The 72,089-nt window shown below is 35.9% G+C and overlaps 1 protein-coding gene across 2 annotated transcripts; it reads right to left on the bottom strand.

Moving 5' to 3' along the window:
• Positions 1-14,745: 14,745 nt before the first annotated feature.
• TNFSF13B (TNF superfamily member 13b) lies at positions 14,746-55,859 on the bottom strand. 2 transcript variants are annotated; one of them, XM_003832080.6, is made up of 6 exons: positions 53,960-55,859; positions 53,770-53,854; positions 36,304-36,360; positions 19,729-19,841; positions 19,490-19,640; positions 14,746-16,384 (listed from the first exon to the last, which is right to left on the bottom strand). In XM_003832080.6, exons 1-6 carry the CDS (start codon positions 54,296-54,298, stop codon positions 16,272-16,274), a joined length of 858 nt encoding a protein of 285 aa, XP_003832128.1. In that variant the 5' UTR covers positions 54,299-55,859; the 3' UTR covers positions 14,746-16,271. The 2 variants fall into 2 exon arrangements, with proteins under 2 accessions (XP_003832128.1, XP_003832129.1); XM_003832081.7 differs by lacking the exon at positions 36,304-36,360 and having other exon boundaries at positions 53,960-54,565.
• Between the last annotated feature and the right edge of the window lie 16,230 nt (positions 55,860-72,089).

Here is a 72,089-nt window from a genome sequence, read left to right as displayed (position 1 = left end):
AAAACACTTCTCTTCACCTGTTAGACTGTCTTAAATCTGAAACAACAATATTAAAGGCCGGTGAACACGTGGAGCAATGGAAACTCTCATTCTTGCTTGTGGGAATGCAAAATGATAACAGCTACTTTGGAAGGCAAGTTGGCAGTTTCTTGCAAAGCTAACTGTAGTCTGGCCATCTGATCCAGCAGTCGTGCTACACAGCATGAGGTTATTTGTCCAAATAAGTCAAAAACTTACATCCACACAAAATCCTACTTTTACAGCAGCTTTATTCATAATTGCTGAAAATTAGAAGCAACCAAGATGTCCTTCAATAGGTGAATGGATAAACAAATTGTGGATTATCCACACAATGGAATACTACTTGGCAATAAAAAGAAATGAGATATCGAACCGTGAAAAGACATGGAGGAACATTAAGTGAAGATTGCTAAGCGAAAGAAGACAATCCGAAAAGGCTACATACGATTATTGCGACTGTATGACATCCTGAAAAAAGCAAAATGATGGAGGTGGTAACATATCAACGATTGCCATGGGTTTGAATGCGAGGAGAGAGGATGATGAGGTGGAGCTCAGGGGCTATCTAGGGCAGCGATAATATTCTGTATTACTGTAATGGTGGATGCAGAACTTTATGCACTTGTCAAATCTCATAGAACTGTACAACACAAAGTGATTCTTAATGCAAACTATGGACTTGAGTTAACAAATCAACGTTTTTCAATAAACATAAAAATGTTCATTAATTGTAGCAGATGTATCAAACTAATGCAAGATTTCATCAATAGGGGAAACGGTGGGGTTAGGAAACAGGGAGTATGTGGAAACCCTGTGCTTTCTGCTCAATTTTTCTATAAATCACAAACTTCTCTAAAAAACTAAAGTTGACTAGTTTTAAGAAATTAATTTTTAAAAATTAAATTAGATAATAGATGAAATTGCGTTAGAGCAGTGACTGACACATAAATAGCCTAAAAACATTAACAGAAGGAGACAAGTATGTGCTATGTGTAGGTGTCAGGATACATCAATAAAAACAATAGTCAAAGGGCAGGTGTATCTCATTGTACATCAGTCAAGGATGTGCATATTTTGAGCTGAAGATAAAAAAGTGTTCATAATCTAGAAAAGGATTAGGAAGTCAAGACATTGAAGAACCAGAAAAAATTATGTCAGACCGAGGAAAAATCCCAGTAACCGTTTCCTGGGAAATCCAGGCTAATTTGAGGAGGAGCTGTTTAAAGTCAAAAATGGAAAGAAATTCTTAGAAAGACTGAACCAATTTAGGGTAGACCTTGTCCTCTAACCTCCCTCTCTACAGCCGCTATCTGCCATCATCCCTTCTCTTTGCCCCCAAGGTCTGGAGATTGTAAGCGTGTCAAAGTCCTCAGGTACACAACTGATTTGGAACTGAACTGGAACCATGGGTTCCAACAAATAGGAAAAAGTAGAAGCTGCCATGTCGTAAACTTTCATTAGGCACGGCATATGGTTTGAAGAAACACTTAAAGTATCTGTTTGGTCTCTTAATATTCTTTCAGTTCATGGTTTTATAAATTTTGGTGTTTGTCTATCATCAATTTAATTGCGTTTAAGAATAACCCAGACTGTACACTTTAGTTGTTCAAGTGCTTCCCTCTAGTGGTGATACGCATGTACATCACTGTAAAGGAAGGAATAGGCTACATTGTCTAACCTGAATATTTTGTGGGTTTGTTTCCAAATTAATGTGGCATGTACAGTTAAATAGTTTCATGACTAAAAAAAAAAAAAATCTGAATTTCAAAGTAATCTCTTGGGAATTTGGCAAATACTATCTGGCCAGGTGATCATGTACCCTGACTTGATGAAATATGTAAGATATTATTTTCCAAAAGACATATAACCGCCTTCTAACCATAAGAAAAATATCAGATAAACCCAAACTGAGAGTCATTCTATAAAACACCCAATACTCCTTAAGGCTGTCAAGGTATGAAAAACAAGGAAAGACTAGAAACTGTCAGAGACCAGGGGATGTTAAGGAGACATGTCTGTTAATGCAATGAGGTACAGGTGACTAGACTCAGGACCAGAAAAAGAACATAAGTGGAAAGACTATTAAAATCCAAATAGAGTATGGCATTTAGTTAATAACAATGTATCATTGTTTCTTAGCTGTGACAAATATTTTGTGAGTAATGTATTAAAAATAGGAGAAACTGGGTGAGGAATTATAGGTACTATCAGTAAAATTTTGTAACTTTTTGTAAATCTAAATACATTCTAAGATTGAAAAGATATTAAAATTGACATGTTCTCTCAAAGAGCACATCAAAACTTTTCTCAACCTACTTTTCTTTTCTTTTCTTTTCTTTCTCCCTCTCTCCCTCTCTCCCTCTCTCCCTCTCTCTTTCTCTCTTTCTCTCTTCCTTTCTTTCTTTTGCATATTCCTTTAAGTCCTCTCTTCCCAGGATTCTAATATCAAGTTCGTAATATTTTTAACTAAATTCTGTAACTTCTTGCACAACTTTGTAAATATATTAAAATCATTTAATTTTACATTTAAAATAGGAAAATTTTACAGTGTGTGTATTGTATCTCAAGAAAGTCTTAAAATCGGTACATTCTATCAATTGATTCTAATTTCATCTTCTCATGTTACTGCTCTTTAAATATTGAAACTATTCCCTTCCTTCTTTTTTCTCTTTGAGAGGGGGATGTCCTTCCTTTTGTAGAGAAATTTTTAAGTCTTTACATTTCATTATTTGAACAGTTTCTGTATTTTTCACTGTCAGGTCATTATCTCATAGACACGTCCCAGAGTCTGAAAACACTTCCACATTTGTGACCCATTCTGAATGCAATATATCAATTGATTCTAAAGTGAAAGTCTTATTATCAGTTTCAAATGTTATTTCTAACATAAGAGAACAACATTTTCCCTTCTTAATAATACAGTGCTAGAAATTGAAGGAGAAACATAATACAGTAGGTTGAGCATAACCTTTAGGCTCAAAGTCAAAACATTTACTTGCTATATTATTTCAGAAAAAGTAAGAGTCTTGATATGGTTTGGATCTGTGTCCTCACCAAATCTTGTGTCAAATTTGAACCTCTAATATTGGAAGTGGGGCATGGTAGGAGGTGACTGGATCAGGAGATGTTTCTCATAAATGTTTCAGCACCATCCCCTTGATGCTGTGCTCATGATAGTAAGTTTTCAGAAGAGATCTGGTTGTTTAAAAGTGTGTAGCACCACCGCCCCTTCCCAACACTTGCTTCTGCCATGGAAGATGCCTGCTCCTTATTTACCTTCTGCTTTGAATAAAAGTGCCCTGAGGCCCCCCCAGAAGCAGACGCCACGATGCTTCCTGTACAGCCTGCAGAACCATGAGCCAATTAAACCTCTTTTCTTTATAAATTACTCAGTATCATGTATTTCTTTTTTTTTTTAATGACAGGGTCTCGCTCTGTCACCCAGGCTGGTGTGCGGTGGTGCAATCTCAGCTCACTGCAAGCCCCACTTCCCGGGTTCACACCATTCTCCTGCCTCAGCCTCCTGAGTAGCTGGGACTACAGGCCCCTGCCACCACGCCCAGCTAAGTTTTTGTATTTTTAGTAGAGATGGGGTTTCACTGTGTTAGCCAAGATGGTCTCCATCTCCTGACCTCGTGATCCATCCACCTTGGCCTCCCAAAGTGCTGGGATTACAGGCGTGAGCCACCGTGCCCGGCCTCATGTATTTCTCCATAGCAATGCAAGAATGGACTAGTACAAGTTTAGATCAAATTTACCTTTAAAAATAACTTAGAAAAAAAAAGCTGGATTCTAGGTTTTGAAATCATATTTTTTTAAATCAGGGTTTTATATACTACTCTCTACTATTGGTCATGTCTTCTATTCATCTACCTTAAATGATTATTTACCTTTTCAGATAAATAAATGCTAAGGGAATTCATTACCACCAGACCTGCCTTACAAGTGGCCCTTGCAGGAGTGCTAACCATGGAAATAAAGACTGATAGGAGCCATCATAAAAACACACTTAAGTACATCGACACTATAAAGTAACTACACAATCAATTCTACATACCAACCAGCTGACAACACAATGACAGGATCAAATGCACACACATCAATATTCACTGTGAATGTAAACATGCTAAACACCTCATTTAAAAGGCACAGAGTGGCAATTGGATAAAGAAGCAAGACCTAACTGTATGCTGTCTTCAAGATGCCCATTCCACATGCAATGACACCCATAGGCTCAAAGTATGGGTTGGGGAAAGATCTATCAACCAAATGGAAAACAACAACAACAAAAAAGAGCAGGGGTTGCTATTCTTATTTCAAACCAAAAAGGCTTCAAACCAACAACTATCAGAAAGGACAAAGAGGGGCATTACATAATGATAAAGAGTTCAATTCAAGAAGAAGACTTAACTATCCTAAGTATATATGCATCCAACACTGGAGCACCCAGATTCACAAAACAATTCATAGAGACCTATGAAGAAACTTAGATAACCACACAATAATAGTGGGAAACTTCAACAGCCCACTGATAATATTAGGTGGATGTTCAAGGCAGAAAATTAATAAAAATATTCAGGATCTAAACATTTGAGCAAATTGTCCTAGTAGACATCTACAGAGCACTACACCAAACAAAACAGAATATACATTCTTCTTATCTGCACATGGCACATACTCTAAAATTGACCTCATGCTCTACCATAAAGCAATCCTCAACAAATTAAAAACAAAAAATCAAATCATACCGGCCACACTTTCAAACCACAGTGCAACATAAATAGATACTTCTCAAAAGAAGACATACATGCGGCCAAAAGGCATATGAAAAAAAGTTGGACATCACTGATCAAGAAATACAAATCAAATCGACAATGGGATACCATCTCACACCAGTCAGAATGGCTAACATTAAAAAGTCAAGAAATAACAGATGCCCTTAAAAGAGACAGGAATTGCTCACTCGGGGAGCTCAGTTGTTGGAGACGTGAGTTTTGCCAAAGCTCCCGGCTGAATAAAGCCCTTCCTTCTTTAACTTGGTGTCTGAGGGGTTTTTCTGAGGCTTGTCCTGCTGCGATACCATCTCATACCAGTCAGAAAGGCTATTACTAAAAAGTCAAAAAACAATAGATGCTGGTGAGATTGAGGAGAAAAGGGATGCTTATACACTGCTAGTAAGAATGTAAATTAATTCAGCTACTGTGTAAAGCAGTTTGGAGATTTCTCAAAGAACTTAACACAGAACTACCATTCCACCCAGCAATTCCATCACTAGATATACACCCAAAGGAATATAAATCATTCTACCATAAAGACACATGCACACATATGTTCATTACAGCACTATTCACAATAGCAAAGACATGAAATCAACCTAGATGACCATCCACAGTAGATTAAATAAAGAAAATATGGGGGCCAGGCACGGTGGCTCATGCACGTAATGCCAGCACTTTGGGAGGCTGAGATGGGTGCATCACGAGGTCAGGAGCTTGAGACCAGCCTGGCCAACATGGTGAAACCCCATCTCTACTAAAAATACAAAAAATTAGCTGGGCGTGGTGGCGGGTACCTGTAATCCCACCTACTCAATAGGCTGAGGCAGGAGAATTGCTTGAACCCGGGAGGCAGAGGTTGCAGTCAGCCAAGATCGCGCCACTGCACTCCAGCCCTGGCAACAGTGTGAGACTCCATTTCAAAAAAACAAAAAAAACTAAGAAAAGAAAAGAAAAAAAAGGAAATATGGTACATACACACCATGGAATTCTACACAGCCATAAAAAATGAAATCATGTCCTTTGCAGCAACATAGATGAAGCTGGGGGCCATTATCCTAAGCAAACTAATGCAAGAACAAAAAACTATGTATTACATGTTCTCGCTTATTTGTGGGAGCTAAACATTGAGTACACGTGGACACAAAGAAGGGAACAATAGACATTAGGGCTTACTTGAGCGTGGATGTAGGGAAGAGGGTAAGGATTGAAAAAATACCTATTGGGTGCTATGCTCATTACCTGGGTGATGAAATAATCCATACCCCAAACCTGTGCGACATGAAATTTCCCCATGCAATAAACCTGCATATGTAGCCACTGAACCTAAAAGTTGGAAAGAAAAAAACAGATAACCATTATCTGCAATATATTCAACAGAAGTGTCATAAATATTTTAAAAGTTAATGATGTAAAAAAAACTTCCGAAAAATAGATTATTCTGCCATTCATTAAATTATTTAAATATTGCAGAATTTATCACTGATTTGATGAAAATTTATAATTTTTTTTTTTAAAAAAGACGATTTAACAGAAAGCCCGGGACCCTGATCTCAAACATGCAACCTGTTTTCCATCGATGTAATCAATAAACCACTCTGCTCATTGTCTTCTTATAAACTAAAATTTACTGCCTATCTATAAAGAATTATTTACAACATATTGCCTTAATTTGTAGTTATAATATGTGGACAAAATTACCATAAACTATCCATATGTAAAGTCCTTATGCCTGCATTGTTTTTCTAATTCTTTAATTTGTAAAAATAACAAGAAGAGTCTACTTTGGAAACACAAGTGGTGGCATTTGCTGAGGCATTTAGTAATGGGCATGAGATTATCTAGGATGGCTTGCAAACATGGCTTAACAAATGGGTGATGCAACTTTTTGAAGGCAAGAGCCTTCTTTTGTTTATCACTGCACCAACTGTGGTTATTGAAATAGAATGTGTTGGCAATGGAGCAGGTAATCAGCAGTGTTTGTTGGCCCCTCTTCCTGCAGAAAAGTCAACAAGTGTAATTCATCTTAAGAAATGTAGGGTCCCTTTCACCACACTTTTGCAGAGGTGAGCTATCAAGTACCATCCTGGAGTTAATACTCAAGCAATCACTACAATTCCAATTAGTCAGTGTCATAAATGAAAATGACTACAGCCTCTCAAACTCATGAGTGGTTGGAACTTACCTCTTTGTCTTGTATCCACTCAGATAATGTAGGTTAAATGGAACTTACTTTGAACTAGCTTTCCTTTCCTAGAACGTGGCGAGATGGGGCTTTGAGTGTACAAACCACATCTTAGTTATGTACATGAGACACAGATTTTAAATACGAAGATAAGTTGTCACCTCTGGCGATGTCCACTCTGAAACTGGGTGATGACATTCCAGAGGGGTAGAGGGGATTCCTCATTAGGCGGTTTGTTATTTTAGAAACATCTTATTCACTTTCGCTGTGATTTTTGGACTCTTATCTAGAAGCATTGTCAATTCTGGGGCTTATGCTTGAAAAAAAATTAAAACAATTTGTCTTAATTTCCAAGACAGTCAGATTGCCATGTATTATGCAATAGTCTTATCTGAAATGCAAATACAATCGTGGCTGTGTTTTTATTCTCACAAACTCTCTACACCATCCTTCCTTATGTGGTGCTTTCCATACAGTGTCTCCTGTTCCATGGGCAAGCGGGAGCCTCCACCATATACTCCCTCCCTTGGAAAAGCCCCTGTGAGGGTTCACCAGCTTCTTATCATTGTAAAGGGAGGCTGTGGGGTGGGGGGTGTGAGTGTCCTGAGGGGTGAAGACCAAACAACCCTGTCTTCCCTACTCGTCCCCAGCTAACACCTCCAGGGTGGTCCCATATGGACACGCCCAGGCCCCAGAAATGATCTTCCTCCTGCACATTTTCTTCCTCATCCATCTCCCTTTCATTCTGTTTTCTTGCTGCTGCCACCCGATTCCTGAATCCTGGCTCCCTTTCACTCCTGCAAGGTTAAATTTAGGGCAGCCTTCTGCTCTCATGCTGAAGTCTTTGCCCCAGTTGTCTACATCTTGGAAATATGTAGCCTCTGGGGTGGGATATAGTCAGAGCTGTTTTGTTTCTCATTCGCACTGCTGGGTGTCATTCTATGGCCTGATGAATGAAGCAGAGCGGTGTTCTAAATTCCAGGGTGCTGCTCTGCCTTCTCTCTCTCTCTGTCTCTCATTTTTTTCCCTGTCTACCCAAGATATCTTAAAACAAAACAACAATACAAGACAACAAAACCAGATATTCCTCAGTTTCCGGCCAATTTAGCTTCCACATTGGTTTTCATTGCTAAAATGAAACCAGACAGTACACTTCTCTTTCCTTCTTTTGAATTCAAATTCAAATTCCTCCTGTTATGTCTGTGTATGTGGGTATAGGCATGTGTATCTTTTAAGCAAAAGTATTTAGCACATATAATATGCAAGGTACTATTCTGAGTGTTTTTACATGTGCATTTTTTTCACAAATTCAGTGTTACTAATGTTATAAAATTAGGAGGCAAATTAGGATTTGAATGCTAGACCTTTGGCACAAGACATGAGGCTCTTAACTTATCCTCTACTCCTTCTCTCTAACATCTTCTAATAGAACTGCTACCTAATTTTCAGGGCCCAGCACTAAATAAAAGTGTAGGTGCCCGTATTAGTCTGTTTTCACACTTCTGATGAAGACATAACCGAGACTGGGCAATTTACAAAAGAAAGAAGTTTAATACACTCACAGTTCCGCATGGCTGGGGAGGCCTCACAATCATGACGGAAGGTGAAAGGCATGTCTCACATGCGGCAGATAAGAGAATAGAGCTCATGCGGGGAAACTCCCCTTTTTAAAACCACCAGATCTCATGAGATTCATTCACTATCAGGAGAACAGCCCAGGAGAGACCTGCCACCATAATTCAATCACCTCCCCCTGGGTTCCTCCCACAAAATGTGGGAATTGTGGAAGTTACATTTCAAGATGAAATTTGGGTGGGGACACAGCCAAACCATATCAGCACCCTTGCTCAAAAATGATTAAGATTTCCAAGATGGCAACAGTGGAGCATTAAGGTAAGCACAGAGGCTTTCTGAGTGTGGGTCCTTGGGCACAGGTGGCATGCCAAGAAGCCAGCTGTTTCTTCAAACATTCCTTTCTAATTGTACATTTTGTTTGTATGTGTGTGGCTACAGTGGAAGTCAGGATGAGTTTCACTGTAATTTGGCTCATTCAGGCAGCAGGGCATGGGCAGATAAAGCTGTCCCTGAGGAGGAGGGGTATAGTCTGGCCAGGAGAACACAGTGCCCAAGGGCACTAAGAACAAAGCTCAGATCAGCAGTATCTGATATGGAAGATAATGTCAAGGTTGTCAAAGAAGAGCATGGCAATGGGCTATCTAAGGGGAAATTAATACACGGGCTCTATGCCCTGGCTGCGTTTGTTTTATGGGACTCATAGGAGGTTGAATGAGTATGGCACGATAAAATTAATTCTGGAAAGTATCAGTCAAGATGGGCTCAATTACACTGCAGAAACAAACATGCCTATAATGTCAGTGACTTTGGACAATAGAAATTTATTTGTTGTTCACATTGCCTTTCCATCATGAATCTCACAGAGCAAGTGGCCGGGTGAGGGAGTTCTCTGCTCAATATAGTTTCTGAGGGATCTAGGCTCATAGAACAACATACACTGTTTTGAAATGTTTTGATCATGGATCAGAGAGAAAGAAGTATTCTATAGGGCTCAATGCACAACGGGTTAGTCAGAAATAGTCACATGGCCACATTCAGTGACAAGGCTGTGCCATTCTACCATGTTCCCAGGAGTGATGAGAACTGGAATGAATTAAATATTCACACGAGGACACAAGTACAAGAATGCGTATAGGAGTATTGATTGTAAAAGGAAAAAAGAAACAATCCCAGTATCCATGGCCAAACACTGTTTGCCCAACAGATGGCTAACAGGCATCTCCAAATTAAACCTGCTAGAACAATCTATGTTTTTTTCTTCTCCAATTCTTACCCTCCCCATCTCAGTGAATAATGCCTTTTCAGTTGATGAGTCCAAAAACTTGAGAGTGAATCTCACACCTCATGTTAGAAGATAGATTCTTTTACCTTCAAAATGCATACAGAACCTGACCACCTCTCACAACTGATCTCTGTGGCCCTAGTGTAAGGCAGGTCTCTAATGAGGTTGCACCCTCATCCTCAAGCGTATTGGTCTGTTCTCAAGCTGCCAATAAAGACGCACCCGAGACTGGGTAATTTATAAAGGAAAGAGGTTTAATGGATTCAGCATTCAGCATGGCTGAGAAGGCCTCAGGAAACTTATAATCATGGCGGAAGGGGAAGAAAATACGTCCTTCTTCACATGGCACCAGCAAGGAGAAGTGCCAAGCAAAAGGGGGAAAGCCCTTTAAAAACCAACAGATCTCGTGAGAACTCACTCACTATCACGAGAACAGCATGAGGATAACCAGCCCCATGATTCAAGTATCTCCCACCAAGTCTTTCCCACGACACATGAGGATTGTGGGAACTACAGTTCAGGATGAGATTTGGGTTGGGGACACAGCCAAATCATATAATCAAATATTTGTATATAGGCCACTTTCCCATCTGGGTGTTTCCTGGCCTCATGCCAATTGCAGTCTGCTCCCCGACCGTGCCCTCCCCGCCCTCTTTCATGCAATTTAACAGCACTAACAGGCTGAGTGAAACTTCCCTTATGATTTTTTCTTTTAACTTGGCTTCAGGCCTCCTGGTTTTTACTCTTTCTTAATTGTAATTTCTTTTTAGTCTCCCTTGCTTGTTCCTCCTCATCTCATGGACTCCTGAATGTTGACATTCAGAATCCATTCTTTCACTGTCTTCTCTGCTCTTTGGACTTATACCCCTGGTGATCTCATACAGGGTTTCTAGTCCTAACTTCGTAGACAGCATGTCCGTTTCAGTCTTCACCTTTCGACTAGAATTTAATATGTTCAAAATTGAACTCCCTTCCTGCCCACTCTGAAGCTGCTTCTTCTAGTCTTCCTCATCCTGTTAGGGGATATTCATCATCATTCATGTTACTCTGGCTAAAACTTGGGAGTTATCCTTCATGCCTCTCTTTTTATCTTCCTGCTCCCATGTTCAGAGAATAAACAAATATTGTGGGCTACACTTTTAAAGATATACAGAATATGACCTTTTTCAATATTCTCAGTGTCAACATCTGTGTTCGATTATTAGACCTGCCATAACAAAGTGTCACAAACTGGGTGGTTGAAAACAAGTACTTCTCACTGTTCTGGAAGCTAGAAGTCTGAGGTCAAGGTGTCGGGAGGTCTTTGCTTACTCAGAAAGATCTAGGTGAGAATCTTTCCTTGCCTCTTTTAGCATTTGGTGGTTGCCGGCAATCCTTGGTGTTTCTTGGCTGGTAAAAGCACCCCTCTCATCTCTGCCTTAATACTCACTTGGCCTTCTCCCTGTGTGCATGTCTCTGTTTCTTCTCCTCCTGCTATGAAAACAACGGCCATTAGATTTAGGGGCCCACCCTACTCCAGTATGACTTCACTTAAGTTACATCTTAACTACATCTGCAAAGGCCTTATTTCCAAATAAGGTCACCTTTACAGGTACCAGGAGTTGGGACTTGAGCAAATATTTGGGGAAAATGTAGAAGTGGTAATAATCACCCAGTGATAATTATCTTTTCCTGGTTGCAAATTTTATTAGATTTAAAAAATTTCTTTACTCCCGCTTTGTTGAAAGTGTTTACCATAAGTAAATATTAAATTGTACTTTTTGCCTCCTGGATCTACTGAAGTGATCATGTGATGTTATCCTTGAATATTTCATTCAACACAGAACACACAATTCGGCCACTCTAGTCAAAGCTACCATGATTCCTTGCCTGGATTATGGCTACAGACCCCTGTTAGTCTCCTGCTTTCACCCATTCTCCCGTGCAGACTAAACAGTACAGAATCCAAAGTGGTTCTTTTACAAGTAAGTCAGATCACATCACTTCTCTGCTCAGAAATTTCTAGGGTTTCTTTTCTCACTCAGACTAAAAGCAATTCCCTCCCAATGCACAGCAAGTTCTTGCAGGCTCAGTGCCCTCCCCTCCTTACCTCTATAGCTTCATCTTCTACTTTCTCCATGGATCACTGTTGTCCAGGCATCCTGGGACCACTGTCCTCGACAAACACACTGAAGGGATTTTGCTTTCCATTTCCTCTCTCTCAAATACTCTTCCCCATAAATCTTACTGTATTAGTCCATTTTCACACTGCTGATAAAGACATACCCAAGACTGGGCAATTTACAAAAGAAAGGGATTTAATTAGACTTACAGTTCCACATGGCTGAGGAAGCCTCACAATCATGGCAGAAGGCAAAGAGGAGCAAGTTACGTCTTACACGGATGGCAGCAGGCAAAGAGAGAGAGAGTGTGTGCAGAGGAACTCCTCTTTTTAAAATAATCAGGTCTCGAGAGACTAATTCACTATCACAAGAACAGCATGGGAAAGACCCCCCCCCCATTGATTCAATTATCTCTCATTCAATTATCTACCACAACACATGGGAATTCAAGATGAGATTTGGGTGGGGACACAGCAAAACCATATCACTTACATTACCCTCTCCATGCCCTTCTTCAGTGAGGCCTTCCCTGACTGAAGGCTGTATGGCATAGTGCTGAGGTTGAAGGACTTACAAATAAAGGACCTGAGTTCACATCTTGCCTTGCCATTTACAGCAAACAGGCAATTTATGTAGACTCTTTTTCTTGTTCTCTAAAATAATTTACATAATATAGAAGTAGTCTACCCCTTGAATATTTGAGAAAATTTTCCCATCTTGGCCTGACCATTTTTTTGTGTGTAAATTGTAAACTACTTCAACATCTCTAACGGATTCATTTTTGTCTCTTTTATACTGATCAGTTTTGTCAATTTATATTTATCTAGGAATTTGTCTCTCATCTAATTTGCTGAAGTTTATTGACAAAACGTTTTTTTTTCATTTTTCTCTTTGGCACCTATACTTTTCTCCCCATATTCAATTCTAATATTGTTTATGCTGGCTTGCTGTATTTTTGTTTGAAAATATTGATAATGAAATATTTCACAAGGAACTTTGAGGTTTAAATATGATAAAATAAAAATACTTTATTTTTATGATAAAAGTATCATTACATTTGTTTATCTCTATATTTATATTTATTTACCTCTATATAAATTTTTTGGTCTTATTGACCTTTTTAATTACCTGCCTTTTCCAGTTTCTGAATTTCTGCTCTTATCCTTAATTGCTTTCTTCTATTCCTTTGGCTTAGGTTTTTTTGTTTATTTTGTTTTTACCTTGCTTTTGTTTTGTCTTGCTTTTGTTTTTTTCTTGCTGTTGGTGCTTAGTTCATAACTTTCAGTCATTTTTCTTATATAATATAAGCATTTAAGTTTATAAACTCTATGTATGCACTGATTTTCCTACGCCCCAGGGTTTCTTGTGAAGTATTTTGTCATCTAATTGTAAACATTTTCTAATTTCCATGTGCTTTCTGTTTAAGCCATAAATTATTTAGAAGTAATTTCTCTCCACTTTAATTTCCATGTGCATATTTTCCTTACTTTTTAATCACCAATTTCTTTTACTAATGATGCTGTAGAGGAACTGTAATTGTTATAAAGCCAACTATTTAAAATGTGCTGAATCTTGCTTTATAACTTAGCATGTGGTCAGTCTTCAAAGGGTCTGTGCATTAGTTGCTGTATTAATGTTAGTGTCTTAACTTTTACCCTTGTGCTGTAAGATGTTAACACTAGGAATATAAGTGAAGAATATAAGGGTTTTCATTGCACTTTTCTTTCCCATATTTTTAAAAGTCTGAAATTACTTCAAAACAAAAAGTCAAAAAGTTTTAAAAACATGTAAAGTGATTAACTCAATGGTAAAAAATTTCCTCCCTTCTCTTATATCTATAATCCCACCTGCTGTCTTCATCACCATCATCAAACCTCAAATGGTGAGGATTATGAATTCTCCACTGCACCTTTGATGTGGTTTGGCTGTGTCCCCACCCAAATCCCATCTTGAATTGTAGCTCCCAGAATTCCCATGTGTTGTGGGAGGGACCTGGTGGGAGATAATTGAATCATGGGGACCATTTCCCCCATATTGTCCTGTGGTAGTGATAAGTCTCATGAGATCTGATGGTTTTATAAGGGGTTTCCTCCACCACTTGGCTCTCATTCACTCTTTGCCTGCCACCATGTAAGATGTGCCTTTTGCCTTCTACTGTGATTGTGAGGCCTCCCCAGCTATGTGGATCTGTGAGTCCATTAAACCTTTTTTCTTTATAAATTACCCAATCTTGAGTAAGCCTTTATCAGCAGTGTGAAAACAGACTAATACAACCTTCTAATTACAGCAGAGTGGGGGTCGGGCCCAAGATGTAATGAGGTTGCTGCCAAAAAGATTGCCCTCAATGATGCCTTTCGTAATCCCTACAAGATGCTTGTCCTGGTGGAATTTCACCACCTCATAGTCAGCTCCTTAGGAGAAGAATGCTTGGCCTGCTGTTAGCTTTTCTCAGTTATACATCTACTTAATATTATAAGTAATATATAAATACTTGATATTATACCAATAATATATACTTAATATTGTACTAAAAATCTCACAAAATATACTGTACTGTTGGATAAATTCAACTCTAAAGGTAATAACATAACTGATGTCGGCTTCTAAATAGTTTAAAATTAGGTAGTTAGATACAGATGTGAACAGATTCTTTTTCAGATATGGAAAATACTCACATTTCCAAACTATCATATCCTAACACAAATTCATTTATTATGTTTCACCTGATTTTAAAAATAACATTTAATTATACAGCGAGAATTCAAAAGGTGGGTGTTGCTAAACAAACTCAGTCAGACAATGAGGCAAAAGGCAATGAATGTTTTTATTTGTTAATCCACATTAGCAGCAACACCAGAAAAATCATTAACCACCCCACCTAGCATTGAAACTGACTCCACTTATCGCTTCTTCTTTTTAAATTATAATGTAAAAATGAATTGCAAAATATATTTTATTTGAACTTACTGAAGTCGAAATCATAGGAACCAGATATTTAAATAAAGTTTAAATCTAAAGTTTATATTTTAAACATAAAATTTAAATCGTTTGTTTTGAAAAGTATATCCTTGAAAAGTATTTTGATATAGATGGGAAGATTTTCATAGACTGATATCTATTTTTCCACCTACTGTTTAATGAAGTAAACTGTTGAATGATGTAAACTGTTAAATGAAGTAAACAGTTAAAACTAATGACATAAAAGACAAGCAAAGCGAAGGAAACATGTTATAAAAGATAAGTATTACAGCATTCTTAAGTATGGTACTTTATAAATGAAAACCGGTATGCTGTCTTCTGAGATATCAACATATTTATAAGGAGCACATGCTATGTGACATACTTCAGGATGCCAAGAATTTTAATTAAAACTCAACCTCTATAAAGTGAATATAAAGCTAATAAGAGGAATATTTTTAAAGGTTGGGATATGTAAACTACAATAGCAGCAGTTTGAAACAGAAGAGCAAGAAATAAAGGGAAATTACATTACATTAGTACGAATGTATTCAGTAACTTCTGTTGGAGATTATGTGTTATATATGCACAATTCTAGTTATTTTTCAATCAATGCTTTATATGCATAAATTGAAATTACCTGATATTAAAAGTTTCTGAAATTCACTATAGAAAATACACAAGAGCATAAACAAATGAGGATATTCTCTCTCTCCTGTGAAAAAAATGTGTGGGTAATATATTACATTATAGATAGAAATTGCATACTTGAAATAACCATAAAAGACTTAAATAGTACATGGATACTATTTGCAGCCAAATTGTTTCATATTTAAATTTAAACTTTTCGTTATTTTTTCATGTATCTAATGCAAGATTTCTAAAATTTTCATTTTTTACTTTTTATAATGTTAACTGAAAAGGAGGGAGTGCATTTAACATAAAAACAGAAGATGAATCCTGAGATTTCTCATAAATGTCTTAATGTCCTAGAGATGTGGGCACTTGTTCCATAGTAAATTATGGATGCCACATTTTACAAAATCCTTACTGCCCCTTTGAATTGCGTCCTTCCTCCAAGATAAGAAGCTATGACTCAATTGTTCAACATGGAATTATAATGAAAAGCCTTTCTAGTTCTATCTTTCCCTAAATGGGCTCTATTTCTTGTAATTCACATGACACTCTTTGGCTGTGGCTGTCTGTTAAATTTCCTGTTTTGGACTAGTTTCAGCAAACCAAAACAAATAGCTCACAGAAAAGGCAATGGTAACTACTTTTTTTTTTTTTTTTTTGGTATTTTCAGTTAGATTCTTTCTTCTTAGTGGTACAGAGAAAGGGAGGAAAATAGCTACAGACATGGTGTAAGTAGGTCACAGCAGTTTCAATGCACCAAAAAATGTGACATCTCCATCCAGTGATATTTGTGCATTTTCTCTTGGTATTGCAAGTTGGAGTTCATCTCCTTCTTCCAGTTTTGCAATGCCTGGGAAAAATGATTTACAAGATCTATAAGTGATTATACAACAGAAAAGAAAAGAATCTTAAATAAAACGATTTTGTTCTGTAAAAAAAAAAATGTTAACATAGGCATTCACACTTCAAAATACACCAACGGACTTCTAAACCATTGCAATTATCTTAGCCTAAAAAAAAATTTAGAAGAAATAAGCAAAAGGAGTTACAACAGATATGTATGCATTTATCACCTACTCATTAAAAAATGGACTTCCCCAAAAGAAGCCCAATATATAACTTTTTAAACAATTAGGTAAATCATGGAACATCCCTTGATAGAATATTAAATTATTAGTGATGAGTTTTGTTTAATTTTGTTGACAAGGAAAGTTTTTATAATAATGTTAAATAAAAATGTGAAAAATTACACACACATATATACACTAGATATTCCTAATTATAGTTTTAAACATACAAATGAAAAGCATAAATATTAAAAACTGAAGAAAACACCATTTCTTAACATACCACGTTCATTAATATAGTTTTTCTTGAGAGTCCAGACTATGGATTTAAGCATTATCTGGATTACTTTTCACAACCTCTTATATTTTGTTTTCTTAGACAACCATGTTTGTCTTTATAATCAAAAACAATAATGTAATTAACTCTTCAAAAATGACCAATAAATCTGTGTGCAACTAATTTACAAGGACAAATGCATCTGTGAATTAGTAATACAAAATACATTCAGGGACTACACTCAATGTATCAGGTAATTCTTTACCCCACTTCAAAACAAAAATATGAAGAAGAAAGAGGAGGAAATGGGGGAAGAGAAGAAATAAAGAAACTAACAAACAATAAAACTGTCATCTGTATTGTCAATACTTGTGGCTATTTTTAGAATAGTTTCATTGTTTCATTAGCATAGTGAAAATGTACCTACATAAACACATGTATGTTCATGTCTATTCTAACCTAAAGCCCAAAGCATGCAAATTTGCTCAGGCAGCAGCCAGGGGGAGTTTATTTATTGAACATTTACTATGTACCAGCCACCCTTCTAGACAAACACACAGTAGTGATCAAGGATGACAGAATTTCCATCCCCACTGGGTATGCTTTTTTGTAATGGGCAAAGACAGAATACAAGCAAAAGAAAGTTTTTCAGGACTTATTAAAGGTTATGTGTACACTTTCTAGAATTGACAAAGCATTTGAGGACTACCTTAAGTAGTAAGAATAAAAAGATTGAGATTTATTTGTTGAACAGACTTGTCATTTTCATAGAGATTGGAAATGACCTAACATTTTGACAAAGACCATAGCTCACAAAGCATTAAGTAATATTAACTCTAAGGATTAGGTGGGTGTGAACAACTATAGAGTCCATTTAACATTTTAACACTAAGTTATCGGCTACTTCAATTCTTCCAGGTTACAGCAATCAGGTATAATTTTTCTAATAAACATTTTATTAATACAATAAAAAATAAGATTCAGCTTTAGGTACATAAGTGGTTCTTTGGTATTATGTTGGGTTTCTTAAGTTGGCCATTTACATCTTTTCAGGTTGCTATGGAAACATTTTATGTACTTATATATACTCTAATGTGTGGTTTTAAATGGCTTTAAATAAATTTGCCCTAAAACAGATTAAAATTGCAAACCTGAAACTTACTAGAGGATGGTACTCATATACAACAGTAAGCTACTAGTAATGAAAAATATTTTTAAAGTCCGGTGAATTATTCTTAAAAAGTAAGACACCTTAAGAAATCTAGCAGAGTCCTCTAATAGCAAGTAAGTGTTAGAGGAGCAGATGGTTAGAAAAACGTTTTAAAGAATTACTTGTAAAATTTTTAGTACTAATAAATATAAATAAATAACAGATTGGAGTAGTCTCACCATTTTTAAATATTTTGCAACTGCAAACTACTAGTCAGCACTGGGTGAAGGGAAACATCTCTTTATGAAAATTAGGGAATTCTAATTTTATAAACTTCCTCATCTCCCCACCAATGGTATCTGTGGCTGCAGATCCAGAATGACATCATTTCCATTATTAGAAACTATTTTCCTTAATTTCTAACTGACTTATTGGGCATTTGTTTGTAAATGCCTTCGAAATACAGTTTTTCAAAATGCATAGCCAGCCTCCGTTCCTGTGTGTCACACGGTCATTCACGGTAACCATCTGGAACTGAAGCCATTCCTCAGGGTTCTGGATTTTTACAAAATCAACAGAGAAAATAAATGTGTTTAAGGTAAATATTTTTCTTCAAAACCAGCCTGGATTAATTTTAAATCACCCTTGAAAAATAAAATGAAGGAAATGTTGGCAATTACAGCTGAAACAGACCTAAGGTTTACAAGACCTGCCGTGCTCTCTGCCTCTCACTGCTCCTGGGTGCAAAGGTAGGTTTGCGCCTACACTTTCACATTCCTAAGTCACCTGTCTGGTGTCCACTGACACAAGATGTCACCTGTATTTAGAAAGAAGCCATTGTACAACTTTCCCTTACCCTCAAGCCTGGCCAGGGGCATTTCTTCCACAGCATGCAAGAAGAGTTTTGGTTGCTCCCGGTGCGGAGCCAGACTGGCTGGTTTAAACCAAGTCTAAAAATTAGCTGTGTAACCTGGGACAAGTTATGTTACTTCTCTGTGCCTAGATCCTAACTCCCTTAAATGCGAAGATTAAATAAGCAAGCCTATATAACATGCAGAAAAGAGTGCCTGGCAAGTGGTAATCACTCTATCCTTGTCAGATATTATTATTGTTGTTATTAAGTGTTGAAGAAAATACATTAGAATTTTTTCTCAATGTAGAAGTTACTATGTAGAAGTACTATGTACCATGTACTATGTACAAGGTAGAAGTTGCTATGAAATTACTACCCTTTCTAAATGTATATAAAAATGGTAAAACTATTAGTAATAATTCCATCTTTCTCCATTAAAACAGACTAACTTATTATTCAAGATTTAAAAAACACAATATATTGAGGAATGCCTTTCTGTCTATTTGTATTTTAGGGCACCATCCTTTCATTTTTGCATTTTGCAGCTCAGATTTTTCGTCAAAGTCTCTTCATTTCACAATTAGCAGGGTGGGAGAACTATTATTTACCAGCTGAATAGCAGGAATTATTGGGTAGTGTTTCAGGCATATTTTGAATACATCGAAACAAAGTCACCAGACTCAATTCATCCCCAAAGACATGGACCTTCTTCCTCTGAATTAGATGTCCCATGGCGTAGGTCTTATCAGTATATAAAACCTGAGAAACAAACCAAAAAACTGTGTCAGAAATGAACACAAAATGGGAGGCTTTGAACAGTAAAACCATGATTAGGGTTTCAACCTACCTGACCATATATAAAAAAGTAACCAGTTTCTTTGACCAATATTTTATTCTCTTTTTCTTCTAGGGCACTTCCCCTTTTAAAGCTGAGAAGCCATGGAACAAATGTGTAAGATCCTGCAATGAAGAGAATCATTTATAAGGAAAGAAACCAAGAAAAGCAGTTTTCACCTCCATTTAGTTGTTAAGCTACCTCTGAAACTTAGAAGATAATTCCATCCTAAAAAAAAAAAAAGAAAAAAAAAAAGGAAAAAGGAATACAAGTCACATTACTGCACTGGATTCTTTGCCATCACTTATATGTTAACCTGGGTTAATATATCACATACAAGAACCTGAGAGCTAACCCTTTATATGAATGTCTGGGTTTTCCCTTTATTGGTCTATATTTCGGCTATTTCATAATAAAGGCTGATCTGGATAAGAGAGTTTGAAGCAAAGAGTGGACAAAATTTCTCTGAATAACACACTAGTAGAGATTTTCCTTTGATTCCCAGAGAGGAAAGAGTATCTGAAGAGTTTGGCAAAAGGTTTCCAGAGGAAGAAATCTCTCCATTCCTTGGCCCAAATGTGGCAATAGAAGGGAGCCTACGGAAGAAAGAAGAAAGTGACTAAGACACAACCTTTACTGAGAACGGTCAAGGAACTTTGTAACAACCATCTATGATATTTGAGTTTCAATGGCTTCTGTTCAGTTCAGTGATAATTCTCCTCCATTACCCATCAAAAGTCACTTGGGGAGTGACAAGGAGACCACTGTGCTCAAGGGTGAGATGAAAGGGACAGAGAGAAGACAGTAGCCATCAGTGAGTAGGCACATGGGGGACAACATTGCTGAGCCAGAATCTGTAGGTGCGTTCAGACATCAAAACCCATTAAGAGAGCACAGACATTCCTTTCCTGTGAATTCATACTTTACATTCCCTGGATTTCTCATGGGTGTGTCGAATAAAGGGTGAGCCCTTAGGCTGGAGATTGGGAAATTTGGGGAGTATAAATTAAATGATGTAAAATGAATAAAAAGGAGATTGAGGGACTGTAATATAAGGATAAAATAGTAAAATAGAGCTATAGAAGTTAGTCTAAAATCATACTTTAAATGTCCCTATATAATTGGTAATGGTGAACCATACCTGTGTCCAAATTTCATCCTGATCATAGCAAAAATGAAAACAAAATTGATAATAAAATTCAGAGTCCACAACAGACAATAGGCTAGAAGCCCAAGAAGATAACAATATTTCTAGAATTGAGATTAAAGAATATTTTTTCCCGTGGGTTTTCATGAGGGGCACAGGATGATGTGGTAGCTAACAGTGTGTTCACATTCTGTAAATACAACTGCCAAGTGCACATGCCTTCTTCACATAGTGTTTCCAAGGCAAACCAAACATATTTAAACTTTTTCCAAATAAAATTCTTTTTTGATCTTATGTTTTAATTGACAGATAAAATTGTACATATTTGTCATGTACAACATGATGTCTTGAAATATATAGGCATTGTGCAATGACTGAGTCAAGTAAATTAAAATATATGTTACCTCGTACAGTTGTCATTTTTGTGGTGAGAACACAATATCTACTCATTTAGCATTTTTCAAAAATACATTTTCATTAACTGTAGTCACCATGTTGTACACGAGATCTCTTGAACGTATTCCTCCAGTCTAACTGAAATTTCGTAATCTTTGACCAACGTCTTTTTACCCCCACCCCCACCACCCCAGCCACTGGTCAACACCATTCTACTCTCTACTTCTTTGAATTTGACTTTTTTTAGATCCCACATATATGTCAGATCATGTAGTATTTGTCTTTCTGTGCTTATTTCACTTGTTATAATGTCCTCCAAGTTCATCCATGTTACTGCAAACAACAGGGTTTCCTTATTTTTATGCTGAATAGTATTCCACTGTGTATATATTGCACATTTTCCTCATCCATTCATCTGCAGATGGACACTTAGGTTGATTTAATATCTTGGCTATTGTGAATAATTCTGCAATAAACATTGAAGTACAGTTATCTCTTCTATGGTCACACCATTCCGAATGCACCCTATCTTGTCTGACCTCAGGAGCTAAGCAGAGTTGGGCATGGTTAGTACTTGGATGAGAGATATCTCTTTGACACACTGATTTCATTTTCTTTGGATATATACTTGGTAGTGGGATTGCTGGATCATATGGTATTTTATTTTTAATTTTTAAAGAAACTTTTATACTATTTTTCATAATGGCTACACTAATTTATATTCCCATTCCAAATAAGATTATTGAGGGAAGAATATAAAATAAGAACCACATATTTCTGATTGTTTCTAAGGAGTAAGAATCCTAGGTGATAACAAGGCAAATTACATTGTAAATTCAAGTTGAAATAAATAACATTTCCTTAGTCAGATCTTTGAGTTCCTATTACCATAGACAGAGGGAGGAAAGATGTCAGGGAGGGTGGGGAGGAAGGATGGAGGATCTATGGGTGGATCAGGAAACTTCCCAGGTCTTCTTCAGCACATGTTCTTGTCGGCCTGTGCTTCTTGCTCACTCCCAGGAGCCACCTCTGTCACTGTCTCTCACCAAGGGTGAATGTGCCTTGATGTGGGCAGGTCTAATTGGCTTTTCCCAAAGAACGGAATATTTTCCTTAAAAGAAAAGCCCTCTTGTATAGTAATAGTTAACACAAGATCACCTCAATGACAAATTACAAATGCAAAATCATCATCGCCTCTTTTACGATATAATTTCAGTGAAAAGATTATAATAAAATAGTTTTTAATTTTGTTTAAATGACAAAATGTATGCAAAGCACTTTTTGGAGTGCTGAAAAATAAGGAAGAGTTAATACAGTTACTGTCATTATTGTAAAACACAAACTGATGACTTCACCAAGGCAGTTGCTTTCATAGTTTAATGATATTCATTTGATGCTTGGAGTGAAGAGAGCTTTTAAAAAAATAATATACTTGAGAGATACTAAATTTTCTGAGCTAAAGGGCCATTTATGTTTGGTTCCCTGTCATTTTCCCAGGGCTTAACATCATGACTGACCCACAGTAGACATGCAGCAAATATTTATTAAATTAATGAATTCAAATTTAAACATAATATAATTCAAAATAGCAACGTACTGTAAAAATTAATCACAGGTATTCAATTGTTTTTTTGAAAGCATTTTACTACCAAGTTACTGAAATTCCTGGTAATGAAATACCCTCCATCATAGAGGTAGTATATTCTCTTAAATTTAAGTAAAATACAAATTTCTAAAACCACTTGTTTACATTCTGGCTAGAGATATTTGTTTACCAAAATTTTATAATAATTTAGATTGATTTGTTAGATTTTTTTACATTAAATTTATATGTGTAAAATTAAAGACCCACTTCTTAGTAAATGTCACTGGTGCATTGTCAGCCTAGAAAATAAAACAAATATGTAGTAGGTCTCTATTCTTACTGTCTCTTAACATTTTATTTAGGCATTTTATCATCTCTTTCTGGCAATAATCTTATTAAAGTGATAGAGAACATGTTTACTCATTTTTATATATTGTCTTTATTCCTCCAACATCCACACACACACATATGCACATCCACATACCTACCTGGGCTCTCTACAAACAGGAGGTAAAGACTAAGTTTAACTGCAGACAGCCTAGTGAAAGGTTGAAGAAATACCCCAGTTCAGAGGCTGTTTGTAAATACCAGGAGAGATTTTTATTTTTATTTTTTGACTTCTAATGTTTAACGAAATCTCTGTCAGGATGAGGATTAGCGATAAAATCATCTCTATCAGGCCAACAAAAGAGATAATAGAAGAAGGACTCCTGTGTCCACACAGGACAAGGAATAGAGTCTAGGCAAACAAAAAAAAAAAGTATTTTGGAAAAATTACTAAACAAGTGAACAACTGCAGTCCACATCCATTAACAGAAAACCCTGAGGATGGGAGTAATTTTGATTTCCAGATTTGCTACATTGTAACATCCTAACTGCCTAACTGTTCACTTTTCAAGAAGAAACTTCAAGGCATACAAAGAAAGAGAAAATTATGAACTACTCAGCGGACCAAAAGAATAAAGTCATTATTACAAGATTAATACTCAATAGCGAATCACTTTTCTACCAGTGATCTAACACTTTTCTGCCAGTAATAAACAAGTGGAATTTGAAATTAAAAACATAATGGCATTGAGATGATTACCTCAAAAAATGAAATACTGAGGAATAATCCAACAAAATATGTAAAAGATTTAAAGAACTAAATAAATGGAGAGCTATTCCATGTGTATGAATAGGAAGACTCAATATTGTCAAGATGTCAGTTCTTCCTGTAGATTCAATGCAATGTTTTGTTTGTTTTTTGTTTGTTTGTTTGTTTGTTTGTTTTTCCCAAGTCTTGCTCTGTCGCCCAGGCTGGAGACAGGGGCACCATCTTGGCTTACTGCAACCTCCGCCTCCGGGGTTCGAGTGATTCTCCTGCCTCAGCCTCCCGAGTAGCTGGGACTACAGGCACGTGCCACTACGCCAGGCTAAGTTTTGTATTTTTAGTAGAGAGGGGTTTCACCATATTGGCCAGGCTGGTCTCAAACTCCCGACCTTGTGATCCTGCCTTGGCCTCCCAAAGTGCTGGGATTACAGGCATGAGCCACCGTGCCCAGGTGACTCAATGCAATCTTAATCAAAATCAAAGCAAGTTGAATATCAACAAACTGAGTCTAAAGAATATATAGAGAAGCAAAAGACACAGAAATGCCAACATAATATTAAAGGATAAGAACAAAGTGGGAGAACTAACACTACTCTACTTCAAGACTTACTATAATTGATTTTAATAAGATTTGGAATCTTTTTGTCTTTACCCTCCTTGAAGTTTACTGAACTTTTTAGATATGTAAATTTATGACTTTCTTCAACATTGGAAAGAGTTTGGCCATTATTTCTCCAAATATTCTTTATTCAGATTTTAACTCTCTTCTCCTTCTGTGACTGTCATAATGCATATGTTCATCAGTTTAATGTATCCTGGGGGTCTCTTATAATCTGTTCACTTTTTGTTATTCTTTTTTAACTTCATTTTTAGAGCCATTTTAGATTCACAGAAAAACTGAGAGGAAGGTACAGTGATATCTCATAGACCTCATACTCCCTACAGATCCTCTCCCATTATCAAAATCCCCCACCAGAGTGATACATTTATTACAATTGATAAACCTACACTGATATATCATGGAGGAAACTTAAATTGCTATTACTGAAAAAAATAAGTGAAAATAAAAATGTTACATACTGTGCAATTCCAACTACATGGCACTCTGGAACAAAGTTAAAACTATAGAGACATTTAAAAAATGCCATTTCCAGGGGATAAGCAGTGGAAAGGGAAAGGTAGTTGGAGTGAAGCACAGAGAATTTTTAGGACAGTGAAAATACTCTAATACTACAATGGTGGATACATGCCATTATGCATTTGTGCTAACCTATAGAAAGTAAAACATTAAGGTGAACCCTAATGTAAACTGTGGACTCTGGATGATAATGATATATTAGTGTAGGTTTATCAGTTGTAACAAATGTATCACTCTGGTGGGGGATTTTGATAATGGGGGAGGATATGCATCAGTAGGGAATATGAGGTCTATGAGATATCTCTGTACCTTCCTTTCAATTTTTCTGTGAATCTAAAATGGCTCTAAAAATAAAGTTAAAAGAAAAAAGAAAAAAGAAAAGTGAACAGATTATAAGAGACCCCCAGGATACATTAAGCAGATGAACATATGCATTATGAGAGTTACAGAAGGAGAAGAGAGAGAAAATTTGAAAAAAGAATATTTGGAGAAATAATGGCCAAAGTCTTTCCAACGTTGAAGAAAGTCATGAATGTACACATCTAAGAAAATTCAGTAAACTCCAAGAAGGGTAAACACAAAAGATTCCTACCAAGACTTCTTAAAATCAAGCTATTAAAAGATAATGACAAGGAGGAGATCTTGAAAGCAGAAAGAGAGGCAATTCATCAAATATAAAATATGCTGAATAAGATTAATAGCTGATTTGTCATCAAAAACCATGGAGGCCAGAAGGCAGGGGAATTACATATTTAAAGTACTGAATGAAAAACACTGTCTACCATGTATTCTATATGTGGGAAAATATCCTTAAAATGTGAAGAAAAATTAAGATGTTCTCAAATAAAGAAAAACTGAGAGAGTTCATTGGTAGCAGACTTACCCTGTGAGAAATGCTAAAGGAGATAGAAATAAAAAAAAAAAAGCACTAAGTGAGAACTGAAAGACATATGAAGAAATAAAGAATACAAGTAAAGGTACATACATAGGCAAATATAAAAGCCATTGTAAGTGTATTTTTAGTTTTTAACTTCTCCTTTTGTTTCCTATACTATTTAAAAGGCAAATACATAAAATAATAATTATTAATTTATGTTAAGGGCTTACAATGCATAAGTGTATATTTTGTGACAATAACAACATAAGAGAGAAGCTAAGTTGTTATCAATTCAAACCACATTGTTATAAATTTAGGATGTTTATTGTAATCACCAGAATAACAACTATGATAATGACTTTTAAAAATGCACAAAAAGAAATTAAGAGAAAAACAAAATGGTGCACTTATAAAAGTCTATTAAAAACAAAATAAAGAGGTAATAAAGGAATTGAGGAACAAAACTTATAAAAGAACAAACAGCAACATAAGTAATTCTTTCCTTATCAGTAATCACTTTAAATATAAATGAGCTAAATTTAAATTCGGCAATTAAAATACAGAGATTGGTAAAATAAATTTTTTAAAAGCCTAAACTCATGATCTAATTATATTCTGCCTACCAGAGACTCACTTCAGATTCAAAAACACAAACAGGTTTTTGTGTTTCAAGGTTTCAAGATTAAAGGATGACAAATATGCTTCCTTGCAAATAGCAGCCAAAGATAACAGGGATGGCTAATACTGATATCAGAATAAATACATGTTAAGCCAAAAATTTTTATGAAACAAAGAGAGTATTAAATATTGATAATAGAGTCAATTTATCAAGAATACCTAAAAATTATAAACATCACGCAACAGAACCTCAAGATATAAGCAGATATTGGCTGAACCGAAAGGAGAAATAGACATTTCTATGGTAACAGCTGAAGATTTCAGTATCTCACCTGAAATAATAGCTAGACCATCTAGGTAAGAGATCAATAAGGCAATAGTGAACTTGAACAACACTGTACACTAACTGAACCTAACAGACATATAGAAAACACTCCACCTAAAATCAGCAGAATACATATTTTCAAATGCACATGAACAGTGACCAAGATAGACCATGTTATGCAACAAAATAATTCTCATTAAATTTTAAAATATTTGAATTCCACAAATATCTTGTATTTTAAAAAGATATGTTTTTCATCCTTTGACCTTGAAACCTGTTTATGTTTTTCAATCTGAAATGGCTCTCTATTAAGCATTCATTTTAGCTACCTTCAATAACATAAGGAAAATTGGAACTCACAAATAAGTGAAAATTGAACAAATTCTTAAATAACAAATTGATCTATGAATAAATCCTAGAAGAAAATAGAAAATACTTCGAGATGATTGAAAATAAAAACACAGCATAGCAATATTCACAGGAAGCAGTGAAAGTAGCACTCAGAAAGAAATGTACAACTGTAAACGCCTATGTTAAAAAAGATCTCAACATAATATCCTAAGTTCAGCTTAAGGAAATAGAAATAGAAGAAGAAACTAAGCCCAAAATTGACAGAAGGAAGAAAATAATAAAGATCAGATAATATAATAAAGAAGGTAATAATAAAGAAGGTAGATGGAATAAAGAGTACAAAAAGGGCTGGGTGTGGTGGCTCACACCTGCAATCCCAGCACTTTGAGAGGCCAAGGCGGGTGAATCATTTGAGGTAAGGAGTTGGAGACAGGTCTGACCAACATGGTGAAATCCAGTCTCTACTAAAAATAAAATAAATAAATAAATAAATAAAAATAGCTAGGCTTGGTGGCACATGCCTGTAGTCCCAGCTACTTGGGAGGCTGAGGCAGGAGAATCGCCTGAACCTGGGAGGCAAAGGTTGCAGTGAGCCGAGATCGCACCATTGCACTCCAGGCTGGGTGACAGAGACTCCATCTCAAAAAAAAAAAAAAAAAAAAAAAAGAACAGAAAAAGACGAAACAATAACACTGAAAACTGGTTTTTTGAAAAATATGAACAAAAATGACAATCATTGAGCTACATTGACCAATAAAAGAGAAAATACTTCAATTAATAAAATCATTAAAGAAAATGGAGGTATTATTAATGGCCCATTGGAAATAAAATGTTTATACCTTTTTATTATTTATAATAATTGTACTCCAACATATTAGATAATGTAGACAAATGGGACAAATTCCTAGAAACACACAAACAACCAAAACTGACTCAAAAATAAATAAAAAACCTAAACAGACCTATGACCAGTATAGAGTTTGAAGTAATTCAAGTCTTCCCTCAAAATTCATAACTAGATGATTTTACTGGTGAATTTTACCAGACATTTAAAGAAAAATTAACATCAATCTTCTCAAACTCTTCCAAAAAACAGTAAAAGAGAAGGGAACCATTCCTAACTTGTTCTGTATGTCTAGAGTTACACTGATACCAATGCCACACAAAGACACCACAAAAAACTACAGGCCAGAATCAACCATGAATATAAACGTAATAATCCTCAAGATTATCCTAACATCAGAAACAAGACTATGCCTGCATTTACCACTGCTATTCAACATATGCTGGAAATTAAAAAAAAAAATCCAAATGCAAGGAGAGTAGTAAAACGATCTCTATTTGCAGATATCATAATTCTATATACAGAAAATTTCCAGCCAGGCATGGTGGCTCACACCTGTAATACTAACACTTTGGGAGGCTGAGGCAGGAAGATCTCTTGAGGTCAGAAGTTCGAGAACAGTCTGGTCAACATGGTGAAACCCTGTTTCTACTGAAAATACAAAAATTAGCTGGGTGTGGTGGCAGGCGCCTGTAATCCCAGCTACTCGGGAGGCTGAGGTGGGAGAATCACTTGAACCCAGGAGGCAGATGTTGCTGTGAGTTAAGATCATGCCATTACACTCCAGCCTGGGCAACAGAGTGAAACTCCATCTCAAAAAAAAAAAAAAAAAAAAAATTCCATGAATTTACAAAAAAATCTACTAAAACTAATCAATGAATTCAGTTAAGTTGCAGGGTACAAGATCAACACTCAAAAATCTGTTGTGTTTCAATATACCAGGAATGAATAATCTAAAAATGAAATTTTAAAAAAGAATCCCATTTACAGTAGCATCCGTTATGGATTGAATATTTCTGTCACCCAAAATTGATATGTTGAAATTCTAACTTCCAATGTGATGGTATTAGGGGGTGGTGCCTTTGGGAAATAACTAGGCTGTGGTAGCACAGCCTTCATGATGGGTTAATGTCCTTATAAGAAAAGACACAAGAACTTGCTTTTGTCTCTGTTCTCAGCCATGTGAAAACACAATGAAAAGACCACCATTCAGAAACCAAATCTGTTGGCACCTTAATCTTGAATTTTCCAGCCTCCAGAAGTGTGAGAAATACATTTTTATTGTTTAAGCCACTCAGTCTAGTGTAATATGTTATAGCAAACTGAACTGACTAAACAGCATTCAAAAGAACATAACACCTAGAAGTAAATTTACCCAAGGACATAAAACACTTTAACACTGAACACTACAAAATATTGCTATAAGAAATGATAGGACATATAAATAAAAGAGAAGATATCTTGTGTTCATGGATTGATAGATTTAGTTTAAGATGGCAGCAATACTCAGTATTATGTACAGATTCAGTCTAATCCATATACAAATTTCAGTGACCTTTTGTTCTCCAAAATGAAAAAGCCAGCCTTACAATTCATTTGTTATTGCAAAAGAGTATCAAATAGCCAAAACAATCTTAAAAATAAATAACAAGATTGAAGGATTCACTATCCTAAATTTCAAAATTTACTATAACATAACAGTAATCCAAATAGTATAGTGGTCCAGCATAAGGCGAGGTGTATAAAGAAACAAAATAAATTTGAGAGTACAGAAATAAACCCATACATCTATGTACAACTGATTTTTAACAAGTGTGCCAAGACCGTTCAATGTGGAAGAAATCATCTTCTTCAACAAATGATGTTGGGACAACTAGATATCCTCATGCTAAAAGATGATTTTGGACCTCTGCTTCACACCATATACAAAAATGAATTAAAATAGATTAATTACCTAAATATAAGACATAAAACTACAAGACTCTTAGAAGAAAACATATGGGTGAATCATGATGTTGAATTTGGCAATGAGTTCTTCAATGATGACACTAAAATCACAAGAAACAAAAAAAAAGATAAATTTTACTTCATTTATCTGATGTACAACACTCTTGTGCCTCAAATGACATTCTCAAGAAAGTAAAAAGATAATCCACAAAAGAGGAGAAAATACTTGCAAATCAGATATTTGATAAGGGTCTTGTATCCATAATATATAAGGAAGTTTTACAACTCAACAATAAACAAAAGACAAACAACCCAATTAAAAAACATGGACAAGGTACTTGAATAGACATTTTTCCAAAGAAGACACCAAAAAGGACATGAAAAGATGCTCAACATCATCAGTCATAAGGAAAATGCAAATAAATAACAGAGATATGGCTTCACACCCAGTAGGAAGGCAATACTAATAAAAACATTGAAAATGAGATGTGTCAGTGAGGATGTGGAAAAATTAGAACACTCGTACATTGCTGGGGGGAATGCAAAATGTTGCAGCACTGTAGGGAACAGGCTGACATTTTCTCAGCAATTCTACTCATCGATTCATCGATGTATACTCCAAATAATTGAAAAGAGGTGCTCAGGAAGTACTTTATGCAAATGTTCACAGGATCACTACTCACAATAGCCAAAAGGTAGAAACAAACCAAATGCCCATTAATGAAATTATGGCTTACTTATAATAGAATGATATACATTCATACAGAGGCATGAAGTATGAATACATGCTCGAATGTGGGTGAACCTCAAAACATTATGCTAAGTGAAAGAAGCCAGGCACTAAAAGTCACATATTGTGTGACTGCCTTTATATAAACCATCTAAAATAGGTGAATCCACAGAGACATAAAGCAGATTGCTGGTACAGGGGCATGGGGAGACAGAGAAATGGTAACTGATTGCTTAATGGATACAGGATTTTCTCTGGGGCTGAAGAAAATATTTTGGAGCTAGAGAGAGTTGGTGGTTGTAAAATATTGTGAATACTACATTACAATGAATTGTGCATTTAATTTTATGTTATATGAATTTAATTTCAATAAAAAGATATAACTGAAAAGGTAGCTACCCCTAGTATTTAGCATTTAGAAGTCTACGCTAACAGAAAAAGCAAAGCAAATAGCCTACATAGTAAGCAACCTCTTTAAAACTATAAAATAGAAACTCTTTTGTTAACATGAAAAACAATACACAGTATAGCACATTATGATGAATAAAGCCAAATACATTTCTGAAATAAGTAAATGTAAATTGATTTATATCACCCAATAAATGAAAATTATTTTAAGATGATATCAAAAAACAAAGAGCAACTCTGTTTTGCATACATGAGAAACACAGAAAAATTATTTCAGAGAAGTTAAAAAAAGAGCAACTCTGTTTTGCATACATGAGAAACACAGAAAAATTATTTCAGAGAAGTTAAAAGTAAAATTTTGGGCAAAGTCATGCTAGGGAAATGCAATCCAAAAATAAAAGAAAACATTTCAACTTTAATATTGAAAAGATATATCATGGAATTCAAGGCTTTTATACACAAAAAGAACAACCAGCTGGAAAATATAATGAAAGAAAATGTTTCTATTTATCATAGCATTTGAAAAGGTAAAACACCTTGTAATGATATTAATAAGAAATATGCAAGAACTTCTTGAAGAAAATTTCAATACATACTAAAAGAAAAAAAAGGAGACTAAACAAATACAAATATATATCATGTTCTTGGATTTGATCTGTACATCTGTTATCATGAGGGTATTTTTCTTAATTTATAAATATGAGATTCAACAAAAATAGCAGGTATTTTTCTTTTTCTTTTTAACTAAGTAAGCTGATTCTACAGTTCCTATATTTAATAGAAAAAAAAGAAAAATTCTAGAAGTAAAAAGAAAAAATGAGTGAATTAAATTTACCAGAAAATAATACAAAGCCCTAGTAACCAAAATGCCATTTTATTGGGGTGCATAAATAGACATTAAGTCAATATGGTAAAACAGAAAAGTATTTAAAAAGTGAAAAAAACATAGACTAAACATGGAATTTAATAAAAGTTAAAGTTAATGTCTTCAAGCAGTCTGGAAAAGATGGGTGATTAAAAAAAGATTGTGATGCCCTCACGGGGGAAAATTAAGTTGGTTTCATACCTTACATCTTATACCAGGATAAACTGCAAATAGATAAAGTATTTAAAGGTAGAAAATAACTATAAAGGTTTCAGAAGGAACACGAGATCTTTCCTTAATACGTTTAAGTGTAAAAGGTCTTTCTAATCACAACGCAAATCCAGAATCCTTTAAAAAAACTGACAAATTTGACAGAAAAAAAAGTATGCAAAATTAAGACAAATGACAGTATGGGAGGAAATGCTTGCAATTAGTAATATAAAGAATTAATCTGCTTGAGATATAAGGTGCTCACAGAAATCAGTTTAAAAATGACCAAATCCAATGAAAAAATGGAAAAAAATATGAACAGATGGCTCACAGAAAAAAATAAAAATAGACATGAAAAATTGGAAGAATGTAAAGACAGAAATACAAATGGTTCTTAAAACATACAAAAGAATGGCTTGAAAGAAAGCAAATTAAGAGATGCTATTTTTCACCTGATGCTCTTTTGCTGCAAGTGATAGCATAACACTTTACAACCCCTATAGGACCACTTAGCAATAACTGTCAAAATTCAAAATCTGTCCCACACATAGGCTGACATATGAGAAGTTACAGATGCACACAATTATTTTTTGAAACACCTGCATTGCAAAAGATGGACACCAAGAAGTCTATTGGTAGGAGACTGGTTAAATACATTCAATTCATACAATGGAATACTATGCTGCTTTTTTTTAATATGAGGATCTCTGTACACAGGCATCAAAATGTCTGCAATATACATTGTTCAGTAAAGAATGCAGGTTATAATCTCATTTTCAAATCATATGTATTGAAAATATGGTTTTTAAGTGTTTACTATAAGAAAGGAGGGAAGCAGAGCTACATTTGCATTTGTTTGTGTTAACATAGAGGGAGTCTGAAGTCTATGTAGGAAACTGAAAGTGAGGTGAGTGTGGGCAGGAACAGATGGGAAAAGGAGCAATCCACACTCTTCGTGCTTTTTTATTTTTTGCAACGTGTGAATGCATTACCTATTCAAAATCTAGATTAAAATTCAAAAAAACAAATGAACAGAAAAGACATGAGACTACACTCTGATAAACCCCTCTTGTCTTTTTCTCTTTTGGGAAGTTTACCTCTGCCCTCACTGTCTGGACAAAAGTATGGGGCAGAGCAAGTACAGGAACTCAAAATATCAGATGGACGTAGCCCCGCTCCTTTGAATCTCCATGTCTCTGGAATACATAACATGATTTCATCTCGAGACCTGATGTTATGTGTAATACAATAAGATAATATATACAATATGCTAATAATATTTATATATATATTCTTTCCCCAGAAGATAATAATATATTATTATATATAATTATTATAATACATTATATATAATATATAATTACATATAATATGCTAATAATATTAATAATATATTATTATCTTTTCCCAGAAGTCTTCTTATGGACCTGTGCAAGTAAAATGCTTTAGTGAGTACAACTTTTTTTTAACAAAATGCAACCTACCTCTATCTGCCTGCTAAATGCCCATGCACACTCACATTTATATACTGGTCAAGGGTTTGCTGACATCACAAGGGCAACCTGTTCATCCTAAAGGTTGGAGCACTGCAAGCAAGCATCCCAGGTAATCATCCCAGTTCAGCACCCCTGGATCTGTGGCAAGCAGTCACCACTCCAGGAAGATCACAGCATACTCTCCAGTTCACACGCACATTGGAGTATAGCAGCTGCATAATTTGGTGCAATTTATAGCATTTTGGGGGGTGGGGGAGAGATGTGTAAAGTAAACCTTTTCAAAAGAATTTTTTAAAACTGTAACTTTGGCCCTTAAGATCTTCTTCTGGCTTTCTTTTACTTCTTAGGAAACAGTGTGCTGCTTATTAAAAATTGCAAACATGATTTAGGAAAATGTTGAGCAATAAATAATAGATTTACAAGTAGTTTAGTACTTGTGTTGCATTTAGGACAATTAAAGTCACGCAGAAAAAAACACAGATGAAAAGAGCATGCCAGGCAATCATTACCAGTGCCAACTCACATTCATCATCTGTGCTAGTGCTGTTTTGCCCATTCCTCATCGCCTAGCCTAACCTCCAGATACTCCTGAACTCGTAGTTCGTTCACAACACAAAACTTCCTCCTGCCCCCGCCTGCTTTGCTGCCCTCCACAGCATTTCGTCTCATCTACATTTTACTTGTTCATTTGTGGGTTGTTGGGCCTTTCGTTTGTTTTCTCCTCATCAAGAGGTAAGCTCTTTCAAAGTGGAAAACCATGCATACGGACTTGAGATGGTTTGGCTTAGAATCTTCAACTTTACAAAGGTGTGAAAGCCACATACATTCAGGAGAAATCATACTTCATTCCAGTATTCAAAACACAACATGAGCTACTCAATACTTCACTATAAAATGGGCTTCATGTTAGATGATTTTGCCCAATTGTAGACTAATGTAAGTGTTCTGAGCACATTTATGGTAGGCTAGACTAAGCTATGATATTTGGTAAGTTAGATGTCCTAACTGCTTTCTTCAATGTACATTATTTTCAGCTTAGGATGGGTTTATCAGGACATAACTATATTGTAAGCCAAGGAGCATTTGTGCATATTTTAGTCACTGATACACCCAGTAAACATACAGTAATTAAAATATTGTATATTCTTAATTAATAAATGTAAACTAAATGAATCAATGAATGTGTGAGTGAACGAATGGTTCTTTTTTAGTACATTTTTGTTCACTAGTTATCTCATATAAACAAATGCTATTATAGAGCAGCAATTCCCATTTGCTTTCAGAGAGAGGTCGATACATGATAAAGCAGCATAGTCACAAAAATTTGTGAAAAACTGGATGAAACAAAGTTAAACTAATATTTTTTAAAGTAGGACGACTCAGATTCAATAACTTGCTAATGTGCCTTGTGACTCAAAGAAAAATATGTAAGATGCTGTGTTTCCAAACTTATACAACACTGAAACTCCTATTTCAAGGACCATTTCTCTGGATTAATATTCTAGGTGACACATATTGGGAAATGACATTAAAAGTTGTTTCTTTGTGAACCTGGTTTCAGGCCATTATTATGGAAAACACTTACTTGTCTAAAATTAAAACTAAAAAAAGCTTCAAATAACTGAAAAATGTAAAACATTCTACCTCTGTGAGAAAATGGTAAATTATCAAGCAATAATTTGACGTTGGAAATTTATTTTAAAAATACAGTTTTTTAATAATCTGTTCAGTTTTATTTTCCTCTTTCTATGATTTTTACAATTGAATATAACAGGAGAATTCATATTTGTGAAGATGGTCTTGAGTCATTCTTAAAGATAAAATGCTGTCTAAATAATAAAAATGGAATTTGATTTATTATTGGTTTTTATTTTATTGTAGTTTAATTATTTAACATTTCTAAGTATTAGTGCCTCTAAGGTCATTCTCCTTATTAGATTATTACTTTGGTCTTAATTATTATTTATTCCCAAGTCATTTTGAATAAATGTAGGTTTATTATTTTTTACCTGATTATAAGAAGTTTGGAGATGGCTGATTGATTTTAGATGCAATTCACATACAGACTTTAGACTTGAAACTTACAAATATTTGGAGTGGACTGAATTCTAAGTGGAAAAAGCACTGGGGATATTTTATTTGTTTTTATTATACTTTAAGTTTTAGGGTACATGTGCACAACGTGCAGGTTAGTTACATATGTATACATGTACATGTTGGTGTGCTGCACCCATTAACTCATCATTTAACAGTAGGTATATCTCCTAATGCTATCCCTCCCCACTCCCCCCACCCCACAACAGGCCCCAGTGTGTGATGTTCCCCTTCCTGTATCCATGTGTTCTCATTGTTCAGTTCCCACCTATGGGTGAGAACATGCGATAGTTTGCTGAGAATGATGGTTTCCAGCTTCATCCATGTCCCTACAAAGGACATGAACTCATCATTTTTTATGGCTGCATAGTATTCCATAGTGTATATGTGCCACATTTTCTTAATCCAGTCTATCATTGATGGACATTTGGCTTGGTTCCAAGTCTTTGCTATATTTTATTACCTTTTTGTATAGTTGGTGTTTCACTGTCTGCAATCAGTTGCAAGCAGTCTTGAGTGACTAAAAAGCAAAAATTTATCATTTTAGTTACTTGAGTAGAAATAATAAAGAAACTAACTGAGAACACAAAGCTAGAAACCCACTCTTCCAGAAACACTAAATCAATTATACTTTTTACATTGATTGCATGACATTATTCTTAAAGTTACTTTATATTTGCCCATTGATTTATATATATGAAATATATATATGAAATTCATGGCATTTCAGAAAAGCTCTATGTGCTGTTAAAATATAATATCACCCGTACAGTTTAACTTAATTTGCTCTGAGAAATGGCTGAAGAGAAAGCAAGTTTAATCATTTGTTTTGCAAGTCTACCAAATACATGAAACAGTTAACCTTATAATATCATTCTAAACAATCTTTGGTTTTAAAAAATCTAACATTAAATAATGACTTACTACTACAGAAAATACTATTTCTGACACTTCTGAAAGTAAAAAAAAAATGCTAATACGTATTGAACAGATTTAAGTGCAGACAGTGTACCAAGACAGTATATATCACTTCCTTTTACCCTCACAAGAATCCTAAAAATCAGATATTGGAAACTAAGGCTTGGAAAGTGCAAACAGCTTGTTCAGGAATCAGAGACAGAAAGTGATGGGACCAGAATTTCAACCCCACCTGTTTCACTCTGGATCCAAAGTCAAGCTTTTGGTGAAATATATTGGACCAAAGAGAGAAAGAGAGATAGAACATCTTTTACAAATAAAATGGAAGACTTCCATGCGAGTGCATATAGTCAGTAAAGCTTCTTGAAAACATCAATTCACATCACATATTACATGTAGAATATTCCAGTCAATATTTAAGAAACTAAATAACATTGTGTTAAATAAGGAGAAATGCCTTTAGGCAAAAGCAAATTAAGTACACCTGCTGGATCTGTAGCGACGATACAATAAAGCAGTAAATGTCTGTGAAAAATACGAAACATAAATCTAAGCTTGCATGTTTTAGATTAAGAAAATATTAGTGTAGTTTTTTATCTACCAAATATTTTACTCAGAGTTAAAGTAATACTTTATAAAGATGCTTCTCAATGTATACATTTTATGAACTTGACACAGTAGGGAACTTCTACTGTGATTAGTTGGTGATTGTATGGAGATTAGCTGAAAAATTTCTAATACAGTCATACACTGCATAATATTTAGGTCAGTGAGAAACTGCATATCTGATGGTGGTTCCATAGGATTATTTATAATACCAAGTTTTTACTGTACCTTTTCTATGTTTAGATACACAAATACTTACCATTGCATTATTATACAATTGCCTACAATATTCAATACAGTAACATGCTGTACAAGTTGGTAGCCTAGGAGCAATGGTCTGTACTGCAGAGCCTAGTTGTGTAGAAGGCTACACCACCTAGGTTTGGGTAAGTATGCTCTGATGTTTGCACAATGATGAAATTGCCCAGGGATGCAGAATGTATCCCTGAGACTGTATCCCTGTTATTAAGCAACACATGAATGTATTTAAAACTTGAAATAACATAGCAGTAGCTAAATAAGTTTGAGTTTGTATAAATACATACTATTAAAAGATGTGGTCACATAAGAAAATCTGTTAAGAAATTCCCCTTGGTATTTAAAGATGAAAATATATTGTTAAAAACTATAATTCCTTTATAACTATAAAGCTTTTCTAACACATTTTTATGTCAATTTTCAGATATTTTGATAGGAGCAGAGCATTTGGGTCCACTCTGAGGATTCTTTTATTAATCTTATACAAGAAAGGTAGCCATGCCTGTGCCCCAGGAAAAACATGATTCGTTAGTCACTATGGCAGACTCTGTTTTGCTGGAAGTATGGAAAAGCATCCTAACAGGAAGAATGGTAGTGAATGAGGACAGCATGAAAGAAAGGAATAACAAAGCTTCCGGGGCAGCTAAAGCCCCAAGCGTACAGTCTCTATAGTAGTACAGTAGTAGCCACATTCAACCTATTTTAAAAGAGTTTTTATTTTTCCAACGAATCCTTCTTAAGTAATTATCATTCACAAGGCACCCTGACAGGTTTCTGAGTGGCACTAGGGTCAATCAGCGCATACAAAGCTCTCATCTTTCCTCCACACCAAAAACAAGGGAGGATGTTGATGAAAGTCAAAGTCAGATTTTTAAACTTTGCATCTTTCCTTTGTTATACGTATGTTGTAAAGAGTAAATGACACAATGCATGGGAAGCACTTTGCGCTATGCTCAGTGCATAACACCTGCAAAATAAATAAATCTTGACTATTTGTATCAGTAGTGGTGTTAGCATTATTGTTCTTAATAATATCAAGGCAAGTAACTTAGAAAACATCATGGAAGGACACCGTGGAAACATGCCGCCCAACTGCAGCTGATAAAGGCTAAAGAAATACAGAATGTATGACTTCCTATTTCTTTTGTCTTTTTTTATTTTTTATTTATTTTTTTATTTTATTTTATTTATTTATTTTTTTTTTTGAAGTGGAGTCTTGCTCTGTCGCCCAGGCTGGACTGCAGTGGCGCGATCTCGGCTCACTGCAAGCTCCGCCTCCCGGGTTCACGCCATTCTCCTGCCTCAGCCTCCCGAGTAGCTGGGACTACAGGTGCCCGCCACCATGCCTGGCTAATTCTTTGTATTTTTAGTAGAGACGGGCTTTCATCGTGTTAGCCAGGATGGTCTCGATCTCCTGACCTCGTGATCCGCCCGCCTCGCCTCCCAAAGGGCTGGGATTACAGACGCGAGCCACCGCGCCCGGCCATGACTTCCTATTTCAAGTCACCCTTTCTCTGTTTCCCAAAAACTTCAGTAGGAGACGGCTATGGTCTGAATGTCTGTGTTGCCCCCAAATTCCTATGTTGAAACCTAACTGCTGAGGTGATGCTATTAGGAAGGCTTTGGGGAGGTGATTATGCCATGAGGGCAGAGCACTCATGAATGGAATTAGTATCCTTATAAAAGAGATCCCAGAGGGCTAGCTTGCCCTATTTTCCCCACGTGAGAACCCAGTGAGGAGGCATCATCTACAAGCCAGGAAGCAAGTCCTCATCAGATACCGAAATCTTTAGGCATCTTGGTCTTGGACTTCCGGCCCCCTGAACTGGGAGAAATAAGTCTCTGTTGTTTACAAGCCACTCAGCCTATGGTATTTTGTTATAACAGCCTTGAATGAACTAAGGCAGATTTAGATGTTCTATGTAGTCAGAGAGAAGTTTACCTAATAAGTAATGACTTGACACCATGAATATGTCTCCATTTTAGTCTCCACAGCCCAATTAAAACTTAGTCACAACCTGCACATTGAAAAACAGTGGTCTATTCTCTCATGTAGTAGCAGAAATCTAACATTTAGCAGAAAATATGCTTTAAAGAGAAAAGTTTCTTTCAAGAACTGTTCTTCAGAAGAGAAAATAAGATATAAAATTGACGTTTCAATAATGAGGTTTAAATTACAGCCACTGAAGTTGTGTAAGTATGCTCTGATGTTTGCACAATGGTGAAATTGCCTAGGGATGCAGAATGTATGCAGAATGAACAATTGTCCTTGTTCCAGACAAAGTTACTCGGCTTTTCCAAGGCAATTCGCTTTAGGAAATTTGATAGCTATTATCGAATTTCAACTATTTCAGCTATTTCAACTTATCTCCTAGTCAGCCTTTTAAGACTTTCTTTCTCATTCAACATAGATCTGGTCTTAGGCTGGAGATTAGTGCTCAGCTAAAGATTTGCCTCACAAAGAGAGGAGCAAAAATGGCAATATTATTTTTAATATCTTCCAGTAACACAGATATCTAACCACAAGAGTTTTGCAAATGCGTAGTTTAATATAAGAAACACAATTTGATAGTAATTATCATATTAATTGATTATTGTTTGGTTCTCAAATGCCTTTCACACATCTCTCCCTCTACTACAATTGAAAGGAATTACACAAGAGGTTAAGAATGGTTTTTTTATGTTTGTTATTGTTTTTTCTTTTAACTAAGCAAGGCAATAATATACATTAAAACCTTTCTGAGCCTATGGAGACACATTTCTGAATATACATTTCTGGGGATTATGATGTAATAATGTGTAAAATACATAATCTTATAAAATGCCGTTTTACAGCATAAGAGAATTTACTCATCATAATAAACTTCACATAAAACATTTCTAAAAACAAAATATTACAATGATCACAAAATGTTTACAAAATAAAATTACCAAAATAAGAATTTAAGGACAAAAATAATTTGCTATTGATCAATATTTAACACAATAAAATTCAATACTTCACAATTAGAGTGTAATTTAAATACTAACCATATGGGAAACATTTTTACAGTTTGAAAGGCCACCTTTCGAAGTATAATGTCTAAATACCATTTAATCAGAAAAAGTGATTTGAAAGTTTAGAGAATTGGTAATATCTGTTATACTATTTTCTGTACTGGAACTGAATCCATTAAAACTTGAAACTGGTTTATTATTCATTATTTCAACAAAGCTAAATGTAATATGAACTACCATAAATAATGCAATTACTGCAGATTATATGTGTCTCCCATGAAAAACATTACACACAGAGCATTCCCATTACGATTATCCCATCCATATCACCTGCACCCACAGATTCTTCATAGTGCTTCTCACTCATCTCATTCAAGAAGCCTCCTCCAGATGAGATGTACGTCCTGCATCTTCCCTTATCTCTTTGTGTGTTTTTTTTCCTGTCATCTTATTTATTGCACCATATGTTTTTAAAGAAGGAGGATCTTGGACGGCAATGCCTCACTTTCATTTCTGCAAAACTTATCATTTGGTAAACGTAAGTTGTGACAAATGTAGCTGTTTAATTTTTCTTGAACTAGCTTTGAATAAATAATCAGTGGCAGAAAAATGTTAACTAGAAAAAAAAAACACTTAAAGATCTCAATATTGACCTAATATTTGACAAAGACTTATGAAGAAAATGGGGAAAGCATGGTATTGAATTAACATTTTCACTGAAATTAAAATATGTCAATTTAGAGGAGGGAAGCTAGTTTATAAGGTGTTATTTGACCAACAATAAGCAGTTTGCTTTGGTTGCTTACTTTAAAAAGTAATAAAAGTTGAGAACTTTGAATTTTGAGAAAACTAGATTGAGAAGTACATATTGGCCTACTAGAAATTCTTATAAGTAGAGTTCTCAATCTTGGGAGGGGTCTGCCTGACAGACCTTGTACTTGAGGAAAATCATGTTCCTGTCTGTGTGTGAAGCGAGCTCCTGTAAAGGGAGTGTGGCAGCAAAGGTCTCAGTGATCTACTGGGAGAAGACATAGGGTGAGGATGGTTTGGTCTCAAATGCAGTTATGTAAATGCAGCATCTAAGATACATTGTGAAGAAAAATTGAAGTGACCAATAGTTTTTAATTTTGGAGAATTCAGAAAGATAATAGCACTATAGTGTTCCTGAGAAAGTAAGAAAGGGGTGCTGGGTGCTTTTTGGAAGCGGGTGTTGGAAACGAGTTGATAGAATAGAAAAAACCACAGCTGATGGAATGATGACAAATACTTCAAATGATAATTTTCTTTTCTTTCTTTTTCTTTTTTTTTGAGACAGACTTCTACTCTTGTTGCCCAGGCTGGAGTGCAATGGCACAATCTTGGCTCATTGCAAACTCCGCCTCCCAGGTTCACATGATTCTCCCAGCCTTCTGAGTAGCTGGGATTACAGGCATGCGCCACCACACCTGGCTAATTTTGTATTTTTAGTAGAGACAGGGTTTCTCTGTGTTGGTCAGGCTGGTCTCAAACTCCTGACCTCAGGTGATCCACCTACCTCAGCCTCCTGAAGTGCTGGCATTAGAGGTGTGAGCTACCTCTAATTACCTCTAATACCTCTAATACCTCTAATACCTCTAAATACCTCAGCATTAGAGGCCGAGGTACCACGCCCGGCCTCAAATGATAATTTTCTGTAACTTGCGTGTGTGTGTGTTTGTATAGACAGAATCTTAAGCACTAATTGATCATTGTCACATATCCACTCATATTTTAACTATGTTTTTGCTTAAAGCAATATAGGAGATGTAAAATTGCAAGCCTTTTCTATTGCCTCATAGGCACTAAGAGTAAAAAAAAAAAAAAAGCATTATCATCACTTAATGTTGCTTCAGTTTACTATTCATCTAATATTTTAATTTTAAATTGATAATTTTATACTTGAATCATCATCTGTGTTTCTCCATGACTTCACTGAATTATGTTAGAATATTTCAATTTATTAACAATATATTCTCGGAACGCACTGAATATCAGGAGCTTGCCAGTGAAGAACAGTAGCTTCACGATATCACATGTAAACAAACCTGATGTCAAGGAAGATAAAGCCAAAAATAGAAAAACAGTTGAATGTATGAAGTTACTAATGAATTCCCCAATCAGCAATTAAATCTTCACTTTCCCCTTGGACCTTTCCATTTGGATGCCTTAGTGATACTCCAGATTCAACATGTCTCAAATATAATGCTTTATCTTTCTCATGCATACTTATTTTCTCTCTGAGTGGATATATAACTATCCTCTGAGTTGCCCAAGCTACAAACTTTATAAACATTCCTGATTTCTTCCTTCTCAATCTTGGAGTTCAACTAATAATCAAGTTCGAATGGTTTAAATTTTTAACTTGTTTTCAATTTAGATTCCATCTCTCATCCATTTCATTTTAACAAATTTACTAAGGACTTAATTTATGTCAGGTGATGTGCTAAGAACAGCAAAAAAAAAAAAAAAAAAAAAAAGCAGACGCCATCCCTGCCCCCAGGGAGTTTACAATCCAGTGGAAGAAATGGGTATTACTCAACATCACACGGACAGAATTAAAGTTTCAACTTTAATTCTTGGTGCCCGGGCCGGGCATTTGATCCAATCAGGAAGGCTTCTCTGGGAGGTGACACTTCAACTAAAATCAGAAAAAAAGAGGAGCAATAGGAGCATCACAGACAAAATTAACAGCTCATGAATCTATGCAGAGGGTGATGTTGGGAGGGACAGAGAGAGAGGAAGGAAGCTGAGGAGCATAGCAGCCTAAATTCGGCTCCCTACCTCACCATTCTTGACAATTCCATTAGCCTACCAAGTTGTGTCTCTTTTTCACAATTCCTAGCCCATCATTTGCATTTCCTCCTGAATTATCTTTCTAAGTGCAAATTTGTTCTTCTCATTCTAATGCTTACAATTCACTCACTGCATCTCCCTGGAATACAAAACAGTTCCTCCATGCCCCGGCCCAGCCAACATTCACAGTCTCATGCGTGTCACCCACCCAAACCCAGTTGTACTTAAACACACCTCAGAATGAGAGGTCATCTTCCATGCTTCCATGACTGTATGTCTGCTGTTCCCTCCTACTAAATATACTTTACCTTCTATCCAGTGGAACTCCATTCATCCTTCAGTACTGAAATCAAATACAAACTTTTTCTACAATCCTTCTAGCAAAATATTTGATCCCACTATACTTTGCATATCATCTATTGAAATACATGTTACTATACACGCAATTGTTTCTGTAACTCTTTTTCTCCCTAGATTGTGAATCACTTGATATTAAGGACAACCATTCACAAATTTTCAGTGTCTGATTTACAGCAGACTTAAAAAAAATCCGTGAAATAATATATGAAACAATTTACATAAAAAATAGCACTCAACTTTTCCAAACAATTCTTAAAAACCAGTCACTAAATCCAGCTTTATGAAATGTGTTAAATCAAGTCATTGCTTGAGGGAAAAGGGGTTCCATAAAACAAAACAATTTCCATGAATTGTGGACTCTCTCATAATAGGCTTTGAACCCTCAGTTATATAGGAAACATTTTCCTCAAGAGAAAACCTTAATAATACATTTTTGAATCTCTATCCACAGAAGTGTAGCACTCTATAATATTTTTAAAGTAAGTAGTTGTGCACCGTTTTCCTAAAATGTCTTATTTTGTAATTTCCAGAGGCTCCAGTGGGGCAGATAGAAGAGAAAAAGGCCTGAAAGTGAGACTTCAGAGCTGCTGTCAGGAGCTGCCACAGCGCAGTTATTCCCTTTTCTCTTACCCTTCCCTGTCTCAAATAACCTGATCAGGAGGAGGAGGAGGAGGAAGAGAAGGGGAGGAGGAGGAAGAGGAGGAGGAAAGGAGGAGAGGAGGAGAGGAGGAGAGGAGGAGGAGAAAGAGAAGTGGAGGAGGAGGAAAGGGAGGAGGAGGAAGAGAAGGGGAGGAGGAGAGGAGGGGAGGAGGAGAGGAGGGGAGGAGGAGGAGGAAGAGAAGGGGAGGAGGAGGAAGCAGAGGAGGAGAGGAGGGGAGGAGGAGGAGAAAGAGAAGCAGAGGAGGAGGGAGGGGAGGAGGAGGAAGAGAAGGGGAGGAGGAGGAAGAGAAAGGGAGGAGGAAGGGGAGGAGGAATAAGAGGAGAAGCAGAGGAGGGGAGGAGTAGGAAGAGAAGGGGAAGAGGAGAAGAGAAGGGGAGGAGGAGGAAGAGAAGGGGAAGAGGAGAAGAGAAGGGGAGGAGGAGGAAGAGAAGGGGAGGAGGAGGAAGGGGAGGAGGAGAGGAGGAAGAGAAGGAGGAGGAAGAGGAGCAGGAGAAGGAAGAGGAGGAGGAGAAGGAAGAGGAGGAGGAGAGGAGGGGAGGAGGAGGAGAAAGAGAAGTGGAGGAGGAGAAAGGGGAGGAGGAGGAAGGCGAGGAGGAGGAAGGGGAGGAGGAGGAAGAGAAGGGGAGGAGGAGGAAGAGGAGGAGGAGAGGAGGGGAGGAGGAGGAGAAAGAGAAGCGGAGGAGGAGGAAGGGGAGGAGGAGGAAGGGGAGGAGGAGGAAGAGAAGGGGAGGAGGAGGAAGAGAAGGGGAGGAGGAGGAAGAGAAGGGGAGGAGGAGGAAGAGAAGGGGAGGAGGAGGAAGGGGAGGAGGAGAGGAGGAAGGCGAGGAGGAGAGGAGGAGGAGGAGGAGGAAGAGGAGGAGGAGAAAGAAGAGGAGGAGGAGGCAGATAAGGGGAGGAGGAGGAAGAGAAGGGGAGGAGGAGGAAGAGGAGGAGAAGGAAGAGAAGGAGGAGAAGGAAGAGGAGGAGGAGGAAGAGAAGGGGAGGAGGAGGGAGAGGAGGGGAGGAGGAGGGAGAGGAGAAGGAGGAGGGAGAGAAGTGGAGGAGGAGGAAGAAGAGAAGGGGAGGAGGAGGAAGAGGAGGAGGAAAGGAGGGGAGAGGAGGAAGAGGAGGAGGAAGAGGAGGAGCAGAGCAGAGGAGGAGGAGAGGAGGGGAGGAGGAGGAAGAGGAGGAAGAGGAAAAGGGGAGGAGGAGGAAGAAGAAGAGGACAGGAGCAGAGGAGGAGGAGAGGAGGGGGTAGGAAGAAAGCTTGCATTTGCAAAAACACTTCAACGGATCAGCACTTGCAAAAATTTACAAATTTAGAAGAGGAAAGGGATAATATAAAGAGGTTTGTATGGGATAAGCCTCTATGCCTACTAAAACAAGGCCTTTTCTTGAATTATTTCTGTTTCCTATTTCTACCTTGTCCTCATAACCTCAGTTATTCTGTCCTCTTACCCAAGTCTGCTCCATCTTCAAACCCACTTCAGCTTTCTTGGCCACTGTCTAGATAATCTCGCAGTCTGTGATCTCTACCACTAACAACATTCTCTGATTCCTTAACTTGATGTCTCTCTCACTGGCAATAATCGTAATACCCTGGGCCTTGTCAGACCCAATATTTTTTCTCAAATCTGGTGGCACACTTGAAAATTCAGCATGTACAGCTATTATCATTGAAAAAAATCAGAATTTATAATCAATAGATAATGAATTCAAACCTTACCTCTCCTATCAATTAATTGTCAAACCATGAGTTTGACACTTAATTCTGAAGCATTTTAAATCTGTATAATGATGTCAGAGGCAGGTGAACCAGAGAAACTCTATCTTGGATAGGAGCTGGGTAAAATAACTGAGACCTACTGGGCTGTATTCCCAGATGGTTAAGGCATTCTAAGTCACAGGATGGGATAGGAGATCAGCACAAAATACAGGTCACAAAGGCGTTGCTGACAAAACAGACTGCAGTAAAGAAGCCAGCCAAAACCCACCAAAACCAAGATGGCGAGGAGTGACCTCTGGTGGTTCTCACTGCTACACTCCCGCCAGCGTCATGATGCCATGGCAATGTCAGGAAGTTACACTATATGGTCTAAAAAGGGGAGGCATGAATGATCCACCCCTTGTTTAGCATATCATCAAGAAATAGCCATAAAAATGGGCAACTAGCAGCCCTGAGGGCTGCTCTGTCTATGGTTTCCGCATTCTTTTACTCCTTTACTTCCCTAATAAACTTGCGTTCACTTTACCCTGTGGATTCGCCCCGAATTTTTTCTGGCGTCAGATCCAAGAACCCTCTCCGGGGGTCTGGATCGGGACTCCTTTCCTGTAACATTTCTCTGGCGACCACAGAAGGGAATATAGTACAGAAACCCCCGACCCAAAGGTTAACTTTAGGTAAGTGTTGGGTCCTGTAACAATGGGAATAGCAATATCCATTTCATACTGCTGCGAAAATAGATTGAAGTCATCATTTAGATGTGTTTTATGAATTGTAAATAACTTATCTGTTTTATTGTTCTTTTAAATTTTGCATCAATTTGGCTTAAGTTCTCCAACTATTAAATAATTAGCTTGCTGAGAGAGGCAATTGATTCTCTGGGTTTCAGCTTTCTCATCTAAAATGAAAACAATAATGCCCAACTAACAGAGTTGCTGAGAAAGTAAATGATATACATTCCCAGAGCCCAACACAGTGTTTGCACATGAAACACGCCTAATAATTGTTAGCTTCGCTCTCCTCTTCTCTGTATATTATGGAGTGCCTACCTCAGATATTTGCAGAAACAGTGGGTGATAAATCTATTTGAAGAGAAACCTTCTGTTTCTCTAACTCTTCAGAAATGGGAATGTCTTTAAAAAAAAAAATATCACCACAACAAAAATGCAGCTGCTCAATGCAGTTCTTTTAAGTAGGAATTGATCTATAAAAAGAATAAGCATTAAAACTAACATTTTCCATTCACATGGAATTACTAATAAAAACAACACAGGTATAAACATTTTGAATTTATTTTAAAAATCACCTACCCATGCCTGCAATGTTAAAAAAAAAAGTCAGAAGTATAAAGAATTATTGAGCTTTCAAGAAAAGATAAAAGGGCTTAATGAACCTGGCCTCTCCATTCAAAATGAAAACGCATTTCTTTCCCTTCCTCACCCTTCACATTCCTGATACTCATTCGCCTGCCCTAACCTTTTCACTTTTTCAACATATTTACCATTTTTTTGTATTTTAATTTGCTAATTAACTATATATACTATCATTTCTCTGTTTCTCTTCAACTCACGATAATGTAAGATTGTGTAAAAGAGACACAATATCACATTTGGCTGTGTTGACTGATTTGTTTCCTAGCTCTTCCGTTTCCCAAAATCTCAAGCTTAACAAGAACAGGTCAAAGATTTGATTGGAAGGTCAACGTTTTCAATTTTAAATGCTTTTCCAGAAGTTGAACAGAAGCCAGTTCTTGCAACACTGAAGAAAAGTCTCACTATTGAAGCAGGGGGAAAGAAAAAATAACTCTCAGGGAAAGCTCTGGTCAAAGATCGCCTAAGCAGCAGCCAGCTGGTTCTGTTCCACGAAGGAACACACCCTTGCTGGGTAAGAGGCTCAAGTCAGCCTAATTTTGATAAGGGCTGGATGGTCAAGTTCTACATTGCACGCTTCCAACACTCATGTTACAGCCTGGAACTCACAGCTAAGCCAGAAATGCCAACCGGGCAAAGACTGGACGTTACAGACTTGTCAAACATCTCATCTTTCCTTGAAAAGGAGTTGGACTTTGGATTTCAAAAAAGAAGACTCAAAAATAGTATTGATATCTTTACTTTTAGCAATTATAAAGGTTTATCCGATAGAAAATTTAAGGTATAATATTTGGTGTTTATATATGCTACATTCAAAATTTTAATTTAAAAAATGTTAAATACAATGTGATATCCTGATGGATCCTAGAACATAAAATCATTAGTAGAAAAACTCGTGAAATTCAAATTAAGTCTAGAATTTAGCTAATAGTTAAGTCTTAATGTTGGTTTCCTTTTTGTAATGAAATACCATGGTCATATAAGATGTTAGGATTAGGGAAGCTGGATAGGGGTACATGCCAACACACTGTATTCTTTGCAAGCTGTGTGTAATTCTTAAACAATCCCAAGCTCACTTAAAAATGAAGAAAAATATACCTTAAAGTAGATTGACCAAAAATCTCATGATAATTATTTGGAAGGTGAAATACGGACAATTTTTTCTATTCTTGCTTTACATTACTTTGAATTGTCCATATTTTTACCATTATGTTATTATTATAATTGAGACAATTATAATAAACATTATCAATAAAAATAATTTTGTCTTTCTGTAACCTAAAACACATAAATTTCTAATAGTTATTAATTAACAGGAAAGAAAATACAACGGTTACCTAATTTTAACAATGAACCTTTTTAGGTCAGTGATAACCCATTTGAAAGAATTCACTTTCTTGATAGACTCTAAAGACATTTATCTTTAGGTTCTTAAAATTAATAAAATTATAGTTAAGTGATGTTCAAAATGTGGATCTTCATGATTCCATTTGTAAATAAATTTTATTATGTAATATTTTCAAAGCCATATTGTTTTAGTTAATTTTTAAATTGGGAATATCTCCAAACACAGTTACGGGCTTAAAAGTGAATTTTTGGCTAATATGAGCTATTTGGCAATTTTTTAATCCTGGATTTCCCCACATTTCTGTTTATTATACTACAATCAAAAATGATATTATGAAATACATTAAGCTTAATGAGATTTTGGTTTGAAACACAAAGTAATTAAGAAAAACAAAACTAAAGCCAAAGTACTAAATTCTAAAATTAAAACATTAAGTAAAACCACTGTTTACCCATGGGATGCCTGGAAGAGAGTATCATTGGGACATGTTGGCTGATGGTAATTCCCCTCCCTTCTTCTACAGTTTGTGTGAAGTTCCAATAAAAATACTTGGTTCTAAAACATGTAGACAATTAATAAATATGAACATAAATAAACACTTTAAAAGTAAAAAGGACAACTTAAGGTTTTGAGTCCTACTGAAAATAAATCAGAACTTGAATGAAAACAAAAATCAAAGAAAGCTGCATAGAATTTTCTCAATGCCAAAAAATTCCTACTAAAAAACGTCCTTGAGTTACAGACAAATTTTTTGGGAATATAAACATTAATTTTGGAGTATGCTAAATAAAATAAACTTTCCCTCCACCAAAGAATAGTATCTAGAACAACATTCAAATGAATTTCCTACTTTTATTAACAAGGAATAGTAGACATGATGTCATTAAGATTCTTATCTTCAAATCTTCCACCTTGGATTTATGAAAGTTATGAGTGTGTATACTATGTCCTATTTGAATATATACACATAACACATATGCACACTATATATGTATATATATATTTGTATGTGTATATATTTGTACATATATTTGTATAAATATATGTATTTGTTCATATATGTATATGAACAAATACAGTTGATCCTTGAACAACACAGGAATTAGGGTCACTGATCCCATGCAGTCAAAAATTTGTGCTTAACTTTTGACTCCCAAATCTTAATTACTAACAGCCCACTGTTGACCAGAAGCCTTTCTGATAACAAAAACTCAATCAATACGCATTTCATAAATTATATGTATTTTGTAGTATATTCTTACAATAAAATAAGCTAGAGAAAAGAAAATGTTATTTTAAAAAATCATAAGGAAGAGAAAATGCATTTACTATTCATTAAGTGGAAGTGGATCATTATAGAGTTCTTCATTCTTCACATTGAGTAAGCTAAGGGGGAGGAGGGAAAGGAGGCGTTGGTCTTGCTATCTCAAGGGTGGAAAGTGGAAGAAAATCCACATACAAGGGGACCCTCGCGGTTCAAACCTGTGTTGTTCAAGGGTCAACTATAATGTCATGACTCTTCTTTGCTTCCTGGGAGCATTTCCAGCATCACTATCGCATTTTCTATAGGTCTCATGGTGTTATTCAAGGTTTATGATATTGCATTACACAAGAAGAAAAATACACACAAATCATGAGAAATCATTTTTACTGCAATATCCAACTGATTGGAGATACAACTGGCTCATGCAGAGATGATTAGCATCACATGGTGTTTTAAGCAGATACTCACAGCACTTGAGCTCACTGCAGTAGCAACAGGAGGTGGCTATGAAATTATTACAGTAGTACAGTATGTACCACAGTTAATTTTATGCAGTGATGACTTAATACTGCATGTTTATGTTTGTTTCCATTTCTCTAGACTACAAAGGGTGCTATGTGCAGTCTGTTTGTATGCATATGTTTTGAGAATTTTTAACTTTTGTGTATATTTTATGATAGTAATAAGAAAATAGACCAGTATCTACATATATTTTATACATTCATGACATGGCTAATTAATCTTAATATTTTCAACATTTCAAGGATACACAGTTCTTCCATGAGTTTTTTCAAATTATCACAAATCTACAGATAATTTTCCAATAGGTTTATTGAAAAAAAAAATCCACCTGTAAGTGTATCCATGCTGTTAAAACTTGTGTTGTTCAAGGCTCAACTGTGTGCAATATATACCTATATGCACACTGTATTAAGGTTTATTAAAAAGTCTAGGGCAAACCATGAAATAATAATAGTAGCTACTTCTGGGCTGTGGAAATCTGGGCAAATTTTTTTTCACTTTGTTAGAATCTACAAATTGCAAATTATTTGGTGAAAGATTCTCATCAGTATACTATTCCTGGATGCCATTAAAACACAAATACATAAAAGTATTAATAGGAGAATTTTGGGAAAATGTGACCCAAGAAGTTATTTCTTTCCTACTCTCTTATTCTTTTCTTCTTAAATCTGCTGAAATGAGTCTACATCTTTTTTTTTAATTGTAAAGTTAAAGTTTATTTTTAAAACTAATATTTAGAAACAGGGGGATATTAGCAGTGAAGGTTAAGGAGATTGAAGGATCCTGACCCTACTAGTTATTGAAGCCTCTTATAATACAAATTACCTTAAAAATATTCTTTAAAGCATATAAATAGAACAATCAGTTAAAAAAAGAGTCTCAAATAGATTCAACTCTTATGAGGAACTTAATAAAACACAGTAAGCTTTTCAACACCAAGGAGTTAAAAAGAACTATTTAATACATTTGGTTGAGATACCAGTTAGAAAGGAAAAAAGAGAGAGGGGGAAGTTAAAGCCAATTTGAGATGATTCATCAAAATAAACAACAGAAGGACTAATGAGTTAAAACAAAACACTCAACTATGAAAAAGTCAAAGTGGCAGGGAGTCAACTACTTAAGAAAACATGAACAAATGTATTTTTAGCTTTAATATTAGGGAAATTTTTTTAAAGATTATCACTTTACTATAGAGAAATGCAAAATGTTCAAGTAAAAAAAGAAGCAAAACTGTTAAAATATTTACATCAAAATTTTGATCAATAATCAATATGTCTAATTAGGAAGAGCTTATCCAAAATTATAAAAACATGGGACAGACAAGTGGAGACAGTTATAAATAAAAATTAGCAAAAGATAAAATTATAAATACTCAAAATATGCAGAAAGTTTATTCATATTAGCAAACAAGCAACACATCAAAATAAACGTGAGATATTGTTTTACAACTACTAAACTAGTCAAAATACACTTTAAAAATAACATGCAAGCAAGAATGTGGAGAACTGGTACACCACATTTTTGATTGCAAGTATAACTCATTTTGAAAACAATATGGCAGTCGGAAGCAAGGGTGATGAAGATGTTTCTTCTCCCTAGCTCAGATATCCCACTATATGAATTTTATATTGAATATATAATTTCACAGAAATAAAAGAGTTCTGTGCAAAACTTTTGCATGTTGTATTATAGCAAAGAGAATGGAAATAACCATTTAAAACAATTGTTAGATAAATTAATACAGATATATGAAAAATACTTAGAAATAGGAAAAATCCTTATTGTATAAGTCAAAACAAAAAATATGTCATAGTATATATTCCGTATTATTTTCAATTATGTAGGAAATATAGACTATAAAATGCAGACGATAAAAATAATTGATGTGTTAAAATAATAAAAATGTGCATGTTTCCTAATTTAAAAATGTTTAAGCCCAGTTATTCCTGATAACTAGTATAAAGATACAATAACCAGATACCAAAAATTATGGTTTTATAAAATAAGAAACAATTTTTTATGAATAAATCATATAGTCAAAAAATAAGTTTATAGTCAGGGTACCTCATGCGTGTGTGTGTGTGTGTGTGTATGTGTGTGATAGAAGGGTCCCTGGTCTATCTCTCACTACGTTTCTTATGCAATTCTCTTCAGAAGTGAAAATATACATAAATTATTGCATGTATTCTGTGGACTTCATAGAGTCACGGCAAAGGTTAAACGAAACAGTATGTTTGAAAATGCCTGTTCTGGTCTACAGCTGTACGATACGTTCCAGGTGCTCAAAAAATATTCTTTCAATATATTTAATAAAAGGACAATAATATTAAGAATTTGTTATATTATAACTTTAATAAATGTATACAAAGATTCTTTTTTTCACCTTCAAATGAAAGAACTAGAATCGATCATTTTGGTAGGCCCCACCAACTCTGTAAAGTTCCGTGGAATGAGCAGAACATGAAGAAAGTCAGAAATCAGTAAAGGACGATTATAAGAAGATGATAAATGCATGGATCCCCTGGAAAAGCGTACCTTAAAGAAAAGCTTTAAAATCTCTGTGTGTGTGTGTGTGTGTGTGTGTGTAAAATAACCTTTTTAACAAATAAACAAAATTAAAGTACAACATACAGGGCCTTTCATTACAACCTTCACCTGGTTTCACAACATGTAATGTACATTCAGAAAACAGATGTCTTTAACTTTCTATGACCCAGGTAGTAAGCAAAGTCTAATTCTAACATGTAATGCTTTTTTTAATTTTTCTGGAGTGATGAATAATGCTTCTCACATGGGAGGGCATTATCTACCTGAGGAAACACATATGGCCCTTTTATCTTCTCTATGCTTAATGCACAGATAAATACTTACACATGCACAGAGAAATGCTTCCAGTCACACGATCTGCTCATTGGAGGAAAAAGCACACCCATGCAGCCTGTTACATTTGCCAGCGCTGGGGCTTTGCTCTAAAGCAATGTCTGCTTTGGATGGCAAATTTCATAGTCTCTATTTAATAGGTTCATAGAGGGGATACTCACCTCCAGCTCCCCCAGACTGGATGTTATTCTCTAATCCCTGACTCCTAAAAGTGTCTGTGCCCAAAACATACCTGTTTCTTCTGGACCCTGAACGGCACGCTTATTTCTGCTGCTCTGACTGGAGTTGCCTTCTCCTGGAGCTGGTGGTTCAAAGATCTATGAACAGAAAAACTTCAAGTTATTAGAAAGACAGCTGAGGCGAGGGAGAGGCAGCAGTGTAGGCAGGATCTTGCCTGCGTCTTGCAGCTGCTGCAAACTCACTTTCAGTCCCGCGGTGACAGCTGGAGCTTCCTCCAGGCCGGCCTTGGGGGCTCCTGCTCCTGCTGGCAGCTTCTCCGCGTGGTGGCCCTGCAGCTCTGCCCGGAGGCTGGCCAGGTCCCCTTGCAGGGCGGCCACCTGGTAGAAAGACACCACCGTGAGGCAGCAAGACAGCAGTGCCAGCAGCAAGGTTGCAGCCAGCAGCTTTCCGTCTTTGGAGGATCGGACAGAGGGGCTTTCCTTCCGTGGGAGGATGGAAACACACTCCTTCAGTTTCATTTCTTCTCTTTTCTTAAGGCAAGAAGTAAGGCGTGACTGCTCCCTTTCTGTGGAGTCATCCATATCACTACTTGAGCTTTGAAGGTTGGGGCCTTTAGAATAAGTGACCACAGGGAATGGATCATTTCCTGTTATCTGTGTTTGTTGATGTCCTGCGTGCACTACATGGCAGGGCTTGGCTCACCCCTCAGGAGAGTTATCCTGAATTTTCTCCTTTCTGCCTTTCTGCATCTCTACCCCTACTGTACAGTAGGTTTGCTGGCATTTACCCTCCGATTGGATTGCTCAATCTGTCTTCCTCATTTCACTTTCAGTTTTTGTAAGAATTTCAAAGTCTTCTCATAACACTCATGCTCAAGTAGATTTAAAGCCCCTTAAATCTGCTGAGGAAACTTGGAGTTTGGATTGGCACAGTCAAGGGAAAGCTTTTAAGATATGCTCAGGTCTGAGAAGCCCACCTTTAAGTGTAGCAAGGGAACTGTGTCTGCCTGGGACCACATGGCTTCATAAGGAAGGGGGAAAAGCAGCTGAAAGTTCCTGCTGCTGTCATAAAAATAATTAATGTGAAGGTCAGATAAGCTAAGTGTTTTAGCATTGAATTGTTCTTAGCTAGAGAGTGATTTATTAACAGTCTTCAATTATGAAATAAAATGGAGAATCCTTGAAGGAAGTGTGGAAGTAAGTCCACTGGGAATTATTCATATTATTATACTAATAATGTCATAAAAAGAATGAGAGTAAATGTTACAGACGTATTTAGGTTAGATATCTGAAGGATTCTCTAAATATAAGTGAATATATTTTTAAGGAAAACATGCATAAACTTTTTCCTTCTGGGACTCATCACTGAAACTCAATCATGCATATGAACAGCCTGTCCCAAGGAGCCTGGTCTCAGCTTTTCTGCTCACACTTCTGAAGCTTTAAGTCCCCGCTCAATATGATACTAGTTGAGGAGAATCAGCCTTGCCTCCAGCTCCAAATGCCTGACTGCTACCATTAACCACTCTCAAGTAGCTTGTCTACAACTCCCATGTTGACTGTGCCACAGCCTAACAGGTCGGTGTACAAGAGGTCCTTGATCACACAAGAGCCACCTGAGCTTTGGGTTTTTCTGTTATTGACTTGGTGGACCTGTGAGGCCTGTTGCATTCATTCTAGTCCTGCCTTATCCTGATGGCTGGTTCCTGGACATTCCCCAGTTTTTCACTGCTTTGCCCCAGCATTGAAATATTGATTCATCTTTCAACAAACGTTACTGAGCACTTACCAAGCCCTGGGTAGTCACTACTCCCCTATGGACTAAGAGTAGTGAGCTTTAGTTCTGTCTCACTCTACATTTCCATACAGTCTTAAGTAAGAAGTTTACAGAAATGATATAGTGCAAAGTGGAGAACTCCAGACCCAGGCTTCTAGACTGCAAATCCTGCCTCACCCTCGCTCTCCTTATGCAAAGTACATAAACTCTCTGTGATTCCATTTCCTCACCTGTGAATTCGTATGACGATATTAACTGTCCCTGGGATACGTAATGAGGCTTACAAGAATGTGGAAACAAATTACATTTTGGATGCTTCCATTTAAAAATAAATTATTTCCACAGGTTTTTGGGGAATAGGTGGTATTTGATTACATGGTTAAGTTATTTAGTGGTGATTTGTGAGATTTTGGTGCACCCATCACCCGAGCAGTGTACACATTGAACCCATTTTTTAGTCTTTTATTCCTCACCCCCCTCCCACCCTTTCCCCTGAGTCCCTAAAGTCCATTATATCATTCCTATGTCTTTGCATCTTTGTAATTTAGCTCCCACTGTGAGTTAGAACATACAATGTTTGGTTTTCCATTCCTGAGTTACTTCACTTAGAATAACAGTCTCCAATCCCATCCAGGCTGATGCGAACATCATTAATTCATTCCTTTTTATGGGTGAGTAGTATTCCATCATATATATGTATCATAGTTTCTTTATCCACTCATTGATTGACGGGCATTTGGGCTGGTTCTATATTTTTGCAGTTGTGAATTGTGCTGCCATAAACATGTGTGTGCAAGTATGTTTTTCATATAACAACTTCTTTTCCTCTGGGTAGATACCCAGTAGTGGGATTGCTGGATCAAATGGTAGCTCTACTTTTAGTTCTTTAAGGAATCTCCACACTGTTTTCCATGGTGGTTGTACTAAATGATCAGAGAAATGTAAATCAAAAGCACGGTGCAATGCTTCCATTTTTTCATTCACTTTTATTCTTTACATTCAAAGTATGAATGAAACATTTTTCAGTTACAAACAGTGCTCTAATAGATATTTTCTACAACTGTGCTTGTAACATCTACAAGGGTTTCCCAGCAAATGCCTGCTGAGGGAGAAGCACATCTTCACTTTTACAGGCACCACCCAGTTACCCTCTGACGAGTTCCCATTTCCTCATTGTCTTACTACAAAATGACGCAGTCAGACTTACTTGTTTTTACCATTAGGATTGTTTTTTGTTTTTTTTTGTTTTTCCCTTTGCATCTGCAAGTTTCCAAGACCTTTTAAAAATAACTTGTTATTATCCTGGCCCCCAAAATAAGCTGCTTTCTAATTTTTCTTACCTATGTCTCCCACAATAAGGTGACCGTGCCCCAGTCTAACAGGTACGTAGACAAGAGGTCCTCCATCAACCTTCTCAGGTGGAAGTCTTCTTTTAGAAGGATGTTTGTAAACCCTTTTGCATCAGGAATGACACAGTCCAATTCTTTTCTGTCAGTTCTTGTTCCAGATCAATTAGGGTGAGTCATACGGAGTAACCTTGCCATAAAAAATGGAATTCGTATAGGGATTGTATGAAGGCCTTCTTACTGAAAGTCACTGAGATCCTTTAGATGATGTGTTTGTGTATTCTTATGATTTAAATACATGCAGAAATGAAAGGATGCAACGCAGTGCTAGAAAGCAATTTCTCTCTGCGTTTCACTCAGGGTTTCCTGTAGCCACTGCTTCTCTCCATCCATGGACATTCTCCCACTTCTGGTGAGTCGTTCCCCTCTATATCCCTCAGAGAAAATTCTGAAGACAGGGAATGATTTGACTGCTTTAGGGAATTCCCTCTGCCTTCGAACTGTGTTGGGCAGAGACTTTCATGCCTGAACATCTCAAAAGAGAGTCACTGGCCAGCCTGCACGCAGCCATTTTTAAACCAGTGCCGATGTTTGTTGCGGCAATGAGCCGTGCCATGCATAAAATGGGCAAGTTCTTCTTCCACAAAGGGCAGCCATCATGTCCCTCTGGCTAGAGGGACAGCAAGCAGGGATGGCAATGTGCACGTCCTCCACAGGGATCTGACAGCTGCATTTTCTCTAAAGACAGGTAGAAAACGAAGTGACATTCATGACTCTCGAATCTCTTATTAGATGAACAAAAGGAAGTCATTACTCCATAAATCAAGAATCTGTTTCCGGAAGAGGAAATGGTTTGGCAATAATTTAACAGAAATTCTGTTAAACAAGAAGCATGTTCACGTTCATTGAATAATACACCACATCACAAGTTTATTCAGGGACAAAAGGCCACTGTATCTGAGCCACAGATTGTGCAGCGATCTTATTATACATTCAGTGTTTACTGACAGTATTTAGCTGCTTTTTACACACATCTTTTTCTCAATGTAAGTGTAAAGCATTCTTCTGTCATTCAATAAACAAACTGAGATACTAGGACTTTGTGATTGACGAAACTGTTCTATCCACTCAGAAATAGGCAGATAGGATTCAAAAGAATATAACTTGTGAGTTTGTCCGGGAGTCAGAAACAGCAGAAAATAAACATTCACTCTCTGACTATGTTCTTACATTGACAACCTCAAAAATATTTTTAAAAATGAATTATAAATTTCTGGCTAAATAGTGCTATAAAGAATTACAGGTTTGAGGAATCTCTCCTTTGCCCCTCCTCTTTGAGGAAAAGCGTGTTTTCCTCAAAATCCTTTGAGGAAAAGGATTTAGACCAGTCAAGCATGGCGACAACAGCTCTTCTAGATCCGTGAATGTACTCGATCTGTAAATGTACCTAAAATTACATCTAGATAAAATTGGTATCCTAAAGCACTCAGAATATGGAAGATTTATGATATAGGTTAAGTATTGCATTTCAGGAAAATATGCTGTTTTCCAGTAGAAATATTATATATATATAAAATATTTATATATTATATATTTATATATATTTTATATATATATTATATATAATGGAGAGAGAGAGAGTATGTGTGGTAAGTTATTATATAGTTAAATTTGATTTGAAAGGCTAAATGTTAATCACTGTATATAATTTTTAATTAAAAAAATTTTTAATTGACACATATATATTTATGAGATACAGTGTCATGTTTTGATATATGTATACAATGTGTAATGATCAAATTAGGAAAATTAGCATATCCATCACCTTAGACATTTATCATTTCTATCCGGTGAGAACATTGAAAATCCTGTCTTCTAGCTCTATTGAAATATATAATATATTATTGTTAACTATAGCCGCCCTACTGTACAATGGAACACTGGAAATCATTCTTCCTATCTAACTCTGACTTTGTACCAGGTGACAAACCTCCACCCCAATACCTCCGGTAACCACTCTTCTACTCTCTACTTCTATAAAATCAACTTTTTAAGATTGCACATATAAGTGAGATTACACAGTATTTGTCTCTCTGTGCCTAGCTTATTTCACTTAATATAATGTCGTCCAGGCTCATCCAGGTGGCTACAAATGACAGGATTTTATTTTTTATGGCTGAATAGTAGGCCACTGTATTATACCACATTTTTAAAATTCATTCATCTGTTGATGGGCACTTAGGTTGAGTCCATATTTTGACTATTGTGAATAGTGCTGAATCAACATGATTCATTGATTGGATGAATGAATCCTTTTCTTGGATCCATTTCTTGGATACATTGGTTGCTTTCTTTGGATATAGACCTAGTGATAGAATTGCTCAAGTATGGTAGTTCTATTTTCAGTTTTTTGAGGAACCTCCATACTGTTTTCCATGGTGGCTGTACTCATTGACATTCTCACTAACAGTGCACCAGCGTTCCCTTTCTCCACATTCTCACCAGCTAGAGGTCATTATGCTAAATGAAATAAGCCAAGCATAAAAAGACAAATATCACATGTTCTCATTCATATGTGGGAGCTAAAAAGGTAGGTCTTATGAATATAGAGAGTAGATAGGTGGTTACCAGAGGCCAGGAAGAGTAGGAAGAAGGGTGGAGGGATGGAGAGGTTGATTAATGTTAGAAAAAATAAAACCTAATGCTTGATAGATTAGTAGGGCAACTGTAGTTAGCATTAATCTGTTGTACATTTCAAAATGGCTAGAAGAGAATCATTTTAATGTTCCCACAAAACAAAAGGATAAATATTGAAGGTGATTAACTTCCCAGTTACTCTGAATTGTTCTTTTCATATTATATGATGTATCAAATTATCACATATACTCTGAAAATATGTGCATCTGTTTTGTATCAATAAAACAAATAAATTAAAATTAAATGGACTGCAAATATTTTAATGATTTATTTGAAATTTCGCTTATTGAATGTTGAGAAGAGGATGCGGTTAGGAGTGTAGGCTCTGAAGCCAGAAGCATCTGTATGCCCAATTCTGCTTCACCATCTTAACAGAATCTTTCTTGCCCCAAATCTAGAGGCTGACTTTGTTTAGATATCTATCTCTGTGGGATGCTGACATAATCTCACACTTTAGGGAAGTCCTAATCATGAAATCTACTCACGATGACTCCATCTACATCACCACTGATTGCTAAGGAGGGACAAATGAGAGAGGCTTTTTACAGTTGGTTGTGAGGTGGTCTCCTGGGGGCACTGCTAAGAAAGAGTTCCTCATTCTTAAAGAGATTGACAAGAAAGAGATGCTCTTCTTCCACTAGACATTACAAGCCTGTCTGTGATCACCAAGAACTGCCATCCTGCAACTGCCATCAGGCCCAGACTGAAACAGTGATGGCAAGAACAGGATTCTGGAGGGAACCTGGCTCTGTAAGGACATAACTGTCCTGCTGGATTACTCAACTCTTCATGCTTGTTATTTGGATCATACTATTTCCTAACTGTTTACGCCAATGTGAGACAAGATTAGGTGTTAATTCATCCAAAGACATCCTAAATCTGCTAGTTAGATTAGCAGTTGATTAGGATCCAAAGACATACTAATTCTGCTAGTTGTAAGAATTGTATTCTTACAACCAAAGAACTTTGTGTAAGAGAGTTTTAAATGTTCTTTCAGAAATTTTCCAAATGTCCACTTTTTGAAACTACGGTGTAAAGAGAAAAGGTCAACACCCACAAGCTAGAAAAGCTAATTCATTTGTTAAGAAGAGTCTTGGCCGGGCGCGGTGGCTCATGCCTGTAATCCCAGCACTTTGGGAGGCCGAGGCGGGTGGATCACGAGGTCAGGAGATCGAGACCACGGTGAACCCTGTCTCTACTAAAAATACAAAAAATTAGCCAGGCGCGGTGGCGGGCGCCTGTAGTCCCAGCTACTCGGGAGGCTGAGGCAGGAGAATGGCGTGAACCCAGGAGGCGGAGCTTGCAGTGAGCCGAGATTGTGCCACTGCACTGCAGCCTGGGCGACAGAGAGAGACTCCATCTCAAAAAAAAAAAAAAAAAAAGAGTCTTACATCCAGTTTTAATATAGTTATTTTTTAATAATTTAAGCTCTTTAATATGTTGGGAATCTTAAGAAAAATTATTATTATGTGAAGATGTGTTTAATGAATCTGTCTTTTCTATGTGGAACCAAAAAAACGTAGTCAACTCTTTCAGAAAAAAAATGCAAAATTAGAATTTGTGCATCTCCGTGTAAGAAGGGAATAATTTCAAACTAAGAAAAAGTAAGAGAGATATAGTGTATTCTGAGAAAACTGCAACATGAATGCATCTTTCTTCTCCTTTACTAACAACTGTAAATTATCTTTCTTCTCTGAGCCAAATTGCAGTAGAACTTGGAGGTAATTGGGTGTTAGCGAGGGGCTTTTTGCTCTAATTGGTCCTAGATAGAGAAAAATAACGTTTGAGATTTATTTCTTGAGAGTATTTGCAGTACTATATGTGAGACCCAAGTCTCAACGGGTCTTAGATAGAATGGTTGAGCAGAAATCTGTGGGCCCCAGGCAGTGGCTAACATCAGCCTCACAGGAATATGCCAAGTTTCCCGGGCCTCTGAGTACCCACAAAAGGAGTAAGTGCTTAGGGTTAGTCCTCCCTGTCCCTAAAGCTGAGAGACTATCAGGGGATCACATGAAACAAAAGCCTCCCCCAAATGCCTCAGAGTAGACTACAAGTTTCCCTGTTAGTCCAATCCTGGCTCATAGGGTTAGACAGGACTTGATTTCCCACCTCCTGAGGCTAGACTGCCCCAGCTGAGCCATCAAATCAAACATAGGAGGTGTTTAAGAGAGAAAGCTTGAAATTGGGATATCGGGAGAGATGCAAGAAGTGGCTGGACGTATAAATAGTGGCTAGACTGCAGTGTTTTTGCATGCACAGCTGTGGTTGTGTGAAATGTGAAAATGAAGCCATTTATATATATATTTTAAAAAGATTATGGCAGAAGGTAGGGTGGAAGTAGGGAAGATATGTACAGAAAGAAATGATAAACTAAGAGCGTTCAGCTCCATGAGTGCAGAAATGTGCGGTTTCTAGCCTATTGTATCTCTAGTGCCTGGAACACTTGTCCTTCATGGATTCTGCTATTCTCTGTTAAATGCTGACTAAATAAACGTCTTCCAGTGAAAATAAAAAAAAAAAAAAAAAGAGAGAGAGAGAGATAAACCATCAAAGAAGGAGATCACAGAACATCCCAGCATACACACAGCACAAAGGGATGGAGACAACTTGAATTTTAAAAACTAATAGAGGACTTAAGATTCAACTGAAGAAATGTTTTAGGAACTAAAAAATATCTCTATAGTTTTCAATTAAACAATTTAATACATGCATTGAAGAAAAGGATGGTCACTTTTGAGCACTGAGTTACTGGCCTGCAGGCTCAAATAGAAGTAAAATCTCAAAACTCAAGAGTGTTTTGCAACTCATATGCAAGAAAAATGGGAACATAAGAGGAGGGAGAGGATATAGACTAAATAGAGGCAATGACATAAAAACTTACAGGAGAAAAGAATAATGCTTCTTAATCTATGAAAGACCTGAAACTACAGTTTGAATTAGCTTATCAAGTCCTAGGTTAAAATGCTGAGAAAATCTGTATGGGTAGCTTTTTGGAAAAGAAAAATAAGCAAGTAGGTCGGGCGCGGTGGCTCACGCCTGTAATCCCGGCACTTTGGGAGGCCGAGTTGGGCAGATCACGAGGTCAGGAGATCGAGACCATCCTGGCTAACATGGTGAAACCCCGTCTCTATTTAAAAAAATACAAAAAATTAGCCGGGCGTGGTGGCGGGCGCCTGTAGTCCCAGCTACTCAGGAGGCTGAGGCAGGAGAATGGCGTGAACGCGGGAGGCGGAGCTTGCAGTGAACCGAGATCGCGCCGCTGCGCTCCAGCCTGGGCTACAGAGGGAGACTCCGAGAAAGAAAAGAAAGAAAGGAACGGAGGAAGGGAGGAAGGAAGGAAAGGATGCTGAGAAAAATCGACCCAGGTAAGGTCTGATGATATTACTGAATATAGAAAGAGTTGTTGGGATATGATGAAAATAAAGTATATAAAATCTTGTAAAATGCACTTAAAGCTATTTTTATGAGAAAAATCATATCTTTGATGGCATGTTTTAAAAAGAAGAATGGAAAGAAATAATCTGAGCATACAGGTCACAAAGCCCTAACAAGTTAAAAGGTGAAAACAAATTAAGCTTAAAGATAGGAGTAAAAATATAAAAAAGATTAATGAAATAAATAATAACTATACAATAAAGAGAATTAAAAATTGGTTATTTGAAATAACAAATAAAATTAATAATTTGTAGTAAGACACAGTACAAAGGAGAAAGTATGAAATTTCAATAACAGAAATTTTAAAAGCGGGACATTTTAGAGCTATTACAGATCCTAAACAGGTAAGAGGATATTATGAATAAATTTGTGTGTAAAATTAAGGGGAAATTGGAGTATACATGCATTTCTCTTGAATACAAAAAAAATGAAATAACAAAGTAGCTAAACCAATTGCAAAGGAAGGATATTCACCATCCACTCTTTCAGTATCGTTCTAGGTACTAGGCATACAAAAATTAAAACAGAGAGAAAAAAAAGTCAGAAAGGAAAAAGAAAACTCCTGTGTCATGGAGTTAAATTCTGTTGTATAAGATCATTTTAAACGATTTCAATTTTTGCTTGATAAATTTATACAAAATAGTTTCTCATCTGATTTTCCATTTCTTTTCTATCTGTGGTTAAGCATTTTTTTAAAAAATTGTCTGCATACAATTTCTCCTTTTATTCTTGAAAGAATAGCTAAAACTTGTCTGTTTTGTTAGTGTCAAATAAGTAATCAGCAGATAGTTCTATTTATTATCATTATGAATTGTCTCATTCTACTTGTTTGTTTTGTTGTTTTCTTTAGTCTGACTTCTTCAGTTGAGTGTTCAAACATTCATTTTTTTTCTTATTTGTTGATAGGCTATTAAATTTCCTAAGAGCATTGCTTAGTAAAATTCAATGATATCAGGTATGTATTGTGTTTTATTATTATTGTGTTTTCTATATATTGTGCTTATTATTTTCTAGAAACGATTAATAATATAAATTAATCTAAAAATTTTGTTTGGATTTCCAATTTGACTTAAAAGTTATTTAAGAGATATTTGTTACTTTGTTTTAATTTCCAGAATTTTTTTCATTTTTCTCACTAACTTCTATTTTATCGTATTGCATTCAGATAATTTTCTCTCACAATTTCTACTTATAAAGCTTAATCAGAGTTTCTTTAGGGATTAATAGTATTGTCATTTGTGTGAATGTAACATAGCTACTTGAAAAGAAGGGATATCCTTAATAATTTTATTATTTTAGTCTACAATATCTGCATTTTTGTTTATATGATGTCATAGAATACTAGAGATGAGTAAAATTTCCCATGTCTAATGTTTTTTCCTGTGTATTTCCAGGTGTTTTTCTTGTGGTTTCAGCTTTATGGTTATTGATGCTATATTATTTAACATTATAACATTTAGTGCAAAGATATTCAAAAATGAGAGGGAGATAATAAATTATGTCTATCAAAAAGATAACTTTTTCCCCAAATGCACAAGTGATACTTAAAATTTTAATCAAAATGGACAACTTTAAAAAGTAGTCTTTTACAGGCTACCATGACGGATAGTTTGCAAAGACTGGAAGAACTACTCTCTGGTGGCATGCCTATTTGCAATGTGACTGATAATAAGGTTGGTCTGTCTCCTTATCCCCTAAATCTGAACTGACCTTGTGAATTGCTTGCTTTGACCAGTAGAACACACAGGACTGCCTCCCTGAGACCTGCATGCAAGAAAGTCAGTCTAGCTTACTGGAGGATGAGAAGATACATTGAAAACCACTAAAGTGCCTGAACCACCTGTCAGCACTTACTGCCAAATGTGTGGGTGAGGCTTTCTTGAACCCCCAGCCAGCCTGGCTGTCAGAGGCATGCGGCCACACACATGAACTCAGGTGGAGCTGGCACAAGAGCCACCTGAGAAACTCACAGAATTACAAAAATAATAAAGGGGAGCTGCTACAGGGCACTAAAGTAGGGTGGTTTATTACTTAGTAATCCCTAAGTGATATATCCCATTCATTGATTATAATCTCATAAAAATGGAAATCATTACAAAAAGGGATCAAAGAGTTGCTTACTTGAAAATGTAAAAATACATTCATAGGTCAAGTTTGTGTCAAAGAAGTATGTGAAACTGAGGTTAGAAATTACCTAGAAAATCACAAAAGGGAAAACAACTTATACCAAACATATGAGCCAAAGCAGTACTCACTAAAAAATTATAGCATTGAAAACAAAGCTATAATATAAACACGATGATGTCCAAAAGAATTAATTCTCATCCAAAAGAATTTAAAAAGGAATAAGCCAAAATAATCCAGGTAATGAAATTAAATAAAGATAGCTAACACTGATGATTAATTATATATTGTTAGTTAAAACGTGAGCAAAAGTCATTCTTTATATATACATATGTATATATATGTATATGTATATATATACATATGTATATGTATATATATACATATGTATATGTATATATATACATATGTATATGTATATATATACATATGTATATGTATATATATACATATGTATATGTATATATAAAGAATGACTTTTGCTCATATATATACATATGTATATATATGTATATGTATATGTATATATACACATATGTATATGTATATATACACATATGTATATGTATATATACACATATGTATATGTATATATACACATATGTATATGTATATATACACATATGTATATGTATATATACACATATGTATATGTATATATATACATATGTATATGTATATATAAAGAATGACTTTTGCTCATGTTTTAACTAACAATATATAATTAATCATCAGTGTTAGCTATCTTTATTTAATTTCATTACCTGGATTATTATATATGTATATGTATATATATACGTATACATACATATACATATGTATATACGTATACATACGTATACATATGTATATACATATACATACGTATACATATGTATATACATATACATACGTATACATATGTATATACATATACATACGTATACATATGTATATACATATACATATGTATATACATATACATATGTATATACATATACATATGTATATACATATACATATGTATATACATATACATATGTATGTATATATAAAGAATGACTTTTGCTCACGTTTTAACTAACAATATATAATTAATCATCAGTGTTAGCTATCTTTCTTTAATTTCATTACCTGGATTATTTTGGCTTATTCCTTTTTAAATTCTTTTGGATGAGAATTAATTCTTTTGGACATCATCGTGTTTATACTATAGCTTTGTTTTCAATGCTATAATTTTTTAGTGGTTTCAGCTTTATGGTATGTGTATATATACACATATATATGTGTACATATATATGTGTATATATACACATATATATGTATATATATACACATATGTGTGTGTGTGTGTGTATATATATATATATATATATACACTTTAAGTTCTGGTTTACATGTGCAGACTGTGCAGTTTTGTTACATAGGTATACACGTGCCATGGTGGTTTGTTTGAAAATGTAAAATAATAAGGTTGTTTTGGAAGCCAATCTAATGATACTAGAAATATTAAAAACATATCTACACTTCAACTCAACAGTCTCACTACTGAGAATTTATCCACGGTATCCATGGTGAAAAGAAAACAATAGAAAAAGTGTGTGTGTGTGTGTGTGTGTGTGTACACATGATGTTAAGTAAAATTAAATTCTATTTTGTTTAATACTCTATCAGGGATCAAAGATTTCCCTTGTGTTTTTCTGCTACTCAAATATAAAGACTCTTGTCCTCAAATTGTTTTATTACCATGACTGATTGCTAAAACAGAAATATAATTTTATATGAAAACTCACAAAATCTGTTTTAGATACTTTCAGACAGTCATAAAACACGTCTAGTAGTGGAGACAGTATGAGTTCATAATTGTACTTGTCGTTGGTTACTTCTAAATGTACTAAATTTAAAATGCACTTGCTAATTTTTTGTCTATTTTAAATATAAGCCTCTGGTTATTAAAAAGTAAACAAAAACTGGTGGGTGATTCCCAGAATTTTAACCAAAAGCATAATCTGTTATCTCATGGCAACAGCTGTTTACATACTTTAAATTGAATAATGAGCTTTCAACAATTTCAAAATTTAAACACAATCCAGACCAATGTTGATATTTCCACACCCAGGACAAGTGGCGCAGTGTAAAATTCATGTGAAAATCTTATCACTATCAACCACCAACACTAGCAACAATTAACCAAGGATAACAAGTCAAATCAAATAAGTATAAACTGTACTCTACTAGTGACTATTGAAAATTCAGCATTTCAGAATACTAATCTTCAATCCTTTATCAAAAGCATTTTTTTGACTTTAAAAACTGTGGTAAAATACACATATATTATACAATTTACCATCTTCATTATTTTTAAAGTCACTCTGCAATTTCTCTTTAACATCAATGACTTGTGAATTTATAATTCTCACTGTGTCCCAAACAAGGGAACCTATTACATTTTGTAAACTTCTGCAGGTCATGAATTTTGCACCTCAAAGAGGATCTGTGTGTTGTTGAAGGCTTAAGAGGACAGCAGTGTGTGACACAGAATCCCGGACTAGCACTCAGAAAAAAATGTGTTCTGGTTCAGTTGTTCAACTACATTTAGTCATTTGACTCTTTAGTTTTATCTCTGTATTCTTTGTGAAAAGATGTAATCTTTTCTTTTTTTTTAACTTTATTATTATTATACTTTAAGTTTTAGGGTATATGTGCACAATGTGCAGCTTTGTTACATATGTATACATGTGCCATGTTGGTGTGCTGCACCCATTAACTCGTCATTTAGCATTATGTATATCTCCTAATGCTATCCCTACCCCCTCCCCCAACCCCACAACAGTCCCTGGAGCGTGATGTTGCCCTTCCTGTGTCCATGTGTTCTCATTGTTCAACTCCCACCTATGAGTGAGAACATGTGGTGTTTGGTTTTTTTGTCCTTGCGATAGTTTGCTGAGAATGATGGTTTCCAGCTTCATCCATGTCCCTACAAAGGACATGAACTCATCATTTTTTATGGCTGCATAGTATTCCATGGTGTATATGTGCCACATTTTCTTAATTCAGTCTATCATTGTTGGACATTTGGGTTGGTTCCAAGTCTTTGCTATTGTGAGTAGTGCCGCAATAAACATATGTGTGCCTGTGTCTTTATAGCAGCATGGTTTATAATCCTTTGGGTATATACCCAGTAATGGGATGGCTGGGTCAAATGGTATTTCCAGTTCTAGATCCCTGAGGAATCGCCACACTGACTTCCACAATCGTTGAACTAGTTTACAGTCCCACCAACAGTGTGAAAGTGTTCCTATTTCTCCACATCGCCTCCAGCACCTGTTGTTTCCTGACTTTTTAATGATCACCATTCTAACTGGTGTGAGATGGTATCTCATTGTGGTTTTGATTTGCATTTCTCTGATGGCCAGTGATGATGAGCATTTTTTCATGTGTTTTTAATTTCCTTAAGCAGATAAGCAACTTCAGCAAAGTCTCAGGATACAAAATCAATGTACAAAAATCACAAGCATTCTTATACACCAATAACAGACAAACAGAGAGCCAAATCATGAGTGAACTACCATTCACAATTGCTTCAAAGAGAATAAAATACCTAGGAATCCAACTTACAAGGGATGTGAAGGACCTCTTCAAGGAGAACTACAAACCACTGCTCAAGGAAATAAAAGAGGATACAAAGAAATGGAAGAACATTCCATGCTCATGGGTAGGAAGAATCAATATCGTGAAAATGGCCATACTGCCCAAGATAATTTATAGATTCAATGCCATCCCCATCAAGCTACCAATGACTTTCTTCACAGAATTGGAAAAAACTACTTTAAAGTTCATACGGAACCAAAAAAGAGCTCACATCGCCAAGTCAATCCTAAGCCAAAACAACAAAGCCGGAGGCATCACGCTACCTGACTTCAAACTATACTACAAGGCTACAGTAACGAAAACAGCATGGTACTGGTACCAAAACAGAGATATACATCAATGGAACAGAACAGAGCCCTCAGAAATAACGCCGCATATCTACAACCATCTGATCTTTGACAAACCTGACAAAAACAAGCAATGGGGAAAGGATTCCCTATTTAATAAATGGTGCTGGGAAAACTGGCTAGCCATATGTAGAAAGTTGAAACTGGATCCCTTCCTTACACCTTATACAAAAATTAATTCAAGATGGATTAAAGACTTACATTTTAGATCTAAAACCATAAAAACCCTAGAAGAAAACCTAGGCATTACCATTCAGGACACAGGCATGGGCAAGGACTTCATGTCTAAAACACAAAAGCAATGGCAACAAAAGCCAAAATGGACAAATGGGATCTAATTAAACTAAAGAGCTTCTGCACAGCAAAAGAAACTACCATCAGAGTGAACAGGCAACCTACAAAATGGGAGAAAATTTTCACAACCTACTCATCTGACAAAGGGCTAACATCAAGAATCTACAATGAACTCAAACAAATTTACAAGAAAAAAACAAACAACCCCATCAAAAAGTGGGCAAAGGATATGAACAGACACTTCCCAAAAGAAGACATTTATGCAGCCAAAAAACACATGAAAAAATGCTCATCATCACTGGCCATCAGAGAAATGCAAATCAAAACCACAATGACATACCATCTCACACCAGTTAGAATGGTGATCATTAAAAAGTCAGGAAACAACAGGTGCTGGAAAGGATGTGGAGAAATAGGAACACTTTTACACTGTTGGTGGGACTGTAAACTAGTTCAACCATTGTGGAAGTCAGTGTGGCGATTCCTCAGGGATCTAGAACTAGAAATACCATTTGACCCAGCCATCCCAGTACTGGGTATACACCCAAAGGACTATAAATCATGCTGCTATAAGGACACATGCACACATATGTTTATTGCGGCACTATTCACAATAGCAAAGACTTGGAACCAACCCAAATGTCCAACAATGATAGACTGGATTAAGAAAATGTGGCACATATACACCATGGAATACTATGCAGCCATAAAAAATGATGAGTTCATGTCCTTTGTAGGGACATGGATGAAGCTGGAAACCATCATTCTCAGCAAACTATCGCAAGGACAAAAAAACCAAACACCACATGTTCTCACTCACGGGTGGGAGTTGAACAATGAGAACACATGGAAGCAGGAAGGGCAACATCACGTTCCAGGGACTGTTGTGGGGTTGGGGGATGGGGGAGGGATAGCATTAGGAGATATATGTAATGCTAAATGACGAGTTAATGGGTGCAGCACACCAACATGGCACATGTATACATATGTAACAAAGCTGCACATTGTGCACATGTACCCTAAAACTTAAAGTATAATAAAATAAAAAAATAAAAAAAAACAAAATCAGAGCTGAAGGAAATTAAGATGTGAAAAAAAAAATACAAAAGACCAATTAATCCAGGAATTTGTTCTTTGAAAGAATTAATGAGAAAGACCATTAGCTAGACTAATAAAGAAAAAAGAGAGAAAAACCAAATAAACACAATCAGAAATGACAAAGCACATGTTACCACTGACCACAAAGAAATACAAAAACCCCTCGGGGTGTACTATGAACACCTCTATGCACACAAACTAGAAAACCTAGAAGAAATCAGTAAACTTCTGGAAATATACTACCTCCCATGATTGAACCAGGATAAATGAAACGCTGAGCATACCAATAACAAGTTCTGAAATTGAATCAGTAATAAGTCTGCCAATCGGGAAAGCCCTGGACTGGGCAGATTTAGAGCCAAATACTATCAGATGTATAAAGAAGAGCTGGAACCATACCTACTGAAAGTATTCCAAAAATTTGAGGTGGGGAGACTCCTCTCTAACTCATTCTGTTAGGCCAGAATCATACTGTCACCAAATCTGGCAGAGATATGATGGAAAACAGAAAACTTCAGGCAATAGAAATTAAACAGAAAAGAGAAAACTTGATGACATAAATGCAAAAATCTTCAAGAAAATACTAGCAATCCATGTCCAGCAGCACATCAAAAAGCTAATTCATCAAAATCAAGTAGGCTTTATTCCCTGGGATGCAATGTTGGTTCAGCCTATGCAAATCAGTAAATATGATTAATGACATAAAAAGAACTAAAAACAAAAACCATATAATTATCTCAATAGGTGCAGAAAAGGTTTTTGATAAAATTCAACATCCTTTCATGTTAAAAATTCTCAATAAACTAGGTACTGAAGGACTATACCTCAAATAATAAGGGCCATCTACGACGACCCCACAGCCAACATTATGCTGAATGAACAAAACCTAGAAGCATTCTCCTTAAAAATCGGAACAAGACAAAGATACTTTCTGTCACCACTCCTATTTGATACAGTGCTGAAAGTCCTGGCCAGAACAATCAGGCAAGAAAAAAAAAAAAAGGCATCCAATAAGAAGAGAGGAAATCAAACTATCCCTGTTTTCAGACAATATGATTCTATACCTAGAAAAACCCACAGTCTCTGTGCAAAAGCTCTGAGATGGCATAAACCGCTTCCATGAAGTTTCAGGATACAAAATCAATGTAAAAAAATCAATTGCATTCCTATACACCAACAACATCTAAGCTGAGAGCTAAATCAAGAATGTAATCTGATTCACTTTACCCATAAAAAGAAATGCCTAGGAATACAGCTAACCAGGGAGGAAAAAAAATCTCTACAATGAGAAATACAAAACACTGCACAAAAAATCAAAGATGACACAAACAAATAAAAAAAAAATCCATGCTCATGGATAGGAAGAATCAATATTTTTTAAATGGCCATAATGCCCAAAGCAATTGCAGATTCAATGACATTCTTATCAAATTACCAATGAAATTGTTCACAGAATTAGAAAAAAATTATTTTAAAATTCATATGGAACCAAAAAAAAGCCTGAATAGCCAAGGCAATCCTAAGCAAAAAGAACAAAGCAGGAGGCATCACATTACCTGACTTCAAACTACAGTACAAGGTTACAGTAAAAAAACAGCATGGTACTGGTGCAAAAACAGACACAT

The sequence above is a fragment of the Pan paniscus genome, chromosome 14 (assembly GCF_029289425.2).
Source record: "Pan paniscus chromosome 14, NHGRI_mPanPan1-v2.0_pri, whole genome shotgun sequence".
Taxonomy (NCBI): domain Eukaryota; kingdom Metazoa; phylum Chordata; class Mammalia; order Primates; family Hominidae; genus Pan; species Pan paniscus.
This window is presented reverse-complemented; position numbering and strand designations above follow the sequence as displayed.

Bases quoted from the DNA above. Each gene is read 5' to 3' on its own strand.
- TNFSF13B (XM_003832080.6), bottom strand. From the start codon at position 54,298: ATGGATGACTCCACAGAAAGGGAGCAGTCACGCCTTACTTCTTGCCTT. The intron at 19,842-36,303 runs GTAATAAAATAT...TCTTCATTGCAG, and splicing joins AACACCAACTATACAAAAAG to GATCTTACACATTTGTTCCA. The intron at 19,641-19,728 runs GTAGGTTGAAAC...TTTGTTTCTCAG, and splicing joins ACTTTTTTATATATGGTCAG to GTTTTATATACTGATAAGAC.